This window comes from Elephantulus edwardii, unplaced genomic scaffold (assembly GCF_000299155.1).
Source record: "Elephantulus edwardii isolate Elephantulus edwardi_28Jun2011 unplaced genomic scaffold, EleEdw1.0 scaffold00033, whole genome shotgun sequence".
NCBI lineage: Eukaryota > Metazoa > Chordata > Mammalia > Macroscelidea > Macroscelididae > Elephantulus > Elephantulus edwardii.
This window is the reverse complement of record NW_006399783.1, coordinates 535457-607545: the sequence shown is the minus strand read 5'-3', so window position 1 is coordinate 607545 and position 72089 is coordinate 535457.

Below are 72089 nucleotides of genomic sequence, written 5' to 3'. Positions count from 1 at the left end.
ATTCCTTAGAAAGACACATCATGCTGAGAAAGGTGGAAAGTCAAAGAAGGAGAATAAGACTCTCAACAGATGGATTGGCACAGTGACTGCAACAGTGGGCTCATTAAAGTCAGAGATTATTATAACAATGGGATCAAATATAGTAGAAATTATAAGGATGGCCCAGGATAGGATAGAGTTCAAATCCATGGTTCACAGGGTCACTATGAATCATAATTAATTTAATGGCACTGAACAACAGAAATAGTAATTACATAAACTGGTTTTGTAAAAATATTTTCAACTCTCTGGGAAAATGAACTATATAATACCATCAAGTTAGATATGAATATCAACTTTCAACCTCCATTCAGCAAACAAATTTCAGCACCAAAATTTTAAAACTGTCATGTGAGCAGAGAGTTCTATCAAGTAAACAGATATTTTATGGAATTCAGAATGGATTAATTTATATTTTCACTAAGATACTTCCTTTCCAGAGATAAGTGTCAAACCATGGTTAGATTTTCTTAGTAGATCTGCATGAAGTCAGCATCACGTATCTCCAAAGTCTGTATTCTATTTGAGGCAAAGGTGAATTACCTGGTTTATGGGAGCTCAGATAGAGGTCACTGCTTGGACTGCAATTCTGACTTGCCTGTAGTTTATTTTGTGTAAATGTGGAAGTAGCAGTTTCTGAATCCCTGTAGTGAAGCAAACCTTATCCTCTGTTTGAAGCTGGATTTACCCTGAGTTTCCATGATGAGATATATTATAAACAGAATTATCTTCTTGGTAGATATAAATATGGAGAGATTAATCATGTGATTCTTTTTCTATGAATTATTATATACTTCAAGGTAAGACTGTTAATATGTCAAAAGATATTTGGTGTCTAGTGAACATACTCATTTCCAAAATGTGCAAATTGAAACATGAATCAGTTCTTTTTTCTTGAGATACTACACTCAGTAACAGGCAGTGTTTCACAAAAATGAAAAATTTCAAAGAAAATTAAAAAGAAGTTTGAGTTTAAATTCACAGAGCAAATAGGAAACTATTTGTATAATAATATTATAAATAGAGCAGTAAATTGTGATCAAGGAAACACCGTGGATAATTTTCTTGACAACATTGTGCTAATGTTAATGTAATGAGAGCGAAACTCTGGGTACCTATTTAATATTTTTGTCTATGTCACAATGTCCAGTAGAACAAAGAACTAGTCAAGTTTCAAATACCATTAGGAAGAAAAATTATGGCTTTAGGCAGGATAAATACATATCACAGAAATTGTGATTTCAGTGAAAGTTATAAAGCATATTGTTTTTTCAATCAATCATTTTTGTATAACATTAATTACAATACAGATAATTTCTAGAGATTGTCTTTTATTTCATCCAACTTATTAAAAGGTTTTTTATATATTAATAAACTTTCTATTTTCCATCATTAACTCTTCATGACACCAATACTACACTGATTTTGGTTTTTGTAACAGTGGTCTTATATAGCATTTTTCCTTTTGTGATTGTCCTCTAGATGATACCTTTATGTGGTTGAAAAGCACAATTCTGAAGAGAATTCTCCAAGTCTTAAAGTTGGCAATCCATGAAGGGAGAGTAAATTACAAAAAGTACTTTCTCTAACAGGAGGTGCTTAATGAAACGAGGTTGGATATCTCAGATATTCAGAGGATTTTTCCCCTTACCTACAGGTAATTCCAAATATATCAAATAGGTAATTCACAGACCTCAGGAGGGAGGCGGCAAAACATAATTGTTTTACTTCTTAACTTAAATAGGGACATTGAGTCACTGATTATTTACTCTCTCTTCAGAATCATCATTTTATCCTGCTGGTATTATGTAAGTAGTTTGCAATAATAGAAAATCTATTTGGCTTTATTACAGGAGAAGGTATTCAAAGACAATAAAACATTGTCAGAGTGGTGTTGGTGCTGCAGAAAATTATTTTAAAATGTTCTTTATTTTGTTAATGATAATGTCTTTTATATACCTATTATAGAAAGGACAATTATGGAAGTGATAAGCTAATTATCATCAGCTTTAATTAAGCATATGTGAACTATTGGTAGACAATAAGTAATGAAAAGTTGGGTTAGAACATAAAATTCTGTAGACCAAGACATCTTAGTACTGCTTCAACCATATACAAAAGCTAGGTTGATTTTACACGTATAGTGAATTAAGACGAGTTAGTTTAAAACTAGACAAGGAATTGAAGATTTCCTTTTTCTTTTAATCTTCCCCTTAAAAAAAAGCTTATTTCTAGATTATTCTTCAAGAACAAAAAGGAGTAACTACTTTGAAGAACTAAAAGTAATAAATTCCAGTATGCAGATTTTTTGAGTGGCACTGGGGTATTAAACTGCTTCACTCATTTACTGGTTCATTCATCTAGGATATAATCATAGAATTTCTACCATGTTCCAGGGATTGCTCTGGAGGTTAAAGATATAGTGATAAATAAGATAACATACTCACTAATTAGGCATAGTTTTGAGGGGAAACAAACAATAGAAAAATACATAGAGAACTCCAGACAGTGTAAATATGATGGAAATAAAGAGAATAGGATAGAGAAGAGGAAGAGATGGGAGTTAGCTAATTCAGAAATTGGAATGGCTCAAGAAAGCCAGAGTGAAAGATTCAGTAAGTTCACATGCATTTTTTTAAAACAACTGGTAATCTAAAATCAGATCTTTGTTGTTGTTGTTGTTGTTGTTAAGTGTCCTTGAGTTGACCATGACTTATAGCGACCCTGTGAACAAAAGGCCTGAATCCAGTTCTATAACTGAAATTGTTTCTCAAAGTTCATAGAATATCCAGTGGTGTGTTGTTTAGGAAGTAGATACCACTCATGCTTCAAAGCCTGCCTTAATCTGGGAGCTCCACCAAACACTGTCCACCATAGGTAACCAATATGGCATTTGGCACACCAGTGGCATAGCATTCAGCTTCACAGCAACCCCAAGTTATCTCAGTACAGCAAATAACTTAAAAATAAACTTAGCCCTTTTTAAAGCTCCAGAGGACAATGCATGATGAAAAGAGACATGCTCAGAAAAGGAATTGAGGAAGAAAGTATAATTTCTTCTATCTACCTCCTAAGATTCAATATGTTGAATTGTTCCACAGTGGGATGTACAGAAGAATCTCAATGCTCTTGATTCAGAAACTGTGTGGAAATCTAAGTGGCTCCTTTTATCAGTGATGGTAGCAGTAAGACTTTCTAAGTGACATGAAGTCACTTTAGAGTTAGCATCTGGTGGAACAATCAATGGAATTGGATATTATCTGAATGATTAATTTGGAGGACTTGGGGGGAAAAGAGAAAAAGACAGCATAGTTTTATTGAGTTCTCAGTTGTTTATTGAAATCCAAAATATTTAAAATATAATTGTAAAGATGTAGGAAGGAATTTCATGTTCTTTCATATTTTGGTCGTTTTCTGGGCATGTCTCTTTACATCCTTCCGAGCTTTAAAAAGGACTAAATTTATTTTTAATTTTCAATTGTGCACTATTTAAATATCCTGATTTTGTCAGTAAGGACTGAACTTACTCTGTTCTGCTAAGTGAGCATAATGCTTACTGGGCCATTATCTTCCTTTAAAGTTTTATTCAAATATTTGTTGTTGTTGTTGTTATGTGCCATCGAGTCGTTTCCGACTCATAGCGACCCTATCTATGCACAACAGCTCTAAACACTGCTCTATCCTGCGCCAACCTCACCGCATCTGACACACCCATCCCGATTACCCCAGTCACCGAATCAATCCATCTCATAGAGGGTCTTCCTCTCCTGTCGTCCCTCCTCCCTCCCAAGCATGATGTCCCTCTCCAAGGACCCGTTCCTCCTGGCAACATGTCCAAAGTATGTCAGACGAAGCCCCAGAATCCTCGCCTCCAAGGAGCAGCTTGGTTTAATCCTCTCCAAGATGAATCTGTTTGTTTTCCTGGCAGTCCATGGTACATTCAGTACCCTTCTCCAGCACCACAGCTCAAAAGCATCCACTCTCCTTCTGTCCTCCCTAGTCATTGCGCAACTCTCTGATGCATAACAAGCGATTGCAAATACCATGACCTGTATCAGGCGCACCTTAGTCTCCAGAGAGACACTGTTGCTCCTGAGTACCTTTGAGAGGTCCCTAACAGCAGACTTTCCCATCGCGATACGCTTTTTGATTTCCTGACTGCTGGTGCCAAGAGTGTTGACTGTGGAGCCGAGCAAAGTGAAGCTGTGAACACTCTCAATCTCTTCGTCATCCATCCTGAAGCTGCCAATTGGTCCAGTGGCGAGAATCTTTGTCTTCTTGAGGTTGAGCCTTAGTCCATACTGAAGGCTGCAGTCCTTGACCCTTCACAGCAAGTGCATGAGGTCCTCCTCAGTTTCAGGAAGCAGGGTTGTGTCATCTGCATAACGGAGACTGTTAATAGATTTTCCACCAATCCTGATGCCACAATTCTCCTCATAGAGCCCAGCCTCTCGAATAATCTGCTCTGCATACATGTTGAAAAGGTATGGAGACAGGATGCATCCCTGGCGTACACCCTTCCCTATTTTGAACCATGCAGTGTTACCCTGCTCTGTTCTGACTACTGCCTCTTGGTCCAAGTATAGGTTTCGTATTAGCATAATTAAATGTTCTGGGAGTCCAATTCTTCTCAGAGTCAGCCACAGTTTGTTATGATCCACACAGTCAAATGCCTTTGCATAATCAATGAAACACAGATAGACATTCTTCTGGTATTCCCTGCTTTCAGCCAAGATCCATCTAACATCAGCAACAATATCCCTAGTACCACGACCCCTTCTAAACCCAGCCTGGACTTCTGGCAGTTCTCTGCTGATGTGCTGTTCTAATCTTTTTTGGATGATCTTCAGCAGAATCTTGCTTGCATGTGAAATGAATGACACTGTTCTGTAGTTTCCACACTCAGTTGGGTCACCTTTCTTTGGAATGGGAACAAATATAGATCTCTTCCAGTCAGTTGGCCAAGTGGTTGTTCTCCATATTTCTTGGCACAGCTTGGTGAGCACATCCAGGGCAACATCTGTTATCTGAAATACTTCAATTGGTATACCATCTATTCCTGGGGCTTTATTTTTTGCTATTTCCTTCAAAGCAGCTTGAACTTCTTCCTTCATCACCATAGGCTCTTGCTCATATGTTATTTCTTTATATTCCTCTGTATCTGCCAATTCCTTTCTGTATAATGACTCAGTATATTCCTTCCATCTTCTTTTAATACTTCTTGGATCATTTAATATTCTGCCCACAACATCCTTGATTATAGCAACTCTAGGTTTTAATCTGTTCTTCAGTTCCTTGAGCTTAAGAAATGCTGAGTGAGTTCGGCACTTTTGATTTTCTGACTCTAGTTCCTCGCACATTTCATTGTAGTATTTTGCTTTGTCATTCCGAGCAGCCTTTTGGAATCTTCTGTTCATCTCTTTATTATCAGTTACTTAAATATGTATCCTTAGGTATCATTCAGTATATAACAAATCAGTCCTAGTAGGATTATATATTACCATGGAAATTACTGGGGTGCGTTCATTATTTAGCCATTGGAGAACTACAGTGCTGATCTGAGGGTGATGACTTTCTGGCGGTTTGAATCCATCAAGAGGCCATAGGGAGAAAGATAAGCAATCTCTTCCCATGTCATTTATAGCCTCAGAAAGTTCTTGGTGGCTCAATTATGAGTGATTTCTGACTTTATGACCATGAGAGTGAGGAAGTGATGATGGAAATTAGGAAAAAGTATATGTTATTGTTGACTACATTACTCTTCCTCCCCCACAAAATCAGTTTCAGCTCACCTGTGATATTTAGACATAGAAAGCACCTTGACAGAGATTACATTCCATAGAACGACATGCAAATTCTGAAGGAAGAGAAAAAGCATTGGTGGTAGAGCAGAACCACATATGCCGATGTCCTGGGTAAAGAATGAAATGAGAAATTGATATAGGGTCAAGAAAAGGGCAATGTTCACTCAGAGTGCTAGGAATACTATTCAATATTGGTCTTTAGGCCTTGTGTTGTTGTTGTTGTGTGCCCAGGAGTAGGAACAGACCAGCGGCTGAACCTCCAGTGGTTTTTAAGAGGCAGTAAATCACATGAGAGGATATTATCCATCTTTCTCCTGCAAAGCAGCTGGCAGATTCCAATTGCATACCTTAGTATTGGCAGCACAATTCCTTTCCATTAGGCCATGAGAGTTCCCTCTTGTAGGCTTTTATAAGCACAAAGACTTTATTTTAATTATGTCAGGAAACCCTTAAATAAGTTCTGATTAAGAAAGAAACATGATTTCTATATTAAGGATAATTTTAACTGTATTAGATGTTGGACAGATAATGAAAGCATAAGAATTCAAGTTGACTACTTGCTCCACAGGAGAAAGAGAAAACCATCTCCTCCTATAAAGATCTATCAACAAAGAAACTCTCTGGAGGGTTGATGAGTATCAAAATTGATTTGATGGTAGTATTTTTGTTTTTCTTTTCTTTTCTTTTCTCTTTTTCTTTTTAAGGGTTTGAGGTTCTCTTAAACAGATTTTCACTAATTTTTAAATGGCGGTGTTAAGACTAGAAGTAGGAAGGTAAACATGTTATGTGTCGTCAAGTTGCCTAGGATCCATAGCGACCCTATATACAGTACTTCTAAACCCTTCCCTGTCCTGAACCATTCTCACTAATTCCTATACACCAATCCCTATTGCCCCAGTTACTGTAGCAATCCCTCACATTTGGGGTCTTCTTTTCCCGTGCTGTCCTTCCATTTTTCTGAGAATGATATTCTTCACCAAGTACCAGTCTCTTCTGGCCACATGTGCAAAGTATGTGAGACTGAGCTTCAAAATTCTAGCCTCCAATGAGAGACTTGGTTTCACCCTCTCCAAGGCAAACCTATTTGTTTTCTCGCAGTCCATGGCATATTCAAGACTCTTCTCCAGCACCACCAGTTGAAGGCATTGCTTATTTTTCTGTCATCCTGAGTCATTGTCTAGGTCTCTGAATCATAACAAGTAATTTGAATTCAATGGCCTGGATTAGGCATACCATAGTCTCTAGATTGACACCATTGCTTTTCAGACCTCTGGAGAGGTCCATGACAGCAGATTTTTCCCCAGTGTAATTTATCTTCTGATTTCCTGACTCCTGGTGTTAAGTGTTGATTGTTGAGACAAACAAGCTGTAATTGCTAACAACCTCAATCTCTTCTCCATGTATTATGGTGTAATTGGCCCAGAGGTGAGAATCTTTGCCTTCTTGATGTTGAGCTTCAGTCCATTATTGAAGACTACAGTTCTTGATTTTCTGCAGCAAGTGCTCCAGGTCTTCTTCAGTTTCAGCAAGCAAGGTTGTGTCATCTGCATATCCCAAGTTATTGATAAATCTTGATGCCATATTTTTCCTCATAAAGCTCTGCTACCCCAATGATCTGCTCTGCATACAGATTGAAAAGGTTTGGGAATAGGATGCATACCTGATACAATCCTTTCCTGATTTTGAACCATGTAGTGTTTCCTGTTCTGTTCTGAGTACTGCTTCCTGATCCAAGTAGAGACTAGTAGCAATGTGTGGTATAAGACATCACAAGAAGTGACTTGTGGACTAAGCTATCATAGTAAGAGATAGCAGGCGGAAAGTAGGATTTGACAAGATAGGTGGTAGTGCAAGAAATTGGGATGTAGCAGGGAAAGGAATGTATTGGTTATTTCTGTAAGGGAAGTGTCTTTAATCTACTAGGTAAAATGCTTGTGAGTCAGATATACTTCTAAAACTAAGAATCCAAATTAAGACAGACTAGGAAAAAATATACTTCTGAAATACAACATGTATATTTGAAAACCGTTTGGAAACCTTATGTACAGAAGAGCACACGATAAACATAGACATTATTAATATAACATTTCCTGTAAGTGATGGCTATGAGCCGAAATGGAACTATAACTGTACATATGGTGAGTAGTTTGATGTCAAGTACTTTGATGACAAGAATTATGAATATAGAAAGTGTCGAGTATACTGATTTGTCTGAGAGAGGGAGAAACTTCTTTGTTTTTCCTTAGCACGTGGGTGAAATGTGATTGTATTTTCTAAAGTTAGAAGGTTTGAAGAGGGAGATGCTTGGTAAATTGGTGGCTGAGAATTAGAATTATATTTTGTATAAAAAGATATATTAGATTTAGAATAACATTAGACTATGTACAATTTTCTAATTGAGGCATCCCTGTAGTGCAAGTAATTTGTATAACATGATTAATGAATAATAAAGGAGAATGGTAAGAAAGTTTTCTTTCAACATAAAATCAGTTTGAACTTATATTCAACTTTTACCCTGAGACAAGACTAAGAAATATTGAGCATGATTAGGGAATTACCAAATTGTACAAAATTGAGGCGAATTTTCCATCATGACTACTAGACAGAAATTTGGGATTCCTTGCTTTTGCTTGTTCGGTTTTACAACTTTATAAAATTGTGCCGGGTATTCTAAATTGCATGTTTATTGGGATCATAAGGAACTAAATCTCTAATTTTTAGAGTATGTAAGACATTTAAGTGAAGGTTAAAATGACACTAAATATATAATTGTTTTCAGCAACTAGATATTTACCAGTTAATCTCATTTTCTTTAACTATATTCACAAAGAAAACTACATGAAAATTTTCATGTGAGGAAACAACCTAGAAAATATGATGAAATACCTGATAGTCTGTGCTGGACCCCTGAATGCACGCAAATTGAATCCACCAGTTATTCCACTAGAGAAGAAAGGACAATCTTACTTGCGATTCAAGGCCTCTGCTAACTAACCCTCTCCAGAGTCAGCTATGAGTTGATTCGGACTCGACAGTACACAAAAGCAGTGAACAAATCCACATTATTTAAAGACTTATAAATTAACAAAAAAACCCACAGTCCAACTAAAGTTGGGCAAAAGACATGAAATGGCTTTTTTCTAAAGATGTACACATGGAAAGATGTTCAACATCATCAATCATTAGACAATTGCAAGTCAAAATCTTAGTGATATACTAGTTGACACTTGGTATAATGGTTTACTTGGTCTGTTACAAAAGACCTTTTTAAAGTGTTAATAAGCAAAGATGTTGCCAAAAGGCTAAGCTGCTCCTGACCAAAACCATTGCATTTTCTACAGTCTCATAGACAACCACTCTATTATTCAAAGAGCACACTTTTAGAAACTATTAGAAAAACACTGGCTCAATTTTCATATTGGTAGGCACAGAAATGTGGAGGAATAGTTGCAAATAGGCACTAATAATTGGACTGTGGAATGTAAGAATTATGAATGTTGGGAAATTGGACATTGTTAAATAAATGGAACACATAAATATTGACACACTAGATATTGGTGAGATGAGAAGTATTGGCATGGGCCACTTTGAATCAATCATACTATGCCTTTGAATCAATCATACTATGCCAGAAATGAACAAATGAGGAAAAAATGGGGTCACAACCATAGTTCAAGAGACCATTTCTAGATCCACTGTGAAGTACAATGTTGTGAGGGACAGGACACTATTCTTATGCATACAAGACAGACCCATTAATACCACTATGGTTAAAATATATGTACCAGCAACTAAAGCCAAAGAGGAATAAACAGAAGATAACTCACTTTTCCAGTCTTAAATAGATCAAATATGCAACTAAGATTTATTAATAATAATGTGACTGGAGTGCAAATGTTGGGAAAAAGGAAGGACCATTATTCAGAGAACATGGGCTTGGTGACAGAAATGAGGCTGGTGATAGAGTGATAAAACCAAAATGTATAGCAAAAGAGACTCGGAATATTGCACTAGAATGCTGAGAATCCAAAACAAATGCAAGAAATGAGGAAGTGAAAGAGTTGAACAGATTTCAAAGGTGACTATTTCTCAAGTTAAAGGAACTGGAGAACAAATCCAAGCCTCAAAATACAATACTAAAAGGTATTATGGGTAAAATTTAGAATGATCCAGGAAGCATAATAATAAATGATCTAGGAAGCATACAAGCAGAAAGCAAAGGACTACAACCTTCAATATGGATTGCATTTCCATATCATGTCACTGTACCAAAAAGAATTGATTGACAGAGCCATTTCAGGAAGTAGCATATGATCAAGAATCAACAGTAGATAACAAAGGAGAAACTTTAAGCAGCTCTAAATGAATTGACAAAAACTAAAACCCCAGGAATTTATAAAATACGAATTGATATATCTCAACAAACAAATGCAGTCTTAGATATGTTCACCAGGTCATGTGAAGAAATCTGGAGGAAAGTTATCTGGTTATTTGACTGGAGAATACCCATGTTTATTCCCATTCCCAAAAATGATGACCCAACAAAAGCAAAATCTATCTATTATTAATTTTTTAAATTTTTATAAGAAATATAAATGCAGGCTATACACATGAATTTTACCTGATGATATACAAAGGAATCAGATCGATTACACCTGTGGAAGAATCGCTGGAGAAGCTAAATATCATCTGTGAAAACGAGACCAGATGCTGATTGTGGAACAGACGACCAACTACTTATACACAAGGTCAAAATGAGGATAAGAAAAATTAAATCAAATCCACAGGAACGAAAACTTGACATTAAGTCTATCCCACCTGAATTTCAAAACCATCTCAGAAACAGGTTTGAGGCCTTGGACATTAAAGAGCGAAGACCATATGAACTCTTGGAGGATATCAAGAGTATCATCCAGGAAGAATGCAGAGATCATTATAAACACAGAGGAGGAAGAAAAAAACCAAGGTGGACATCAGAAGAGACCCTGAATATTGTACTGGAGTGCTGAAAAGCCAAAGCAAAGAGAAGAATTCAAGATAAAAGGAGCCGAACAGAAGCTTTCAAAGGGCAGTGTGCGAAGACAAACTAAAGTATTATAATAAAATATGCAGAGAGCTGGAAGAAAAAAAAATCAAAGAGGCCGAATGCAGAGCAAGTTCAGCATTTCTTAATCTGAAGGAATTTAAGGACAAATTCAAGCCTTGAGTTGCAATACATAAGAATGTTTTGGGCAGAATATTAAATGATCCAGAAAGTACTAAAAGAAGATGGAAAGAGTATACAGAGTCACTGTACAAAAAGGAATTGGTGGAAACAAAAGAATTTCATGAAACAATGTATGAGCAAGAGCCTGTGGTGATAAAGGAAGAAGTTCAAGCTTCTCTGAAAGAACTGCCAAAATAAAAACCAAGGACTCAGGGATTGATACCATACTGATTGACGTATTTCAACAAATATACACTGCCCTGAATATGCTCACCAAGTTGTACCAAGAAATCTGGAGGACAAGAACCTTGCCGACTGAATAGAAGAGAACTATATTTGTTTCTATTCCCAAGAAAGGTGATCTAACAGAGTGTGAAAATTATCAAACAATATCATGGATATCACTTACAAGCAAGATTTTGCTGAAAATTAACCAGAAATGACTGGAAGAACACATTAACAGAGAACTGTCAGAAGTGCAAACTGGGTTTAAAATGGCCATAGTATTAAAGATATTATATATAATGATAGCTGAATCTTGGCAGAAAGCAAGGAATATCAGAGGAATGTTTATCTGTGTTTCATTGACTATGCAAAATCATTGACTGTGCAAAGGCGTTTAACTGTGTAGATCACACACACACACACACACACACACACACACCCCAAAATAAAACAAAAAATCAAAAACCCAAACCAAAAACCAAAACAAACTGTGGCTCACTCTGAGAAAAATCATTTGATCATGCTTACGCAAGACATATAGTTGGACCAGGAGGCAGTCATCAAACAGAGCAAGAAAACCCAGGAAAATTCAAAATTGGGAAGGGTGTACACCAGGGATCTGTCCTATCTCCATACCTTACAGTTTATATGCAGAGAAGATTATCCAGGAAGCTGGGCTCTATGAGGAGAAATGTGGCATCAGGGTTGAAGACTCACCAACTATCTGCATTAAGCAGGTGACACAACCCTGCTTGCTGAAATTGAGGAGGACCTGAATTGCTTGCTACAGAAGTCTGAGTACTTTAACTTTAAATATGGATTGAAGTTCAACATCAAGAAAACAAAGATTCTCGCCACTAGGCCCATTGGTAGCATCATGATAGATGGTGAAGAGATTGAGTTTGTTAACCACTTTAGTTTGCTTGGCTTCACAACCAACACTCTTGGTACCAGAAATGAGGAAACTAGAAGACAATTTCATTGGGAAAGTCCACTGTCAGAGACCATTCATTACTAAGCACTGAAGAACAACGGTGTCAATCTGGAGACTAAGGTGCACCTGATCCAGGCCATAATATTTGCAATTATCTGTTATGTATCAGAGAGCTGGACAATAACTAGGTATGATAAAAGGAGACTTGATGCCTTTGAGCTGTGGTGCTGGAAAAGAGTATTAAATATACCATGGACTGCTAGGGGAACAGATTCATCCTAGAGAGGATAAGACCACGCTGCTCCTTGGAGGCAAGGATTCTGAAGTTTTGTCTGACATACTTTGGACATGTTGCAAGGAGGGACTAGTCCTTGGATAGAGACGTCATGCTTGGGTGGGTGGGAGAAACGGTGAGGGAGAGGAAAACCTTTGGTGAGTTGGATTGATTCAGCGACTGGGGTGATGGGGTTAGGTGTGTGAGAGACAATGAGTTTGGCACAGGATAGAGCAGGGTTTAGGGTTGTACATAGTGTCACTATGGGTCACAGATGACTCAACAAAAACAACAATTGGAGCAAGTATAGAGATTAAATTTTACTTACTACATTCAGAATAAATGAGTAAAATTGTTCTGAAACCTTTCATTTCATGTGTGCAACATACATTTGATTTCCCTGAAATTTTTGCTTCCTTAATCAAGAAACATATGTTGTCAGTGCTTTGAACTTGTTATTTGTGATTAAAAAGTTGAATGAAAAAGAAAACACCAAAATATCTTCCTTTGATCAATGTCAGCTTTGAGAAAAGTGAGTGTAGAATAGTTTGGTGTAAAAAATGAAAATCACCTAGGCAACAGAAGGACCTGCATCCTTCCCTAGGTGTCCTGTTTGACATGAGTTATCTAGAGATAATACTGATTGATACATTTAATATTCAAAATTCAAATTAAACAGAAAAAAATCAAAACAATCTCAAACTTATGGCTACCATGTTGAAATCAATTTCATTTCCCCTCCAGTGTGTTTTCAGAGGTTGTAGATCATAGATGAGGAGGTTGCCTATTCTTTGCATGGAGCAGCTGGTAGATTTGGACCAGCTCCCAGTGAGCTGAGAGTGCAACTCCTTATGCACTAGAACACTTAGATCGCTAGAGGAAAGCCACGTTTTGCAATAAAAAAGAACTTTCTTTGAAGAAGAAAAGTTAAAGTATATAACTGTAGTTTCAGAAGTTTATCTTTCAAATGCCTTTTTTTCTAGCTGATGACTAACTGTTTATTTTGTGCTGAAGTATTTGTCTCATTAAGGAGATAGGATTAGGGTAGGATGTAAGCTTAACACTACTAGAGATTCATATAACCTCATGTTAACTAATGCTGGCTGTTCTTCTTTATGGGATACCAGCTTTCCAGCTGCACTGCAATAGATAGTCTACTATGCTCACCATTCTCTGCAAAACCAGCTTGCATATCGACAGTCACGTGAGTCATTCCCCTGATGGGTGTGAGTATCTAGGAGACCTTCCAGGGAACCATCAAACCACAGGAGTGAGTGTCATAGAGTAATGAAGGAACTGAATGAAAGAGGGAGTGGTGATGTAGAAAATCATACATGTAGTTATCAATCATGTAGATATACAGCAAATCAATTTATTTGGGACACTGTTGACTCCATACTTCCTGTAGCTGGTCTGCTACTAATCTTCAAAGGATGAATTAGAAATATAATAACCAAGTTCATTTGACAATAATATAATAGTAAAAATAAAATATCTTTTCAAGATTAAAAAAAACAGCTAAAATACTTATGAGTGGTTGAATGATTCTGGATAACAAAACACAGGATTTCTTTCAGTTTTACCTCTTTTAATTTGTACTGGTGGGAGATTATTGTAAATTCATATTTTATTGGTTTATTATATTTACATACTTATTAAAATATTTACAGGGGGCTCTTGTAGCATAGTGCACAATGAGTTGTACTGCTAACCCAAAGTTTTCCCTCTCTGGTGGTTTTGAATCCACAAGCTGCACCTCAAGGGAAATATGAGCAATCTCTTCTCATTCAATTTACAGCCTCAGAAACCTGCTGGAATGTCATCTAAGAACTGTTACCAATTAGACAGTACTGAGTGAGTGATACAGAACAAATCTCTAAAAGTCTTTCTTCTTACCCCCCGCCCCCCCCGCCACATTCATTATGTGTCTAGAATGTTGTTGTTGTTGTTTGGTGCCCACAAGTTGTAGACGACTCATAGCAACCCTATGAACAAACGGCCTGAGCACTGTTTGTACATAGAGCTTCCCTAGGCAAGGCATTTTGGAAGTGGATGCTGCTCCTGCTTCTAGGCTTGTTTTAGTCGGGAAGCTCCAGTGAACACTGTCCACCATGGGTACCTATTACCATGATTGGCACATCACTGTCACAGTGTTCAACATCACAGCAACCATGAGTTACCCCTGTACAGCAACGCACAGACCAGTGCTATACCACCTAGAAGAATGTTTGACAGGAAGACAATTTGAACCTGGCCCAAGGGCCCTTTGGGCTTAAGGCTGCCTCCTGGTTCAAACCCTAGGCCCAAGCTGGCTAGCCTGGCTCCCGGGGACAGAGCAAACCTGCACATTACACACATGCCCGGAAAAGCACTAGACTCCAAAAGCTTGCTACGATTCCTGCACTCACACCACCATGCTCCCAGCAAGAAGCAGTTCCAGAGACCCTGGGAGGAGCCAAGAACATGGCCAGCCTCCTCTCCTAGTTGCCTTTGGGCTTAGGCGGCCTCCTGCCTGAAAACCCTAGGCCGACAACCCAGCTTGCCTCGCTTCTGGGGAAACAGCAAACATGCATGCCAAACACATGCAGGAAAAACACTGGACTCCAAAAGCTTGCCACGATTCCTGCATTCACACTACCATGCTCCCAGCAAGGAGCTGTCTAGAATGCGAAAGTTATTATTTGAGCATCCTAGGGAATATGAACTTTGGAATAAATCAAGTATAGTCATCACCATCCTTGCAAATAGTGAGATCCTATCTATTGTTACAGTAGATGACATAAGTGAATTATCATCTACGGAACTATAGCTCCTTTATTTGAACTTAATCTTCAGGATTGCTAAAGCTAATATCAGAAACTGACCTTTAATCTTCATGATTTAGCCTAATGTTAAAAAATGATAACAAGTCTAACACACTTCCAGTGGGCAGATGGACCTCCCAATCTCAACCAGGATATTCTCATCCAGGGATAATGTGCTTTTCCTTTCTAAGAATGCAGGCATCATGTGAAAGTGTATTTGTTATTTTCGGAAAATATCCGGGTTTCTCTTGCTTTCCTGCTTGATTATGATTACAAAGGAATTCTAAAAGAAAACATGCCTCCATCAATTACTCATTCCACCGCTCTAACATGAAGATAAGAGTAAATATAGAAATTCCATGAAAATTAAATGAGGAATTTTATACAAAGTCTTAAGGGGCAAATATTTTAAAATGTAGTCATTTGTTATTTGAAGCAGAATTAAATGATGATTTGTGACCACCAAATTTGAGTTATGTTGGAACAGATTTTTCTTGTAGGGGAGAAAGATTATTTACATTTAAAATAATACAAAGATAAATGTATTTCTTTACCAACTGTATTATAAATAGTTTATTAATATAATAACCTCATTAAGTTCTTGCAAGAAGCTTCCCTGAAAGGAGCTATTTTTGTTCACATTTTTGCATATCAGGAAAGTGAGGTACAGAGAATAACAGGTAGCTTTGGAAGTAAGACTCCAACGCAAGATTATTGAGTCTGAACATATATTTAAAGCACATATTCTGTTGTTTTGCTTTTAAGTATTATGAAATTCAATATTTTGGGGGGTAAAGATCATGTCATTTGAGTTAGTATGTATTTCTACAAAAATACCATTCCATTCAAATTCAGTTTTGGATTATTTTTTCTATTTTTCAGATAACATATCACAGATTTTTATACATGAACATGTTTACTTTTCAAAAACAATTAAAACCACATTTTGAAAATAAAACTTAGAAGTATTTTTTAAATACTTTATTAGTTTCTGTAATCAAACCCATACGAACAAAGACTTACATGTTTAATACAGTGAACAGAAGGATTTTTTTAAAAAAATATAGTAAGAGCTAATATTTTATTGTATTCTATGGGCTAAGCATTTTTCTAGTATATTTTCAGAATTATCTTGTTTTATTTTTAAGTACATATGCGATACTATTTTTTGGTGGTTGGATCAAATTCAGACCACTCTAGAATCTAGATCCTTCCTTCTTACCCAGGTTTATCTCAGCCTTTTCACTCTCAGAAGTGTGTTGATACATTTAAATGGATATAAAAAATAGAATTTGTGTAACTCACTGAAAATAAGAAGCATTAAGAATTTAGTTATTTTTGTCTTCCTTAGTTCAAGATCACATTAAAAGGGGGGTGGGGAAGGTCCCAGTTTCATCTTTTTCCAGACCTAGGTATTAGTATTCCTGACTGAAGACTTCTCACTCTATTCACTTCATCTCTGAAGAAAGTCCTGGCCATCTACTTCTGAAAGATCAATCAATGAAAACATTATGAAGACAGTTCTCTGATACACATGAGCTCACCATGAGGTGGAGAAGATGCTACAACCATTGGTTTTATAATTATTAATACAAGTGAGATTTAAGAAATTAGTACAAATATTGAGGATCAGAAAGAAGGTAGTACCTCATTTAAGTATACAAAGTATCAATAGGGTTGGATCGTGTTTCTGACTTTGAAGCTTATATGCTTGACCTCTCTTATCTGCCTATGTTGTTAGTTGCCATTGAGTCAGTTCTAACTCATAAAGGGCATTTGTGTTCAGAATAGGAATGCTTCACAGAATTTTTCAATTCTATAATTTATTGGAAGCATATCTCCAGACATATTTGTCAAGGCCTATTTGGGTGGATTTGAATCAACAACTTTTTGGCAACCATTGTGGCACCCAGGTCTACCACCCGCAGAGAGTTGATTTATTCTACCAGATCTCACAGGAGCTATTTTAAAAGTTAGTCTCGAAAATGCAAACATCGCCTCTGCTTTTGCACCCTAGTTCCCTCAGGAGTGAAAACTGTAACATGCTTTGATATAACTCTGAAATGTATAGTCTAAAGAAGTCATACAGGCTCATTAATTTTATACATTGTCGTGTAAAGAAAGGAAAGGAAAATAAGGAATATTTTTAATTAGCAATAAATTGACCAATTAAAAGTTATATTCTTCAATAGCATACTTACTTTGTTGGTATTGCTGTTGTTATATGCTGTTGGGTCTCTGTGTTCAAGATCCCTAAACCTTGCTCTATCCTGTGCCAACCTTACTGTCTCTGACATGCCTACTCCCATCACCATAATCACTGAATTGATCCATCTCACCAAGGGTCTTCCTCTCTTTTTTTGGTTTTCTGTTGTTGTTGTTGTTTTGGGTCTTCCTCTCTTGTAATGTCCTTCCACTTTCCTAAACATGATTTCCCTCTCCAAGGACTGGTCCCTCCTTACCACATGCCCAAAGTATGTCAGACAAAGCTTCAGAATGCTAGACTCCAAGGAGCAGTCCGTTTTCACTCACTCCTGGGAAAATCTGTTTGTTCTCCTAGAAGTCGATGGTATATTCAACACTCTTCTCCAGCACCACAGCTCAAAGGTATCAATTTTATTTCTATCACCCCTAGTCATTGTCCAATTCTCTGGTGCATGAAATTGCAAAGACTATGGACAGGATCAGGTGCACCTTAGTCTCCGGCTTGATGTCATTGCTCTTCAGTACTCTTGAGAGGACCCTGACAGCTGACTTTCCCAATACAATTAATCTCTTGATTTCCTGGCTACTGGTACTGAGAGTATTGACTGCAAAGCCAAGCAAACTAAAACTGTTAACAATCTCAATCTCTTCATTATCCATAATGATGCTGCCAATTGGCAAAGAGAAAAACGCCACAATTTTCTTATTATTACATTATTCAGAGATAAAAATCCCATTTAAAAATATTTTAGGTTATTCACAACAGTTCATTTTTACTTAAAAATAATATTACAAGATCATCTACATTATAACATGAATTAGCATTATCAACAGAAAATGAGATGGTATTACTTAATATTATTTCTTTCTTCTCATTAATAATTGATTTTAAAAATGACATTTTCCATTTACCATATATTGTATTCAGTATAGTTTATAGAAAATAATTTTCCACAGCCTGTCAAAGTACTGCACACTTAAATTATGATTACTACCTTAGTCATAATTAACTTATGGAAAAAATGAAATAGAAAACCAATACTAGTACAGAGAAAATGAAAAGAAACATCCTCTACTGTATTTCTCATAGAATTAGATTAAAATTCAAATTCCTTTTAGTGATAGATTGTTACAAGAATAAGAAATGGCACAAACAATCCATTTCAGGACAAAGGTTTAACAAAAATAGGAAGGTTAATTATAATTGAACATCCCCTATGGATATCTCAGAAGATATGCCTAAGTATATTTCCTATTGACAGGTGGTAGTATAAATTCAAAGTGGTATTATGCATTCAAATTGGATTTCAACTACTCATCATCTGTAGTGTGACATTAGAATTAGCCCTGATGATGACAGTCTAAAGATCATAATGAGAATAGGTGCCCTTTTCCATTCACATTGTAGTTCGACTAGTGAGGAGAATAGGAGTTGGAGATTGGATTCATAATTTTGTTATAATCTTTGCTGCCTAAAAAATTCATTCTATGCATCAACTATCCTGAATACTAATACGGGACTGACTAGTTTCTGAATTAATGACAGACAAAAGACCACTCAGCTTTTATAAGTAATGTGCCAAATTAACAAAACAGTAGCTTTCAAGATCTTGTCAATTTCACCATCACTAACAGTTCATGCAAATATGAAGATATTTACTGGTTCTCTTAAGACTCACTAAGTAAAAAGAAAAAAAAAAGAAAGAAAGAGGGTAGCAGAGAAAAGAAGGAAATTAAGGATGGAAAAAAACATACTTGATCCTCTTTTGTATGTTGTGAGTGATTTAAACTGCATGGGCCAGGAGTTGTTCAGAGATGTGCTGTGGAAATTCTAGTGGGGTTGGAGGCCCATATTCATGACCTTGGTAAATGATCAATTCACAACTTATGCCTTTCTAGTGTGCACAAAGACTCATTTTGCTTTGATTACCTTCCATAGAGTTATCCTAGAACTCATGGAGGTCTTATGCATTAAATCTTACACATATTTAAACATTTTTTTAGAATAGAAATTTATTTTTTGTTGTTAAAGTTTATCATATCAATTATCTTCATAATAAATGAATGGAGTTTGGACAATCAATGGCTTCCAGAAGCATCAGTTTAAGAGGTTGCAGGAACTCTGCAGTTCTCTTGTAATTATAGGGCACAGAAGCCTCCATACAGTATTCTTGCCATTCTAAGAATTAACAAAATTCTGAAGCTAACAAAAAGGAACTAGTAACTTAAGGGACAGAATGGCAAGTTAAATGACACTGTGGAAAGAAAATTAGCAAAATCCACAATGTGCTAAAGCCCTCATCACAGAAGAATTTGTTTCTTTAACAAATATGACAAAGTAAGGGGTGGGGGAGTGAAAAGAGGGAGTTGTTTACACTAACACAAGTCTAAGAAGACATATACACTAAACAAAAGAAATAAATTTTGTTTTGAATCTTAATAAAGTTTCAATTGTAAATAGACATTTATATTACTAGGAGCTTAGAAAATAGTAAGAAATCATTGTAACTATTTTTGGTCTATGATTATGGTGTTTATTAGGGAAGTAAAAAAGCTATGTAACAGATTGGACATCAGTATATAATCTCTGTTAGAAAAGCTTCCGGAATTTGATCCCAGGCAAACTCAGCCTTCAGCCTCACGACTTTAGGCCAGTATTACAAAGCACTTGTGCTGCCTCTAACCAAGTCCACCAATGAACTTAAGTGAAGGTTTCCATGGGGTAGCAGTCCCAAGGTCAGTTCTGTCTTATGTCACATCTCTGATTGTCTACTGTAGCTGTTGCCTAGTTTTTAGAAGATCAGGAGACCATTCTTATTAGTCAGTCTTAGTCTAAAAGTTCAGTTAAAGCTAGATAAATATCTAAGTAGCACTGTAGTCTCTAGTGAAAGTGATGAGACTTGGGTCTGGAACAAGAAAAAGAGAGAAATCTACCACTAAACAATTACTAATTTGCTTCATGTTATGTTTACTGAAGAGCAACAATGTCAGTCTAGAGACTAAGATGTACCTGATTCAGGACATGGTCTTCACAATTCCTTGCTGTGCATCAGAAAACTGGACAATGACTAAGCATGATAGAATAATTCATACCTTTGAATTGTGGTGCTGAAGAAGAGTCTTGAATAAACCATGGACTGCTAGGATAACAAATAGGTGCATCCTAGAGATGTTGAAACCGGATTACTCCCTGGAGGCAAGGATTTTGAAGCTCTGTTTAACATACTTTGGGAATGTTGTGAGGAGAGACCAGTCCTTGGAGAGGGACAGCATGCTTGGAAGGGTGGAGAGACAGTACGAGAGATGAAGACCTTGGATGAGATGGATTGACTCAATGACTGGGGTAATGAGGTTAGATGTGCCAGAGACAATGAGGCTGGCTCAATATTGGGCACTGTTCAGAGCTGTTGTTGCACATAGGGTTACTGTGAGTTGAAGTCAACTTTTCAGCACATAACAACAGTGTTTATGAACATGAGGGTTGTAAACTAATTACATTAGAAAAAGCACTTGTTCATTTTATTCATCCATTGCTATCAAATTGGAACCAATTCATAATTGACCCTGTAGTGAGTTTACAGATGCTGTAACTTTCGTGGAAAGAGACTGCCCATCTCTCCCTTGTGAAACAACTGATGGATTTGAACTCTCTGTTTTGGGATACCAGAGCACAACAGGGAAAATGCTGTTGTTATGCAACTCATAGTGACCCTATGAATAACAATGAAAATTGTCCTATCCTGTGACATCTTTGTCATCTCTGACACACTTCAACTCTTTACTGCAGACACCGTGTCAATTCATCTATTTGATGGTACTCTCATCTCTCTTTCTGGTCTTCCATCTTTTCAAGCATCTTTTCAAAAAAGAGCTTCTGGCAAAATGTCCAAAGTAAGAGAGATAAAGCTTCACCATCTTTGCCTCCAAGAAACACTCTGGCTGCGTTTTCCAACCTATGTCTATGGGGTTTTGTTCGTTGGTTGGTTGAGTTTTGAGGGGCTTTTTAAAATTCTTTTTTGTTTGTTTTTTTTTTTTTTCATTTTGGTGTTTTGTTTTGTTTTCAGTCAATGGGATATTCAGCGTTCTTCTCCAACAACTGAACTCAATGATTTCAATTACTCTTCTGTTATCCTTATTTATTGTTCAGCTCTCAGATGTATAGCAGCTGATTGAAAAGACCATGCCCAGAATCAGATCCACTTTAGTCTTCAAGCTGATACTATTGCTCTGAGTATTTTGGAGAGGTACCTGACAGCAGAATTACCCAATGTAGTGTATCTCTTAATCTCCTGACTGCTGATAGAAAGGTTTTTGATTCTTGATCCAAGTAATATTAAATCACTGAGAGCATCTATACTTCCTCCAGATATCATGATGTTGTCTAGTGTAGTGAGAACCTTGAGGTTCCTTGAGGTGTAATTCATTTTGAAGGCTGTAGTCTTTGCTCTTCTGCAGCAAACATTTCAACTTCTCCTCACTTTCAGCAAGCAAGGTTGTGACATCTGCCTAACACAGATCATTGATGATGCCACATTCCTCTTCATAGAGTACAGCTTCACAAATTATTTGTTCAAAACACAGATAGAATAGGTTTGTGGAAAGGGCATAACCCTGATGTGCACCATTCTTGATTTTCGATCATGTGGTGTTTCCTTCTTCCATTTAGGCAACAACTTACCAATATAAGTATAAATTTCACATGAACAAAATTAAGTGTTCTAGGCTTGCAGGCAAAAGAAACAGAAATTTAATGTCTTAATTATCTACTTGTGCAGTGATAATTGGAGCTCTAATAGCTTAGATAGTCAAGAGTTGCACTACCAACACAAAGGAAGGGTATTCAAGTCCAACAGCTACACCGTTAGAAAAAGATAAACAATCTATTCCTTTATAACATACAGTCTCAGAAAAGTTCCTGGAGAACCAACTATGAATCAGTTCTGACTTGAACAACTATAATAAAGGTATCACATGTGAACAGGGTTAGCGCACAGAAACTTATTCTTTTACAGTTAAGGAGAAAGGAGATCCAAAGGCAGAGTATCAGCTCTTGGAGAAAGACCTTCTGTCTTAGCTGTATCTAGAGAAAATTCCTTGTTTCCTTTCATATCTCCACGAGCCTTGGCCTTCTGTAATACAAGGAGCTTTCTCACGCGGGGGTCAAGATATAAAGGACATATTCCACTCCTGATGATTAATTTTTGGTAGAACTGAGTTACTCATCTCTCAAATAACTTTTCTCAGTGGCCTAGTGGGTAAGAAATTGTGCTGCCAACTCAAAGGTAAGCTGTTTGAATCAACCATTTTTCCTAAGAGCGAAATAGGGGTAACCTCTCTTGTGATTTACAGTCTGTAAAACCACTTTTGAACTAGTTCGAATGATTCAAATTGACAGAGTTGAGTTGTTGAGTTTTTATTTTATAGGCCACATCCTAGGAAAACTTCCCTTGCTGTAATGAGATTATGAAGTGGCACATTTCACCTTGGAGCTTCTTGTAACTATTTCGATTATTAGATTATGGAGGATATTTAACATAGCATCCGCATTATACTTTTACATCGATGTGTTTTGTGGAAGCACAATTCAACCTATGATACGGTTTGTTAGTTTGTTTTTAATGTGGTTACTTGGGTTTACTCTGGTCCTCTGAAGGTATAGCTGAAAGATTTTGTCTTAAAATATGTTATCATGAGGAACCAGTCTCTGGAGAAGGACATCATAGTAACGTCAACTTGAGAATAAGCAAAAGAAGAGGAAGATCTTCAAGTGGATTGACACAGTGACTGTAACAATAGACACTGGCATAGCAGTGATTGTAAGAGTGGTCAGAAAAAGGGCAAGTATTGTTTGGTTTTATTGTACAGAGACAAGTCAGGGGTAAATTTGGCAGTATCTCACCAGGTAGATTGCACGGGAACCAGACTTATCATATTTGCAGAAAAAATTATGGAAAACGTGCAATATCTTCAGGTAAAACTAGACCAGGTGCTGATTATAGAAGAGACCATCAATTACTCAAATACAAGTTTGTATTTAAGCAGAAGAAAATTAAATTGAGTCCACAGAAACCAAAATATGACCTTGAGTCCATCTCAGTTGAATTTAAGAATCATCTTAAAAATAGAATGGAGACATTGGAAGTACATCAAAGGTATCATTCATAAAGAAAGCAAAATAATATTACAAAGAAGGAGAAATTTAAAGACAAAATAGATATCAGAATAGACTATGAACATTGCATTAGAACATTGAGGAGTCATAATAAAAGGAAGAGATTCTGAAGTAAAAAAGCTGAACAGAAGACTTCAGAAGGCAGCTGAAGAAGATAAGACAAAATATTATAATGAATTTTGCATAGAACTGCTGTCAGAGAATTAAAGAATGCTAGTCACTTCTCAAGCTAAAAAAATTTAAAAACAAATTTAAGAGCTTAGAGATAGTGTGGTTACAATATTGAATGATCCAGAAAGTATCAAAGGAAGATGGAAGGAATACACCAAATCACTGTACCATAACAAATTAACTGGCATTGAAAAATTTCAGGATGTTCCATATGAACAAGAACCAATAATGATGAAGGACCAAGTTCAAGCTGCATTGAAGGCATTATAAAAAAACAAGGCCCCAGGAACTGATGAAATATAAAATTATATGTTTCAATTAGCAAATGCAGCTCTGGAAGTGATCATTAGTTTATTCCAGAAAATTTGGAGGACAGCCAGCTGGCCAACTGACTGGAAGAGACCCATATTAGTCCCCATTCCCAAGAAAAGTGACTCAACAGAATGCAGAAATTATCAAACAATATCATTAACATTTTATGCAAGCCAAATATTATTGAATAACATTAAATGGCTAGTAGAGTACCCACAGGGAGGTCATGGTACCAGAGCTATTGTTGTGGATTGTGAGATGGATTCTGGCTAAAAACAAAGAATATCAGAATATCTATTTCTGTTTTACTAACTATGCAAAGGCATTCAAATGTGTGGATCATAGCAAATTACAGCCAACATTGACAAGAACGAAAATCTCAAAACACTTAATTGTGCTAATATAAAATTTGTACATACACCAAAAGCCTATTAATTTTTGAATATTGATCTTGCATCCTGCTATGCTACTAAATTGACTTATTAACCCAAACAGGGTTTTTTTTTTGGTCTTTGGAGTCTTCTGTGTACACTCTCAAATCATCTGCATACAGCGACAATTTAAAAATCTCTTTGCTGATCTGGATGCCTTTTATTTCCTTCTCTTGTCGTATTGCCCTAGTAAGAACTTCCAATACAGTATTGAAAAGAAATGGTGACAGTGGACGTCTGGTTCATGTTTGCAAGGAAAATGTTTTTAGTCTTTCTCCAAAGAGAATGATGTTGGCTGTTGACTATACATATATACTTTTTGCTATGTTGAGGAAATTCCCTTCTATTCCAATTTTGCAGAAAGTCTTTATCAGGAAAGGGTGTTGGATTTTGTCAAATGCCTTTTCTGCACCAATTGCTTTTATTTACTTTGTTAATATACTGAATTATGTTGATTATTTTTCTTATGGTGAACCATCCTTGCATACCTGTTATGAGTCACACTTGGTCATAGTGAATTATCTTTTTTATATACTTTTGGATTCTATTGGCTAAGATTTTGTTAAGGATTTTTCCATCTATGTTCATGAGAGGTATTGTTAATATCTTTGCCTGATTTGGGTATTAGGGTTATGCTTGCTTTAAAGAATGACTCTGAAAATGTTCCTTCTTTTTCAATTTTTTGAAATAATTTAAGTAGAATAGGTGCTAAATCCTCTCTGAATATTTGATAGAATTCAGCTGTGAAGCAACCTGGTCCAGAACTTTCCTTACGGGGAAGTAATTTTATGACCTGTTCAACTTCTTCTCTTGTGATGGGTCTGTTTATATCTGTCCTTGTCAATCTAAGCAGGAGATGTGGTTCAAGGAATTTGTCCATTTCCTCTAGGTTTTTTAATTGATTAATATAGCTTTCCATAGTATTCTGATATTATCAATTTAATTTCCTCTGGTTCTATTGTGATGTCACATATGCCATTTCTTAATTGAGTAATCTGTGTCTTTTTTTGTCTTTTTTTTTTCATTAAATTTGCCAGTAGTATGTCTATTTTATTGACCCTTTTGAAAAACCAGCTCCTGGTCTTTTTGATGGTTTCCACTTTTTTTTATGTTTTCTTTCTCATTGATTTCAGGTCTTGGCCTTATAATTTCTTTTGTTCTAGGGGTTGTAGGATTAGATTGTTGATTATTTTTATCTGCTGAAAGTATTGAGTTAAATCAGATCATTGATTCTTCTTATTTCTTCCTTTTTTATATGTGTGCCTATTGCTGTGAACTGTCCCCTGAGGACTGCCTTAGCTATGTCTCAGAGGTTTTGGTAAGTGGTACTTTCATTATCATTTGTTTCAAGGGACTTTTTTAATTTCATTTTTTATTTGTTTTATAACCCAAACATGTTTTAGCAGATATTTATTTCATTTCTACATGGGTGGTCTTGTAAGCTTTACTCTTCTGTGGTTAGTATCTAGTTTTATGGCATTGTAGTCTGAGAAAATACTTTGTATTATTTCAGTGGTTTTTTTTTTAACACGTTGAAGCTTGCTTTGTGCCCTAATATATGATAAATTCTGGATAATGTACCATGTGCACTTGAGAAGAAACTGAATTGAATTTTAGTTGGCTCCAGTATTCTGAATACATCCACAAGTTCGAGTTGGCTGATTAAATAGTTTGGGTCTTCTGCATTTTTGCTGATTTTCTTTTGAGTTGACCTATCCTTTGGTGATAGTGGTGTACTGAAATCTCCTACCACTGTTTTGGTGCTATTTCTATCTTCAGTTCGGTTAACCATTGTTTTATGTATTTTGCAGGAGATCAAGCTTAGAAGCACTAGTCCAGCGTATAAAGAGAATGCCAAATGCAACCATAAATGCACAACCTGAAGAGGATAAAATTGATGCATGGAAATTTCTAAAGGTTAAATGCATGTATGCAATAAAAAACTTTCCAACTAGGTGAAAAGAAAACCTACAGACTGAGAATAAGCATCTCTGACAAGATTCTTATAACAAAAGTTTACAGAATACTTCTAGGCCTCCACAGAGGCACTGCTAGCCCAATTACAAAACAGGCAAAAGACATGTAAAGAATTTTCACAGAGTAATATATTCGAATACTGAACAGACACATGTAGAAATGCTTCAAATCACTAGCAATAAGAGAGATGCAAATCAAAACCACAATGAGGTACCATCTCACTACAGTAAGAGTGGCAAGGGTTAACAAGGCAGCAAGTAATAGACCCTGGGGAGGATGTGAAGAGAAAGGGACTCATATACATTGTTGGTGGGATTGTAAAATGGTGCAACCATTCTGGAAGGCAGATTGGTGCTTCCTCAAAAAGCTGAACATAGAAATTCCATATGACCCAGCTATTCCACTACTTGGAATATACCCTGAGAAAAAGAGAACTGAGGCACAGACGAAGATTTGTACTCCAATGTTCATAGCAGCATAATTCATCATCGCAAGAACATGGAAACAGCCCAAATGTCCAACCATAAATGAATGGATTGAGAAATTATGGTACAGTCACACAATGGAATATGCAGAACGTAGGAACAATAACTTTGTAAATTATTACCTAACTTGGGAGAGACTGGAGAGCATTATGCTGAGTAAACTAACTCAGTCCCACAAGGAAAAATATCATATAAAGTCATTATTGTAGAATGAGCTTAAGGATCCAGAAGGGGTGAGAGAGGATGGCAGCAGAGGGATGAGGATGTACAGGGGGGATTAATCATTGGATTATACAATTTGATGAGTGTGGGGTGAAGGAAATTGAAATAATTTCTTCTTGAAAATAATGTATTCTAATTTTGTAAATAAAGTAATAGAACTTTTTTTTTTTTTTAGCAAAAAGTTCCAGAAATTGATGGAAAATCAATGGATATATTTAAACAAACAGATGCTGCCCTGGACATGTTCAGCAGGTTGTGCTAAAAAATCTGTAGGACAACTACCTGGCCAACTGACTGGGAGATATTCATATTTATTCCCATTTTTTAAAGGTTTATTCAACAGAGAGTGGAAATTATTGAACAATATAACTAAAATAACACAGTAGCAAAATCCTGTTGAAAATTTTCTAAAAATTACTGGTAAAGTGCATTGACAGAGAACTACCAGAAATACAATCTGGATTTAGAAAAGGTCTTGCCACTAGAGATATTATCGCCAATGTCAGATGGATCTTGGCAGTAAGTACCAGAGGAACCTGTATTTCCTTGACTATGCAAAGGCATTTGACTATGTAGATTACAACAAATTGTGGCTAACTTTGAGGAAAGTGGAAATTCCAGATGTCTTGATTGTGCCCATTGAAATCTATAGTTGGGCCAGGAAGCAGTCCTCAGAACAGAACAAGGAAAAACTGCATGTTTCAAATTCAGGAAAGAAGCGTGTCAGGGATGTGTCCTGTCTACATATCTTTTCAATTTATATGCAGAACAGATCTTTTAGGAGGCTGGGATTTATGATGAGGAATGTGGCATCAGGACTGGAAGAAGAGTTATCATGCGGTATGTAGATAAAACAACCTTGCTTGAAACTGAGGAGGACCTGAAGCACTTGCTGCAGAAGGTCAAGGACTACAGCCTTCAGTATGGATTGAAGCTCAACATCAAGAAAACAAAACTGGGCCGATAGGTAAACACCATGATAGATGGAGAAGAGATTGAAGTTGTTAAGAATTTCAACTTATTCAACTTCACAATCAACACTCATGGCACCAGATATCTCAAAACCAAAAGACAAATTTCACTGAAAAAATATGTTATTAGGGACATATCCGGAATACTGGAAGTAATGATGGCAGTCTAGAAAAAGGTCCGTTTGATCTAGGCTATGATCTTTGCAATTACTTGCTATTCATCAGAGCGTTGGATAATAACTAAGGATAGCAGAAGAAGAATTGGTGCCTTTGAGTTCTGATGCTATTTAAGAGTCTTGAACATTTATGCAGCACCAGGAAAACAAACAGGTATGTCTTGGAGATGGTGAAATCAAGTTTCTTCTTGGAGTCTAAGATTTTGAATCTCTGTCTCGCATACTTTGGGCATGTGGCCAGGAAAAATGATCCTTGAAGAAGGGTATCATGTTCAGAATTAAAGAGGGGCAGAGGAAGAGAGGGAGACCCCGGATGAAATGGATTGAAATATTAACTGGGGCAACGGGGGTAGGTGTGTCAGAGTCAGTGAAACGGATTCATTCAAGCCAGGCTTTAGAGCTGTTTAACATGGGGTTGTTATGAGTTGCAAGAAATTCATAGCACATAAGGGACACCATGCTTGGAAAAATGGAGTGTTAGTAAAGGAGAGGAGGAACTCTCAATGAAATGGATTGACAAGGTGACTCCAGCAATGGGCCTGAGTGTGTCAAAGATGATGAGGCTGGCACAGAATGGCAGGAGTAAGGTCAGCTGGTCATAGAGTCACTGTGAGTCAGACTCAACTTGATGACACCTAACAGTGATAATTTAGGATGTCTAGATTGATAGCGAGTATTTTTAACACTATCTACAGGTTTATAAAGTATAAGAATCTTTGGAACATCATAGAATAATTACTTTTGTTGATAATTTGATTGTTTTGTCATGAAAATAATACACTGTTTAGTCTCATAAAGGGTACTTCTACTGTGAGAGGACATGACATCTTTATGCCACAGTGTAATTAAATATTACAAATGATTCTAGCAACCAGGGTTGATTTTGTGTAAAACTATTGTTATTTTCCTGATATGAAGATTAAAGAAAAACAGTTTGGCATAAGACACTAGATACCGGTACAGAAATACAACACATAACTGTCTACTTCAATACACAAATATTCATTTTCTTTTCATTTATCCCAAATAATTGTCTAAAATTTAAACTGTAAGAAATAGTTATGATAATTGCATCTGGCAAAAATTCTATCTTAACAGTTCATATTAAATTACATGTAATTATTCATGACATTTGAGATTATTAAACACAAATAGAAGAAAAAGAATGAAATGATAAGCCTTCCTAGGAATAAAAAAAGTATATCCTTATTATAACTTCTAATTTAATTAATGCATTCTTAATGCCATCTGGTCAGATTATCATAAAAGTTAACAAAAAAGATCAATTTCATGCTTAATGAATAATAAATCTTGAAAAATTAAATACTGAGGTATTGATAGGCAATTATCATAATTAGAATAATTCAAAAGAAAATAAAAGAAATAATCTTGGTCCACTCCAGGCAACATTTAATATAATCTAAGATAACACAACTTTGCTTGCAGAAAGTGAGGAGGATTTGAAACACTTGCTGAACAAGAACATAAGACAAATCACTTAACCCTCACTTGGTTGGCACTTAGCTTTGACTAAAAAAGAAAAGAATATTATTTATTTTGTAAATTTGTCCTTAAGATTAAATACAATTACTCTGAGTATATCACTATACAGTCAGTCATTGGGTAAGAGCAAGCTTCTGAATAGTTTCTCATTAAGTCTTAATTAAATATAAAATTATAGCCATCTTTAGATAGCAGAGAATAAAACAAACATCCAAAACTGTAAGTACTTCAAAGAAACGTGGTTTGAATCCACCAACTGCATCATGAAAAAAAAAATAGGCAATCTTCTTTTGTATTATTTATTGCTTCTGAAAACCCACTCAAAGATTAGCTATGAATTGGTATCAACTCCACCGAAAATAACAAACAACTAGTAAGGTTTGAACTTCTGAACAATTACTAATATCTGAAAAAAAAAGAAGTTCCTGTTCTTACCCTACTACTTCCTTGTGGTTGTAATTGTCCTGCTAACTCTCTGGCAGTTCAAATACACCAGTGACTCCAAAGGTGAAAAGTGTGCATTCTTTTTTTTTTTTTTAAAGTGTGCATTCTTTACTGTGATTAACGGTTTTAGAAACTCACTAGAATGTTCACTCTGAGTCAGTGCTTATTCCATGGTAGGAAATGTAATCTTTGAGTTTTTGTTGTTGTTTTAAATATAATTTCTTACTTTAATAAAAAATATTTTATGAAAATGTCTGGTTCAGTTTTGTACATTGAAATGGTAAGTTTTAGTGTCGTATTACTTGTTATATTCCTATTATTTGAGATTCATTCCTTTCTTGTGTTTTAGATAGCATGTAAATGCATGTATCAATCTGCAAAAAAAGATGAGTTACTTTTTCTGTTTATTCATATGTTAGATTAACTTTATTTATCAGCCATATATTAGAATGTAATCATTTTATTGTCAGAAGTCTAAAGCGAATGTTAATTACAGTTTGAAACTTCGATTATTAATATATCTTTACCTACTGAAGTGTGAAATAAGCAATAGTAGTTGGAATGCACCAATTAAATTAGCTTCTGAGACAAGAATTCCTAAGTAGGTATTTGTTCATGATAAAGGAATGCTGAAGATTTTCATGTTCAGTCCTAAAGAAGACAGCAATTATTCTGTGGAAGTGGAAAAAAATCACATAGGTAGTAAATACAGTCAATGTAACAGGCATTCCAGATCTTTTCCTCATTCTTCATTCAAATAAAGAAAGAACTCAATCTAATATTATGATTTGACTGATTTTCTAATGGTTTCGATAAATAGGGGAAAAGACACTCACTGTTTATTTTGTTGGTATGTACTATTGAGTCAGAACTAACTCATAGCTGATCCTTTAATGGGCTTTCAGAGGCATTAAATCACAGAAAGGGATTGCCTATCATTCTCCCTTAGAGCAGCTAGTGCATTCAAACTGTGCTCAAGAGGATTCACAGCACAACTCTTTACCACTCATCACTAGGGCTTTGATGATGGAGTTCATGTAATTTCATTTAATACTTGGACATTATTGTTGATTATCTTCTATTTTGTTTATATAATACCTGTGTTATGCTTACTTGCTTGCTTAAAAGTGAGCAGGTCTTGAAGACCTTGTTGCTGAAGATCAAGGAATGTAGCCTTTGGAATGGATTGCATCTCAATGTTAAGAAAACAAAGAGTCTTATCACTGATCCAATAGGCAGCATCATGATGGATGGAGAGAAGATTGAAACTGTCAACAGCTTGATCTTGTTTGATTTCACAATTAACACCCTTGGTACAAGCAGTCAGGAATAAGGAGGCAATTTTCACTGGGAAAATTTGCAGTTAGAAAACTCTCCAAATTACTGAGGAGTAATGATGACAGTTTGAGAACTAAGTGCATCCAATTCAGGCCACGGTCTTTCTTATTTCTAGCTGTACATCTGAGAACTGGACGATGAATAAGGATGACAGAAAAAGAATTGACACCTTTGAGCTGTGATGTTGGAGAAGAGCACTGAACATTCCATGGACAGCCAAGAGAATAAACAGATATGTTTTGGAGAAGGTGCAGCTGGAGTGCTTGTTGGAGGCAAGAATGATGAGGCTTCGCCTCACATACTTTGTGCATGTTGCTAGGCGGGACTATTCCATGGAAAAGGACATGATGCTGGGAAGGGTGGAGAGTTGGCAAAGGAGAGGATGACCTTCGACCAGGTGTATTGATATAGAGACTGCTGCAATGGGCTCTTGTGTGTCAAGAAGTGTGAGGGTGGCACAGGCTAGAACAGGATTCAGATCTTTTGTACATAGTTCACGAAGAGTTGTACTCAATTTGACAGCGCGTAACAACAAAAACAACAACATCAACATGTAATACTTGTAATTCTTGCCTGGGTATCATATTTTAATTAAGATCTTGCTTTCCTATTGATTTGTTGATTGTATTTAGCATAGCATTACACACGCACATTTTAATTATATTACGTGTGGATAATAATTTTCACTAATATACTGTTGCTGTTAGGTGCCATAAGTGGATTAAGACTCAAAGAAACTATTTGAGCAACAGACGTGAATTTTGCTTTTCCTGTACCATCTTCACAATTTCTGTCATGCTCACGGTTATTTGTTACAGTCACTTTGCTAATCTAATCCTTTGATGATCTTCCTCTCTTTAAATGATCCACTACTTTCCCCAGCATGATGTCTTTTTTCCCAACAACTGGCCCCTCCTCCTGATGATTAAGTCTAAAGTATGGGAGACAAAGTTTCACCAGCCTTGACTCTAAGTAACAACTTGGCTGCACTTTGTCCAAAACAAATTAATTTATTCTTTTTGTAGTTCATTGATGTTGTTGTTGAGTACTGTTGAGTCAGAACCGACACACAGATGACCCACCAGTGGATTCTCAGAGGCTATTAATCCCATGGGAGGAATTGCCTATTCTTCTGCTGAGTAGCTGGTGAATTTTGTAGCCTGTATTATAGTCAATTCTCTTTGCCAACACCACAACTAAAAGACACGGGCTCTTGTTTGATTTTCTTTATTTTCCAATTTTGAGATGTACGTGGAACTGAAAACATCATGCACAACCAAGGTACACACTTCAGGTGTAAGAGTATTTAGAGAGCATTATGCTAAGTGAACTAACTCAGTCTCAAAAGGATAAATACTACAGAAGACTATTATTATAATGACAGAAGGGTAATTAGTATGATGTGCATAAAAGTCCAAAAGAGAAGAAGAGGGGTCAGGGGGCAGAGGATGAGCACAGAAGGAAATCACTAAGATTGCAGAGTTTGTTGAGAAGGGTGAGATGGGCGGTGGGAGATGTGTGTGAAACAGAAAAGATTCAATGATGATCTGAAACAACCACTGGTTTTTTGTTTACCTGTTTAACACTGAGCTACTTGTGCCATTTAAGATTATGTTATGAACAAACCCAAAGAAAACAAATCTACCAGCAGAGAGTTTATTCTGAATCATAGGAACCCTATAAAAAAAGCTTCTTTAAAAAGTTGTAAATAATATTACCATTTGCCCCAGATATCCCACTACTGGGAACATACTCAAAAGAAATCAAAGCTGTAACATAAACAGATACATATATATCTGTTTATTATTCTTAATAGCAAAGAGATGGAAGCAGCTTAAGTTTCCATCAACAATCAAATGCATAGAGAAACTATGGTACATTCTCACAGTGGAATTTTACACAACCCTGAAAAACAATGAACTAGAAAACCAGGACACAACATAGAATCCCCAAGGCATGCTGAGTGAAATATCTCATTCGTGAAAGGTCAAATATTGCATAAACCCACTGTTGTAATAACTGGATTGGTACTGAGAAGAATGAGAAAAGAATAGATATATAATGAACACTGAACTAGAATGGGTTAAAGAAAAAACAATCCAAAAGGAATTGATAAGCAGAAATTATGTGTATGACAAGTAATAGTGTGGTGCAAGTATTACAAAGGGAATTGGGGGAGGGATGAAAATGTACATGAATGAATGAAAACCAGTTTATTTGTAAACCTTCACTAAAACATATAAATAATAATTAAAGCCTAGAATTCCATCATAAGGTTTCCAAGGCTAAATATCTTTATGGAAGCTTCATCATTCTCCCATGGAGAAGTCAACAATTTGAATTTTCAGTCTTTCAGTTAGCAACTCAATACTTAACCCATTGCACTGCTATAGATTGTGGGGCAATAATGAGTTTTGGAGGCATAGCCTATATGAGGTTGTGTTTCTTAACCAAATGTGATATCCTTTTGGCTTTTTGAAGCCTCAGGGGAAGGATGAACACTCTCTCCCCATGGAATTTGCAGCTTCTGAAAACCTACTGGAGGATCAGCTATCAATCAATTCTGACTCAATAGAAGTGAATTGATTCTGTCTCAATAGAATTGACTTTAGACTTTAGAGTAATGCTATTGTTGCTAGATACTATTGAGTCATCAACAACTCATAGAAATCCCATGAGCAACAAATCTGAACCCTACCCTATCCATAGCCATCTTCATGATCACTGATATGCTCAAGCCCATTATTCCAGTCACGATGTTAATCCATGTTGTTAGAGTTCTTCTCTTTCTTTGATCTTTCACCTTTTCCAGCATGATGTCCCCTTCCAATCATTGGCCCCTCTGATAACATGCTCCAAACATGTGAGATGAAGTTTCACTACTACTTCACCTCTAAGGAGCCTCCTGATTACACTTCTTGCAAGACAGATTGGTTTGTTCTTTTGGCAATCAATGAGGTAGTCAGTACTCTTCTCCACAACTCAAAGGCATTGATTTTTATTCTGTGATCTTTATTCATTGTCCTAATTCAGATGCATAAGAAGTAATTGAAAAGATCATGGCTTTGATCAAGCACATTTTATTTTTTAAACTGACATTCTGGCTCTTTAGCACTTTGGAGAGATACTTGACAGCAGATTTTTCCCAATGCAATATATGTTTTGATTTCTGAATTGTTTTTATCCTGGGTGTTGGCTTATGTAAAATGAAACTGTTGACAACTTCAATCTTATCTCCATCTATTATTACATGGCGTAATGGTCAAAGGGTGATGATTTTTGTTTATGTTGAAATATAATCCATATTGAGTAATATAGTATTTGATCTTCTGCAGCAAATAAATGCTTTCTGTCCTCTGCACTTTCAGCAAACAATATTGCTTCATCTGAATTCAGGAAGTTGCTGAGGAGAGATCCTTCATTTATCTTCACATAATCCAGCTTCTAGGATTATTTATTCAAAATGCAGAATGAATAGGTATGGAAAAAGAATATAATCCTAATTTAAATTTTCTCTATTTTAAACCATGCAGTATTCCCTTAATTTTTTTCAGACAACTTCTTTGTCTAGGTATAAGTTTCACATGAGCATGGTTATGTGTTCTGGGATTTCCATTCTTCTCAATGTTAGTAATAATTTGTTATGATCCACAAAGTCCAAAGCTTTTGTATAGTCAACAAAACACAAATAGACATCTTTCTTATATTCTCAGCTTTCAGTCAAGATCCATCTAACAATAACAATTATATTACGCATATCATGGCATCTTCTTTTAGTAAGATTGAGTTTTTTCATTTAACTTCTGCAAACTTGACACAAAACAAGTGTTGAAGGAGTCAGTATATTTTCCAATATTGTAGGGATTTTGCTAGGTATAATTGACTCAACAATCATGGAATGTTTGATATTAAGGGCAAATTATGAGCATTTCATTTAAATAAACTATATACCTACATACTTTCATTATAAAAAAATGAAAAGGATTTAATTTTAAAGTATTACTGTAATACATTTTAAAATGTGTATGCACATGCAATATTATTCAAAATGGGTGAGCCTAGAGGACATTATGCTGAGTGAAATATCTCAGTTGCAAAAGGACAAATATTGCATGGTACCACTGTTGTAAAATGGGATTGATATCAGGGTTGGGGTAAGACTGAGAAAAATTGGATAAATTGTGTATACTGCACTGAAACAGATGAGGGACTGAATAATTTCAAAGCGATGTATGATAGGTTATTATGATTATCACAAGAGTCCACAATTAAGGTTGCATAGTGAAATGTACTTGGAGAGGTGGGAGGGGTGCGGGGGGATTGTGTACCAGGGAAGGAGTGTTTCTTTCACTTTTGAAAGAGAGGAGAGAAAGGGGCGGGGAGGGAGAGCTGGGCAGGGAGTAAAGTGCAGCAATGAATGAATGGAAATCCAAAATCTCTGTAAATTCTCATTAAAATTATTTAAAAAAATGTGTATGCATACATGTATAGGCTTGAGTGTAGCAAAGATTGTGAAGACGGCACAAGATAATAACAAGGTTTCAGTATGTTATTCACAGTGTTGCTATGAGTCTATAAAAGAGCAGGGGCCACCTGGGAATGAGGTGATTATATCTGACCTTTATCAACTGTGCAAAGGGGAACTTCTACCTCCATTAACAACAAAAAAGCAATTCCCAAGATATCAAACATATACACCACACTCCCACATCCTTTCTATTCATCCGAACACTGATCTTATTGCTTTACTGAGTCCAAAATCTGCAACAATTGTTCACATACCATGTTGTTGCTCTTGGTTTTAGGTGCCATTGACTCGAGTACGAATGAATCACAGTGACCCTGTGAACAAAAGTTCTGAACCTAGTCCTGTCCTGCACCATCCTCACACTTCCTGACCGACAAGAGCCCACTGCAGCAGTCATGCTGCCAATTCATCTGGCTGAGGGGCTTTTTTTTCCTTTGCTGACCCCTCTACCCTTCCCAAGATCACGTCCCTCTCCAAGGAATAGCACCTTCTAGCAATATTTCCTAAGTATGTGAGGTGAAACCATATCTTTCATTCTTGCCTCCAAAGAGCACTCTAGCTGCACCATCTCCAAGACATTTTCTCGGAGATATATTCATTTTCCTGGCCATCCATGGGATGTTCAATGCTCTTCTCCAACACCACAGCTCAAAGGCATCTATCCTTTTTTGCCATCCTTATTCATTTTCCAGGTCTAGAATGCATAAGTAGTAATTAGAGAAGACTATATGAACTTTAATATGTGGATAGTGGAATAGGGATTCAGGCTTTTTATTGTTTTCTTGAAAGACCATTACAAAAACAGAGGAGAAAGAAAAAAGCAAAATGGATGTCAGAAGAGACTCTAAAAATGTCACTGGAACATTGAGAAGCCAAATCTAAAGGAAAACGTGTCAAAGTGAAAGAGCTGAGCAGATGGGTTCCAAGGGCAGCTCAGGAGGACAAAGTAAAGTATTACAATGGGATGTGCAGAGAGTTGGAATTGGAGAATAAAAATGGAAGAACTTGCTCTGCATTTGTCAAGCTGAAATAATTTCAAAACAAATTCAACCTTGTGTCGCAATGTTGAAAGATGCTATGGGCAATATATTAAGTGACTCAGAAAGTATCAAAAGAAGATGGAGGGAAGGGTGCTCTGGTGGCCTAGTGGCAAAGAAACTGCACTGCAATCTGGAAGGTATGTAGTTCTAATCCACCAAATGCTCTACTGGAGAAGGAGGGCCAATATCCTCCTATTCTAGTTGGATCTGATTGGCCAGTACACAAGAAAAGAGAAACAAATAAGTTAATTTATTAAAAGAAATAATAATGGAGGTACATCGTGCCACTGTATCAGAAAGAATTGATTGACACTGAAAAATTTCAGGAAGTACCATATTAACAGGAGCTAATGGTAATGACTGGAAGCAGGAGCGGCATCCACTTCCAAAATGGCTTGCCTCTGGAAACTCTATGTGCGAACAGTGCTCAGGCTGTTCGTTCATAGGGTCGCTATGAGTCATCTACGACTTGATGGCATTAAACAACAACAACAATGGTAATGAAAGAGTAAGAGGAAGCCACACTGAAGGCATTGGCCCCAGGAACAGATGAGATACTAATTGACTTGTTTCAATTAACAGCTGCAGCCTTGGATGCACTCACTAGTCTATGCCTGGAAATATGGAGGACATCTGTCTCACCAATAGATTGGAAGAATTCCATATTTTTTCCTATATCCAAGAAGGGCGATCCAACTGAATGTAGAAATTATTGGAAAAAAAATCATTGATATTACATGCAAGTAAAATATTGCTGAAAATCATTTAAAATGTCTGGAACAGTTCATAGATAGGGAATTGACAGAAGTTAAATGGGATTTAGAAGAGGCCATGGCATCAGGGTTATCATTGTTGATATCAGACCTATGCTGGCTGAAAGTAAGGAATATCAGAAGAATGTTTATTTGTGCTTTATTGACTGTGCAAAGGCATTTGACTATGGTTTCGTGACAAGGTGTAGCTGACATTGAGGAGAATGGGAATCCCAGAGCACTTGATTGTGCTCATGAGAAACCTATACCTGGAGAAGGAGGCTGTTGTGTGAATAGATCATTGCATGGTCTGGAATTGAGAAGAGAGTGAGTCAGGGATGTATTCTATCTCCATATCTGCTCAATCTATGTGCTGAAATGAAATGGACTCTATGAAGAGGAGTGTAGCATTAGGCTTGGAAGGAGATTCATTAATAATAATCTGTGTTATGTAGATGATACAATCTTACTTGCTGAAAGTGAGGAGGATTTGAAGAACTTGTTGCAGAAGATCCAAAAAGTCAGGCTTCAGCGTCTCAATATCAAAAAGAAAAAAGATTCACAGATGATAGAAAAACATATTAGGGAAGTAAAAAAAGCTAGTGTCAGCTTAGTGGAAGAATACAACACTCAATCAGGACAGCTTCTGAAATGTGCTTGCAGGCAAATCTGCCTTCCGTCTCTCAGTTTTAGTCTCTTAGTCTTGCCTGTTATGACTCTCCCTTCCTTCCCCAAACTCCTCAAATAAATTTGAACAAAAGTCTCAGAGCTCTGGTTCTGTGGAATAGCAGCCTCAAGGTTAGCTACATCTCCTATCAGTTTTCTCCACTGTGGGTTGCTATGGCTCCTTCTCCCATTACCCCTGATCTGAGAGGTGCATGAATCTCTGGCCCCAAAGGACACACTGTATCCTCTTATTTCTTTACTCATGGTAAGATTCTCTAATTCTGCTGCTGGATCCTCTCAATTTCCTGACAAGACTGACCACTCCACTTGCAGATAGGCTAAGACACTCTATTTGTATATTCTTGCTCATCCACATGGCCAGTCAAACACAATGGCTAGGGAAGACATTTTAAGAACAATAAACCCTTAACACCACAGACTCATAGTTAGATTGATGGCGAATAACACCAACATATATACAAAAATATATACATATTGAGGAAGATTCAAGAAAATAAAAGCATGGAATGTGTGTGTGAGGGAGAATGAGAAACAGGGAAATAAAAATATTGGGGGGAGAAAGAGAAAGAAAAAGAGAAGGAACGAATAGATAGTTACATTCATGGGACTACAAATTTCTTTCTTATGAAAGTGTGGTACTGTAGACAATAGGGGAGATAGTCTAATAAATATTGTGTTGAAGAATGAAAATTTAGGAAATTAACAAAAACTATATTCTGTTAATGATACCTGTGCTAGGTGTCATTGATGGCACCAGGAATAAATAATGGGAAAAATATCCAGTATTTATAATTTCAGCTAGAAAAAAGGGTGCAAAAAGTTTACACCTTGGCAGCAAGGATTTTGAAGTTCCATCTCACATACTTTGGGCATCTTGCCAGGGACAGTAGACTTTGGAGAAGTACATCATGCTTAGAAGGACAAATTTGAGGGTTCACAACCAGCCAGATTTGTCTTAGAAAGAAAGACCTGGTTATTTATTTGCAATAGCTCACTGCTATTTTAAACCTTTCAGAACATAGTTCTATTCTATAACACATGGGTCAACTAAGTTAGAATCAATTTGAGAGCAATTGCTGTGCTTTCCCCCCATTATGTTGTAGGCAAATGCTAATGTCTGTTTGGTGGGAAATATATTGGATAGGATGTCAGAAATTATTTAAAGTTTTCCAATCTTTCATTAAATTTGTAATTTGTTGTCCTGATCTTTTAGTTATAATTAAGTGACTTTGAAAAAGGAAATGTTTTTAAAAGCCAATTCATATTGAAATGACGGAATATTATTTAGCACTAAAAACGTGTATGTTCCTGGCATAGGGTACTGTATGCAGGAACCTTGGCAACATCCTAAGTGGGAGAAGTTAAACAAAATAACCAGTTTAATTCATTTTATATGATTATCCAGAATAATCAAATTAATGCATAAAGGAGATTAGTGGCGGCATTGAGTTAAGGGAACAGAGGACAAGCAGAGGGTGACTGCTATTTGCACTTTGAGATTCAGTTTGGTGATGATGAAAGTTTCCTAAAGTTAGTTGTCGTGATGGTTTTACAACTTTATAGCTATAATAAACACATTGATTTATATGCTTTAAACTGGTGAATTGTAGAGTTTGTAAATTATGTTTCAATAAAGCTGTAGCAAAAAAAAAAAAAAAAAGAAACAGCCAAGTCTTTTTCTACTTTAGATATGCTTAATCTTAAGTATTACTACATAAAAGAGAAGAAAGCTATAGAATTAAATGGGATCATTAAATTAAATTATAATATGGATTCCACATGAGTGTCAAATTCATAGCATTAACTGTCACACTGGAAACCCTCCCTGTGGTGGCAATAAAATAATAATTATGCAGGGATTCAGGCAAAGCACTGCCTACATTTTATTAAAGGAGTGCCTACATCAGAGAATTACATTATAAGAGTGAAACATATTTCAGAAACGGTTTAAATTTCATATGCCACCGAGGCAGGAGAGGAGTAGCAAAAACACAAGACTAGATAACAAGACAATTCTCATTCTTTCATTAGATATAAATTTAAATTACCATTGACTATGTGTTCTATCTGTTTCGGGCAAAACACTTTTGACAGTGTAACTATACCTATTGGCTTAAGGATTGCATATTTTAAGACCTCACAATAGCTCCTATTTGCTTTGAATGAACTTTGTCATTTGAAAAGAGTGGCAGTACAGAACTTGAATTGAAGAGATGAGATATTGTTTCTTTGTTTTATTTCTTTTTTAACCTATCATAACCTAATCCCTGAAGGAAGTTCTGGTAGTTCAGTGATGAGTAATTGTACTGCCAACCTAAAGGTATGCAGTTCAAATTCACCAGCTACTCTCCAGGAGAAAGGGGCTATCTCCTCTCATGTAACTTATTGCCACTGAAAACCTACTGGAGGGTCAATTGTGGGTTAGTTCCAACTCATTGGTACATAAAAATAACAACCATCATTCCTTGTATGTTCATACAAAAGAGATTCCCAGCTATTGCAACCAGATAATGTTATGGAAGAAGCTCTGGTGCCTATTCTATAATGAGTTTCCCTATTTGTACAGTGGTCACATCTCTCTGTGATTCCAAATCACCAGCTCCAAGGCAAAGTGACAGACAATCTCCTCCCATGAGATTTAACACTTGGATACTCAACAGAGGGTCAGCTATGAGTTAATTCTTATTGCAAGGCATTGAACTTGAATTTTACTTTTCTGTTTGCAAGAAGACTCTTCTAATTCGAAGAGTGCACTTGGAGATCATTTTGTCTATGGACACCTGAATTGTAATCATTTCTGATCAATACATTGACAAGGAGTCAAATTTATACCTTTTTGAAACAAGATGATGATTGATAATTGATATTTCCATAGGTAAAATTGCTATTGGTGTTGTTGTTGTGCACTGGGAAGTCAGAACCAACCCCTAGTTGACCTTCCAGTGGATTTTCAGAGGCAATTCATCACACAGAAGGAAATTTGTCCATCCTTCTCACATGGAACCCATGGTGGCCTTGAACTGTGTGACTTTGAGATTGCAGCACAGCTTCTTGCCATACGCCACCTACTGGAAACTAGTTTTCTTTGCGGAATCAATTTAAACAAACAAAATAGTATTTATCTGTAAAATGGCTCCAGGGAAGAATGGTTCTAGGGTAAACATGACTACTGAGCCTCTTCATTGGGAGTAACTTGACAGCAAAAGGCTAATGAGAAAATGGAATAAACCAAGTCTCCACAAATATTCTTAACAGAAATACTGTCATTCTTGGAAATGCTGAGGAATTTTCAGAGAGCAGACATGAAAATTGGGGGGGGGGGAAATAGAATCAGAACATAAACTGAAACTATTAGACTGTTAAATGAAAAACTTAAATAAAGTAGAACATTGTTGTTGTTGTTATTTGCCACTCATAGTAACCATATGTACAACAGCCCTAAACTCTGCTCTATTCTGTGCCAATCGCATTGACTCTCACACACCCATCCCGATTACTCCAGTGACTGAATCAATCCACCTCATAGACAGTCTTCCCCTCCTGCGCTGTCCCTCTACCCTACCAAGCATGATGTCCCTCTCCAAGGACCTGTCTCTCCTTACAACATGTCCAAAGTATGTCAGACGAAGCCACAGAATCCTTGCCTCCAAGGAGTAGCCTGGCTTAACCCTCTCTAGGATGAATCTGTTTGTTTTCTTGGCAGTCCATGGTACATTCAATACTCTTCTCCAGCATCACAGCTCAAAGGCATCAATTCTCCTTCTATCCTCCCTAATCATTGTCCAACTCTCTGATGCATAACAAGTGATTGCAAAGACCATGGCCTGTATCAGGTGCACCTTAGTCTCCAGAGAGACACCGTTGCTCTTGAGTACTTTAGAGAGGTCCCTAATAGCAGACTTTCCCATCACAATACGTTTTTTGATTTCCTGGCTCCTGGTGCCAAGAGTGTTGACCGTAGAGACGATCAAACTGAAGCTGTGAACAATCTCAATCTCTTCGCCATCCATCCTGATGCTACCAATTGGTCCAGTGGTGAGAATCTTTGTCTTCTTGACAGTGAGCCTCAGTCCATACTGAAGGCTGCAGTCCTTAGCCCTCTGCAGCAAATGCATTATATCCTCCTCAGTTTCAGCGAGCAGGGTTGTGTCATCTGCATAACGCAGATTGTTGATAGATCGTCCACCAGTCCTAACGCCACGCTTCTCCTCATAGAGCCCAGCCTCTCGGATAATCTGCTCTGCATACAGGTTGAAAAGGTATGGAAAATTATATTATAAAAATAATTTGGGTAAGAAAGAAAAAGCAAAGTGAGGCAGAAAGAATACTGAGTTTTTAAGGATATTAAAAAGTGGTTCTAGTATTTAAAGAAATAAGGCTATTATTAACCATATTCAAATAGCATAATCCTAGAAAATTAATATAAGATATATGCCGGACATCAGAATAAGTATATTAATAATGATAAATTATGTTTCTGAAAGAAAATTTGTGATGTTATTAAAATAGTGTGGCTCGCTTAGACAGTAACTAATAATAGAAGATGGTCAGTGAAAGTATTTCAGATATTTGATGGGGCATACTTATGCTAATTTTTCCTCTTATTAAGATTAATTACAAATTTTATTCGATTCCCTATAATTTATGTGATAGCTTCAGCTACATTTATGGCTCTTATTTCACTAATACTGGAAAGTTTCAGAAAATTGTCACCAATTCTATTAAAATTATTTTATTTTTTTAATCTGAAACTTTTTGTGTTAAAAATGGCAAAATGTGAAGAGAAGTTACTTGAAAAAAGCCAAATCCATAAAAGCAATTGTATCTATGTAATCTATTTCTTTTTATAGTTCTCTTCCTAAATGGCCCTAGGAAAAACAATGGAGATATTTTCAGTAACAGAATATCCAAAAGTTTTGTAAGTTGTTAAGTAGTATCTCAAGTCAAGTCAAATATGGGAAGGACAAGATGGAAGAGAAGGTAATCTTTGTGAGAATAAAGAAAGTAGCTAACTTAGTTTCCTCTCAGTTTGCTCACCTATAAAACAAACGTGTGGGCATATATCAACCTTAGGAGTCATTAAGAGGTTAATTAAGCTGGTAACTGTAATGGGCATTAATGTAGTGAATGTCACATATAAAGCTCACAGTTGGTAGGTGTTGTAGTGATATTTTCTTTGTAGTTGTTACAATTAGTGTTGTTATTATTACAGAGATGAAATATTAGAAATGAAAATCTGGAGATTTGAATAATTCCTTAAAAAAAGTTCTATTCCTTGAGAGCAAAGAATAGCAATTACACAGATGGATATGACTCTTCAAAGCCAGTTCCTTGAAGGATTTCTTAGCAAGAAAGTCTAATAAATTTCTTTTCTCTACAAGTTTGTTGGTTTTTTTCCAAGTCCATTATTTCATTATAACACTGATAATATAGTCTATAGAGAGATACAAGGCTAAGTCAAAGGTGTGCATGGATTCTGAAAAATCCACTGAAAAAGATGAGTAATCTACTCCCACATGATTTATAATCTCTTAAATCTCACTACATCATCATTTATAAGGTTGTTCTGACTTGATGAAAATGAGAACGACATTGACATGATTAATATTATCCTTTTGTTGTTGATATGTTTCATCAAGGTCCCTGTGACTCATAGTGACCAAGAGCCTTACAACAGCCCTAAAACCTGCTCTGTTCTGTGCCAATTTCATTGTCTCCAACACATCTACACCCATTACCCTAGTCACTGAATCAGTCCATCTTGTTGATGATCTTCCCCTCCGAGGCTGTCCCTCCATCCTCGCCAAGCATACCGTCCTTTTCCAAGGACTGCTCCCTTCTAACAACATGTCCAAAATATATCAGACGAAGCTTTAGAATCCTTGCCTCCAAGGAGCAAACTGTTTTCACCCTCTCCAGGATGAACTTGTTTATTCTCTTAGCAGTCTATCTTCTCCAACACCATAGCTCAATGACATCAATTCTTCTTGACCCTTCCTAGTCATTGTCCAGCTCTCTGACACATAGCATGTGATTGCTAACACCATGACCTGTATCAGTCACACCTTATATTCCAGACTGACATCATTGCTGTTCAGTACTTTGGAGAGGTCTCTGACAGCAGACTTTGCCAGTGTAATTTCTTTTTTAATTTCCTAGCTGCTGGTACCAAGAGTGTTGATTGTGGAGCCAAGCAAACTAAAGCTGTTAATCTCAATCTCTTCACCGTCTATCATGATGCTGCCAATTGGCCTAATGGTGAGAATCTTTGTTTTCTGGATGTTGTGCTTCAATCCATACTGAAGACTGCAGTCCCTGAACTTCTGCAGAAAGTGCTTCAGGTCCTCCTCAGTTTCATCAAGAAGGGTTGTGTCATCTGCATAATGCAGATTGTTGATGAGACTTTCTTAAATCTTGATGCCACATTTCCCATAGAGCTCAGCCTCCCAGATAATCTGTTATGCATATAGATGGAAAAGATATGGAGATAGGACACATCCCTGGCATACACCCTTCCCAATTTTGAACCATGCAGTGCTCACTTGCTCTGTTCTGATGACTACCTCCCAGTCACAGCTACACACACACACACACACACACACACACACACACACAAATAGGCAGAAGATTGGTATGTTAACACATTGCAAATGATTTCCTAAAACAGGGGTATGTGATTAAGCTTAATGTGCCAATCCAGTGTTTATAATTTGACCTTTTTTTAAAAAAAGTAAAAAGTATTTCTCAAAACTATAAAAATTTTGGAATAGTGAATGACAAACGCTATTAAGAAATGTTGATCTCCTTTTTAAGACCTTTTGGCCTATCTATTCCAAATAATATTGAATTTTTACAAATGAGCCTCCAATATTTTCAACAATTGTAAAACTCACAAAATGAATAATTTTCAAGTATAGTAGACTTTGGAGATTTAGCAGCTTAGTGGTGAAGAGTTGTGTTGCTAACCCAAAGGCATGTACTTTGTATCAGTCAGCTGCTACAGGAGAGAAATATGAGCCCTCTCTCCTGGTGATTTACTGCCTCTGAAAACTCGAGGGAGGATTATCTCTGGGTCAGTTCTCACCTCATAATGAACAATAACGTATAACTAAGCTAACTTCCCAGCAATGGATAAAGCTCTTAAACAATTATAAATAGTTTTAAAAGAAATAGGATGTGCTTTAGGTTGATGAAAGTTATGAAATGCTCGTATATTTTTTTAAATCAAGCATATCCAAATAATCTACATGGTTTTTTTTTCCCTCTCACCTTAATGTTGTTGTTGTATACCTTAGAGTCAAAATTGACCCATAGCTGACCCTCTAGTCGATTTTGAGAGGCAGTTAATTACATGGAAGAAGACAGCCCATGTTTTTCTCTCACAGTTCTTATGTGCCGTCTAGTCACTTGTGATTCATAGAGACCTTATGTACAAAAGTATTAAACCCTGCTCTATCCTTGCCAACCTCACTGTCTCTGACACAACTACTCCCATTACCCCAATCACTGAGTCAATCCATCTCATTAAGGGTCTTACTTTTTTGTGTTGTCCCTGCTCTCTCTTAAACATGATGTCCTCCCCCAAGGACTGGTCTCTCCTTGCAACATATCCAAAATATGTCAGACAGAGCTTCAGAATCCTTGACTCCAAGAGCAGTCTGTTCTTACACTTTCTAAGATGTACCTGTTTGTTCTTCTAGCAGTCCATGGTATATTTAATACTCTTTTCTAGCACCAAGCTCAAAGGCTTAAATTATCTTTTTATCTTCTGTAGTTATTGCCCAGCTCTCTGATGCATAGCAAGTAATTACAAAGACTATGGCCTGGATCAGGTGCACCTTAATCTCCAGCCTGGCATCGTTGTTCTTCAGTACTCTGAGAGGTCTCTGACAATGGACTTTCCCGGTGCAATTAGTCTCTTGATTTCCTGGCTGCTGATACCAAGAGTGTTGACTGTGGAGCCAAGCAAACTAAAACCATTAACTATCTCAATCTTTTCACCATCTGTCATGATGCTGCCAATTGGCCCAATGGTGAGAATCTTTGTTTTCTTGATGTTGAGCTTCAATCTATATTGAAGGCTGCAGTCCTTGACCTTCTGCAGCAGCACCTCAGGTCCTCCTCAATTTCAGCAAGCAGGATTGTGTCATCACATTAGGTAACAGATGATAAAGGTTAAGTGGTACCTCAGCATATATTAAGCACATAGATACTGTTCAGACAGCTTCTTCATTCTTCAAATTATTGTAAAATTTTGAAACAGGATGCAGCGCAGATCAATTCAGTCAATCAACTTTAATCATAACAGAGAAATTAAGCTGCTTTTCAGTCATGACACAATGGAGGAAATTACTTGGGGAGGTTTTTGGTTTTGGGGTATTTTTTTTCTTTCTTTCTCTAGCCACCAGAAAAATCCCACAAACACTGTCATTTGCTCCTTTACACTACTCACTAGTTTAGAAGTTTGTATTTTCAATAGAAATGTACAAGAAAAGTTTCAGCAGTTGGAATCCAGAGACACAATGAACATGTGTTTTAATACTGTTTGAAACACACCCAACTTCACTGACAATAAAAGGACAAATAGGTGGAGGGAGGAATTGATAAAGGAAAGGTAAAGATCCAGTGTGAAAATCAATATGTATGAACTTTATGAACTTAGTTTATAAGCTAGTAGCAGAGGGATAAGGATGTGGAGGGTTAAGGGATTAATCATAGGGTTGTACAATTTGATGGTTTGGGGGGTGAGGGAAACAGGAATGTTCTGATGTGAAAAACAATGTATTGAATTTTGTAAATAAACTACTATAAAAAATTAAAGAAAAAAGTTCAAACAAACAAAAAGAGACAAACAGAAAGTTCAAGTCTTTGCTGAGACGGAGCTCCAGCAGAATTTTTCCCCCTCCATTATTTGTTGCTTTGGGTTATGTCAGTTTATTTTATAGCCGCTGTAATTTTAAATGCATTTTCCTCTCCTGTGAGATGCACTCATTCAACTTTCCTGGAGGCGAGCTTGAGGGTCTGATTGATGGTCAGATGTGTATCCACGTATACGTGTGTGCACACATCTGACCACAAAACACATGGCCATTTAGCATTTATTGTGTTGGAAGGTGGGTTCTGTCTGCTTTTGTTTCTGATTCCTGATATAAACCCTTTTATCTTTTGCAGAGCTGCAGAATGTTTTGGGTTTGTTTGGTTGTTTGGTTTTTTTTGGGGGGTTTGGTTGTTTTTTTCAGATACATGCTCATGTCCACGCCTGGAGGCCTCCTTCTGCCCCACACATGAAAGAAACAATTTTTATTATTAGTGTTATTTCCCTCTTACGAAAATTCTTTAAATAATTATTCATGAACTAGGGACAGAAAAACAAAGTTCATTTATTTATGAAAAGTATTCAATTTAATTTATACAAAGAAAGAGAAAAATAACATACTATGCTTAAGTTTAAAATAAAGTAAGGAAGAAGAATACTAGAATCTAACACTTGAGCATATTTTTTCCTTACAATTATGAAACTGTTTTCCACTGCAATATGACATGAGAATAACTAATAAAAGAATCCAAGATTATTTTGTTTTTCTCAAACATTAAAGTCAGATCACCAGTTAATTTTTAAATAGTGGCATATTCATTTACTCCAATGTTAATATTAATGCAAGCTTTTGTCTATCCCCAAGAATTAGACTAAGAGTAGAGAAAAATCTTACTCATAATATTTGGAAAAATTAATTTCATCACTTAATGCAAAATTTCACCATCAAATGTGTTGATTTTTTTTTACATTTTTCTACTCATAACTATCAAGTTATCAGTCCCCCAATTACAACATCCTCACATAAAACATACATAGATCCTTGCCTGGTTCATTCTTCATTCCCCTGATTGCAGATCATACTGGTATGATTCATAGGGTTTCTATTTGCTGACTTTTGTAGAGGATCAATAGACAAGGCATTTCTTCTCAATCTCTTACTTCTAGATGCTCCACTAAAACCTGTTCAGGATCATAGCAACAGGAAAACTTCCACTGACAGGAGAATGGTGACTGCACTTGAAGTGCACTAGTCAAAAAATGAACCTTTTTCTACAGCATGTAGGGAGAGTATTTTATCACTGAACCACCATCTTCTTCAGTTTCTTGGGATCCATCACTTACTGTGTTTTAAACACACAGATGCCATATTGGCCCTTAATGATCCTAGGAGATGTGTTAGGAAGATAGTCTGGGACTGTTAGCTCTGTTCCTAGCCATCTCCAAACTTAAGCTCCTGATACCCTGCTCCTCGGATCACAATTCCCCTGTGTATTTTGAGATGTCATTCCAATTCCTCCCCTGTTCTTAAATCAATCCTAGATGATAGATACAATGGGAAGGAATAATAAGGTCATTTTGATCCTTTTGTTTTAGGCCCAAGTTGTTGTTGTTGTTAAGTGCCATCAAGTCGTAGGCGACTCATAGCAACCCTATGAACGAAAATCCTGACACTTGTGTGCGTGACTTTCATCGTTTCTCCAGGTTCATAGGGTTTCTGGAGGCAAACTATTTACAGAAGTGGATGCCATTCCTGCTTCCAAGCTTGTTTTAGTTGGGGAGCTCCACCAAACACTGTCCACCATGGATAACCATAATCGCATTTGACACATCAGTGTCACAGTGTTCAGCTTCACAGCGACCAAAAGTTACCTCTGTATGGCAAGTGGACACACCTGGTAGGCCCAAATAGACCAGTGCTATTCTGTTGAGTTGAGCTGTACTGTTCACTAAAATGCAGAATTCTGACCAGGCTGATATATTCCCACAGCCCCTGAACCTAGGAGATACCACAAGTATCAGACTCTTTGAACATATGAGTCCATCACTGGTCACAGTTCACAGTGGTGTACAGAAAGTGTTGGGAAGAGACAGCCTTAGGCCAAAAGTGTCTGAAGAATCAAGTTATTTTTTCATTTGCAAAATAGCATCAGAATCAAAACCACTGGAAAGTTGATGAATTTATGTCCACATGACAAGTATTTGAGCATGAGACTATTCTCTGAGCTGCCCTTTATTTATTTTTGAGTACTCCCTGCCCAGATTTTAACATTCAAGTTAATTATAATCTCTGCCCTAACTTCATAATTGCTTTTTCTTCCCCAGTATTTTATTTTATAGTTTTGATGCAGCCATTAGGGAATTGTGCTGCTAACTCCAAGGGAAATGAATACACTAGCAACTCTAAAGGAGAAAGAGGGAGAATCTCCTCCAGAGCAACTCAGAATCTCAGAAAATCATTGGAAGGTCAGCTATGAGTTAGCTCCTACTAACTGCTGATCAATGAATATTATGATTTGAGTGAAAATTTACAGAGAAAATATTGTTTTCTATTCAGTAATTCATACATATTATGATTTGTAAAACTGATAACTATACTCACATTTGTAACAACATTCTTCCCATTTTCTCTGTGTATTTTTTTTCTATCAATTCTTTCCTATTTATTTCTCTTTCTGAATTTTATCCATAAGCGGATACTGTCCTTTTGATCTTAAAAACGTTGATTTCTAAAGGACTGTATTCCTCCCTAACGCAAATCACCTTATGGGCCAGGAACTGTGTTGCCATCTGAAAGGTACATGGTTCAAATTCACCAGCTATCCCATAGAAGAAAGATGGGCAATGCTCTCCTGTGCAATTTATTTTTTCTGAAAACTTGCTGGAGGATCAGCTATCAATGTGTTCCAACTAGATGTAACACAAAAATAACAAGAATTACTTGACTGTAAGTTAAGTAACAGGGAGGATTTCAGTTCTAGGCTTGAAGGATGACTAAGTACCATAATCTTGGAGGTTTTAACAGTCTTTATTAGACCTTGGTCTTTTTAAAAATTATTTTGAATTTTAGTTTACATCTTTTTTGAGGACTTTCTATTGTGATTCTTTTCAAAGTGGTCAACTGTTGATATGATCTACTAGTTCTTTCGATGAATAATCTTTGGCTTTCTTCATTCTTCCTTGGACCATATGGGGAGAAAATAATAGTTGTATATATTCATTTGCAAGGTATTAAAGTCCTGTGACTATTTATCAGAGAAGACTATAGAACATTTTCTATGGCTAATTTCTCAAGGTACTTGATTATGGCTAAAGATTGTGTGTGTGTGTGTGTGTGTGTGATTTTGGAACCTGTTTCCACTACAGTGTACATCAATTTATGTAAAAATTCCATTTGACAAGTCTATGTAGTTGTGATTTTGAATACAATCTCATTCACCTATGCACACCTTCTTCATCTGGAGATTTTGTACCAGACAAATCTTTGGTGTTGGGACAGGCTTGTGTACTATGTGATGTTCAGACCACGCATGTCCTCTGTCTTATTGCTGTTGTTGTTAGATGTAGTCAAGTCAAGTGTAATTCTAACAACAGTTGACCTAAACCCTGCCCTATTAATAAAATACAGTTTCCCAGTAATGGCTGTCTAAAATGTCAAAAATTCTTAAATGCTCCCCTCTCAATTGCAATTGAGAACCAGTATTCAAATACTAGTGGTTGGTACTATCAGGACAAATAAGTCAATCCCAGGCCTTTAATTAAACAACTAGAAAAAAAAATTCTGATCAAATAAAAATCTGACTTATTATTCTGGTAAAGCTAGAAATTTTGATGATAAACTTGGAGGGAATGGAAAAGGGGCATTGATCAACAAATGAGTGATGAGGAAAGCTCTCTAGTGACATTTGAAGACGGAGATCCATTAAATTCCAAGTCACCCTATCTGGATAGAAACTCCTTCTTTTTTGCTCAAGCCATGCTTGAAATGTGTTTCTATCACTTTTAAATAAAGTTTGATTAACAAAATTCTTATACGAATACATTATCTCATTCTTTATTCCTTTCAAATGGACCACCGTGAACTCAGTACACACAATCTTTCATGGTGGCTGTGTTTCTTGGAGTGAGAACCAACACAGAGATGACCCTCTAGCAGGTTTTCAAAGACAGTGATCTCATAGAAGGAGGTTGTACACTTTTCTATCAGAGAGCAGCTAGCATATTTGAAATGCACACCTTTGAGATAGTTGTACAACTCCTTACCCTTGGCTCCATGTCTTTAGTTCAGGTATAGGAAGTAGAAAAGCACATACAGTATGTCTACAGTTTTTATATGTAATGATTAAAGTCAAGTGATCAGAAGTTTCTATTTCTTTTCTCACAGTCTCTAGAAAGGATGTTATTCATAATAAAGAGTACCACTTTAGGCATGATTCTTCTATAGATGGAAAATGAATAGAAATTTTCAGTCACGTATTTCTGAATTGGGAATTTTATTTTCCATGTATAGTCTGATCAACTTTAGACATCACCTCAGAACTTTAAATTGGCTTTTCTTTAAAAAAGAAAATAGGCAAATGAGATTTTTTACACAATTACTGAATCAAAAATTATAGTTAAATAGTAGTACAGTCTTGTCTTTAAATAGGTTTACACATTCAAAATGACAATCAGGAAGCAAGCATGGAAGACAATTCACTAGGGAGCTCTGTAGTCGTTCATCACCCGTTAATAATTAAATGAAATAGCACAAATCCTGCTGAAGTCTCATAAGTAATAATGAAAATAAAAATCATTTCCTAGGATTTTTTCAATTTGTTGTGGTTTTTTTTACCCATTTTACAAAAGGAAATAAACTATTCTAGCAGTGGGTATGGTGTTGGGTTTTTTTAACAATATTTTTACCAGTAGCTAAAATATTCACCATACTGTTGATTAATGAACTCACCAATGAAAATAAAAATAATAACTTATGAAAATATTTGACATTTCCATTTAATATCAAGTGAGAGAGAAATATAACTTATAAGAAAAGAGTTGTCCAATGTTATTGTTAGATGCCATTGAGTTGGTCCCAACTAATTTTGTTATTGTTGTTATGTACCGTAGAGTCAACCATGACTCATAGCGACCTTATGAACAAGGGCTCTGAAGCTTACCTTGTTCTGAGCCCCTCACCATCTCTGATATATCTAACACCATTGATACAGTCATCTCATTCTTGGTTTTCCTATCCTGAGCTGACACTTTACCCTACCAAGTAAGATGTCCTTCTCCAAGGATTGGATGTCACCCCCTTGGTAACATTCCTAAAGTGTGTGAGATGGAGTTTCCAAATCCTTGCTTCAAAGAAGACAACTGGCTTCATCTACTCCAGGAAATACCTATTTGTTCTCTTGACAATCCGTGGAATGTCCTATACTCTTCTTCACTGCATCTATTCTTCTTCTGTCATACTTATTCATTGTCCAGCTCTCAGATGCAAAGCAAAAAAATGAGAATCCTGTGGCCTTGATAAGGCAAATCTTCTTAATCTGTCCCGACTCATACCAACCATATATATAACATACAAAACACTCCCTAATTCTCTAATCCTTTCTATTTTTTAACTGAATCATGCCACTATTAAATCAACTCATCTCACTGAATGTGTCACTTTTCTTGGTTGATTCTTTAACTGATGGAAAACCTTTATGAACACCACAATTCAAATGTATTAAATCTTTTTTTCAGTCTTTCAAGTTTCTTATTTATTATCCAGCTTTTGGATGCCTATGTTGTTAATGTTGTTATTAGGTGTTGTAAAGTCAAGCATGACTATTAGCCACTCTATAAAGTAAAGATCTGAGCTCTGCTCTGTCCCGTGTCATCCTCACACTTCCTGATACACAAGAGCCCATTGCAGCCATCACCATGTCAATCATCCACCTGGTTGAGGATCTTCCTCTCCTTCACTGATCCTCCATATTTCTTTTTCCAAAGAATACACCTCCTAGCAACAAATCCAAAGTATGTGAGGTGACGCCTCATCATTCTTGCCTCCAAAGAACACTCCAGTAGCACCCTCTTCAAGATATATCTGTTTGTTCTCTTGGCTGTCCATGGGATGTTCAGTGCTCTTCTCCAACATCAGAGCTCAAAGGCATCAATTATTTTTCTGTCCTCCTTACTCATTGTCAAGCTCTCGGCTGCATAACTAGTAATCGAAAATACTATGTCCTGAATCAGACACACGTGCTTAATCTTCAAATTGACATCACTACACCTCAATAATTTGAAAGGTCCCTAACTGCAGATTTTTCAAGTACAATGTGTCTCCTTATTACGTGACTGCTTGTACCAAAGGTGTTAATTGTGGATCCAAGTAAGATGAAGCTGTTGGATACATATGAGGTGGCTGAAAATAACAAAACTTAAGTCCATATTAGTGCAGAAAGGGGCATCTTTGGTTTTTAATATTTTAAAGAGGTCTTTTGCAACATGTTTTCCCAATGCACTACATTGTTTGATATTTCTTTCCTATGGTGTTGATTGTGAATACAATTTAAAAGAAATTCTTTATAAAGTTCTTGTTGTCTTTGTTTATATTTATTTTTTACTTACTGGCCCATTTGTGAAGGTTTTTTTTTTCCTTTATGAGAATGTAATCTATGCAAAGGCTTTAACCTCTAACATTCTCAATTAAGTGACTTCTTGATCTCTCCACTTTCAGCAAACATGTTGATTTTATCTCCATAGCACCAGTGGTTGATAAACTTTCCTCTAATTTCTTTCAATCGTCTCTACATAGTCCACCAAATCCACTGCTGTGGAGTCAGTTTTGACTTGTTTTTGGATTTTTTTTTTAAATTTTCTACTAGTTTATTTACAAAATTAGAATACAAATTAGAACCTTTTTTTTTTTCAATTTCCTTCCCCCTCCCCACTACCAAATTGTACACGCCAGTGATTAATTGCCCCTTAGGCTACACAATTAAATCACTCTGATTCCTGCCTCTCCCATCCTCTTAGATCTTTATACTCATTCTACAATAATGGTCTTATACAATATTTATCCTTGTGGGACTGAGTTAGTTCACTCAGCATAATGTTCTCCAATCCTGCCCAAGTTAGGTGATAATTTACAAAAATACTGCTTCTGCGTGCTACATAATATTCCATTGTGAGGATATGCAATAATTTCTCTATCCATTCATTCATGTTTGGACATCTGAGCTGTTTCCATGTTCTTGCAATGGTGAATAATGCTTCTATGAATATTGATGTACCACTCTCAGTTTGTGCCTCCGTTCTCATATTCTCAGGGTATATTCCAAGTAGTGGAATTTCTATGTCCAGCTTTTTTAGGAAGCCCTACACTGTTTTCCAGAATGGTTGTACCATTTTACAATCTCACTACAACGTATAAGTGTTCCTTTCTCCCCACATCCACTTCAACATTTAGCACTTGCTGCCCTATTAAACTTTTCTACTGTTACTGGAGTGATATGATACCTTATTTTGGTTGTTTTTTTTTATCTGCATCTCTCTTATTACCAGTGATTTGGAGCATTTCTTCATGTGTACATTTGCCATTCTATTATATTCCTCTGTGAAAATTCTTTCCATGTTTTTTCCCCATTTTGTAATTGGTTATCAGTCTTTTTTCTTGTGGAGGCCCAGAGACTGCCAAATACAAGCAGAAATGCACAATCAAAAGAGGACAAAATGATGCACTGGACATTCTAAAGATTAAGTCTCTGTGCATATAAATTTTTTTTTCCAACAGGTTAAAAAGAAAACCTATAGACTGGGAACAGATATTTAGTAATAACATTTCAGACTAGAGTCTTATAAAAGCCTTATGACTCTTAGTGACCCTCCATGAGATTTTTAGAAGTGATAAATATTTCTTGGAGGAGACAGCTCGTCTTTCTTCCACAGAATGGTCAATGGATTCAAACTAGCAACGTTTGATTAGCCTTCCTTATTATTACGCACTGATTTACAAAAAATCTTTTCATATTAAGCTTCTTGGATTATTCACTCAGGGTTCTAATAGAATAAGCATACTAAATGTATATAACCTTCCTAAGTACATAAGTGCTCCCAGTTCCTTATTTTAAATAGTACTATTTAAAACAAACAAACACAAACAAACAAACACCATGCAGTATTTGCTCAAATGGATATCTGTTGGTCTGTGTAAAGGTTCTATATCATCTCAGTAAGTGTTCTGTAATTCTCATCCTTTGTAACATTAGCTTTAGTCTTTTTTTATGATTCACACAGTTGAATGTCTTCACCTAGTCAATAAAATGCAAGCACACATTTTTCAAAGCTGAAAACAAATACTAAAACTAAAAAAGGGAACGTTTTTGGTAAAGTCTTTAAGGAGGTGCACTGAAAAGCAGTGCCTCCCTAGCAGTTTGACTCCACCAATGACTCTATTGGATAAAGATTAGCATTTTCCTCCTTTGAACTCTGCAATCTCCAGAAAACTCACTAGAGATGGTGCTATGTGTTAGTTCCTAATGGATATAAATAAGTTTGATTGAGTTTTATGGAAATATCTTCTGGTCTTCTCTGCTTTTGGCCAAGATCCTTGTGATATCATCAGTAATATCTCTCATTTCATGTCTTCTGAGTGTGATTTTAATTTTGAGTAAATATCTTTTGATGAAATTGGTACTTATTTATTTACAACAATGTTTTCCTACATATAATGTTAATGATATTGCTAGATAATTTTCTCATTCTCTTGGATCTCTTTTGTTTGGAGTGGGCACAGATGTTAATTTCTTCCACATGGTTGGCTGGGAAGTAGCTTTCCAAATTTCTTATCATAGACAACAAGTGTGTACTTCCAATGTTGAAATAATATGGTAAAAACTCATTTGCACAGAACTCATAGAAATAGAATGATTTGCTTAGAAACCAGGGCAAATTACTGGAAAAGTTAGACTATATGAAGCAGAAAATAACATTAGGATTGGAAGAAGACTCAACAGCCTGCATTATGTGGATAACACAATCTTCCTTGCTGAAGGAGAAAAATATTTGAAATACTGGCTGCAGAAGCTCAAAGACTAGAGTCTTTAATATGGATTATGTTTTAACATCAAGAAAAAAAAAATCTTCATCACTGGACCAATAAGTGACATGATGATAGATGGAGGGGGGAAAAATTAAAGTTGTTAACAATTTCATCTTACTTGAATTCACAATCTATGTCCATGGCAATAATGACAGTAAAGTAATTAAAAAAATGTTTGGACTTGAGGAGATCTTCTGTTAAGGACCTCAAAATGATAAAGAGCAAGGATGTCTGTTTAAAAATTAAAATGTTTTGATCCAAGCCATTGTCTTTTCATTAACTTTGTATGCTTCTGAAAATTGGAAAATGAATAAAGAATACAATGGAAGAATAAATGCCTTTGAGTTGTGATACTAAGAAAGAGTATTGTATATTCTATGGGCTGTCAACAGAACAAAAAGTCTATCTTAGAGTCAGTGCAACCAAGGTGTTCCTTAGAGATAAGGATGGTGAAACTTCATCCCACCTATTTTGGAAATGTTGTTGGAGGTGACAGTCCTTTAAAAAAATCCATCATTGTTACAAAGCTGGAGGATGAGCGCTAGAGAGGATGATTATCAACAAAGTTGATCTGCATAGTGTCTTTAAGAATGCACTCAAATATATTAGAGATTGTGATGATGGCACAAAATAGGGCAAATTTCAGTTCAGTTATTTGTAGGGTCTCTTTAAGTCATAGTCAACTCACTGGAATCTAACAACAACAAGAGAACATAGGAATAGTCTCAAATAATTTTGTTATTCATTTTAGCTATTTAAATGGTTTTAAAAGTAACAATGTCTTATGGCATAGCTGATCCTTACACAATGAATCTGTTTATCACCTATGAAATAATTTAGAAATAATATAGAATATTCTGTACTTTGGCTATAAAAGCCTATATGTAGTTGTTCTGTTAGTTAGAAGGAATACTGTATTATGTAGTTGTCTTATTTTTTAATGCTGAGAAATAAGATAATAATTTTCTTCTGAAAAGAAAGGAAGAATAAAGTAAATTTCTCTAATTTTACCCTATCAGAACTGCTTGTTATCATGCTTTACATTACCTACCTTATATACTGTAACCATCAATTCCAAAAAAGAAAGCCACAATAATGTGTTTTTCTTCCCAGTTCCTGGAGAATGATTGCCTTTAAAGTAAAATGCTTGCTATTAACTCTGAAGGCTGTTTTAATCATTGGAGCCTTTCCGTATTGTACAAATATGCAAGACCTTTTCACTTTTTCTCAGTGCATATTGCAAAAAACTTCAAGGGAATGTTACCCTTACAATTTCTTGAGGGAAAGAATACCAAGAGAGTTTCCTAAGCTCATTTGAAGTCTGAGAAGGCTATTGTACCCATTTTTAAAGCCTGATCAAAATGCAGTCTGCTGTTTGTTACTAAATTATGTATCTCTGAAGCATAAATGTGTTGGCTTTAGAAAGTTACAAATTAGTGCATTTCCATATGACTTGGGAAAATGTAATTTTAACCAATTTTGTTTGGGGTGAAAAAATATTGTTTGCATTATTTTATAACACAAGGGAGCTGTCAGCCCACATGGTCATCCAATTTCTGTGGCAGAAAGAGCCTCCTTGCATTCCAAATGGTTAGCAATAAAGTTTATATTTTTCATATTAATGCTACCAATAACCTATAAAAAGTGCTTGTTTTTTGCACCTTATTCTGCAAAAGGAAACGTGGCAAGCCCAATAGAAGAATTTGATATCTCCTTGAACAGATATCTCGTTTCTCACTCTATTATTTTTAATTTGAAAGTGTGAAGCTGTGTTTACAATTGTGCTGAAAGTTATTATAATAATTTTCAGATATGCTGATTTCATTGTATTTGAGGGGCGTTTAGGATGGAGGAGCTTTTCCTGCTGCTATTATCCATGTTACTGGGCTTTGTTCTTTGTTCTGTTAGGAGGTTGAAACAAATATTACCATTCATAAAAATGCCAGTTTTAGGACTAACACAGAAGACAGAATTATTGGTGATAGAAGTGTTAAGAATGATTAAATTAGAAAGATCAGAATGTATATACTAAGAAAAGAAAAAAGAATAAGGACTGTAATATGGCAGAAACAATAAAGAGGAAAAGTAAAACTAATTGGATAGAACATATAAAAGTAAATAAATGAATAAGAAATAATAGACGTATTTTATAGAGAATACATATCAGTAGCAAAGTTTAACAACACAGAAAACAAATTTTAGAGAGGCTGTGGAGAGACATGAGTTATTATGCATTGCTGGCGGGAATGCAGAATTGTTAAACCACTCTGGAAGGCAGATTGACATTTCCTCAAAAAGCTGAACATAAAAATTCCATATGACTCAGCTAGTCCACTGCTAGGACTATATCTCAAGGAATTAAGAACTGAGAAATAATTAGAAATATGTGCACCCATGTTCATAGCAGCGTTGTTCACAATAGCGAGAAAATGACAACCATCCAAATGCCCATCAACAAACGCATGCATTGAGAAACTATGGTACATTCACACAGTTGAGTACTACCATTTCATAAAATACTTTATAACATGGGAGAGGCCAGAGAGTATTATGCTGAGTGAAATAACTCAGTCACATAAGGACAAGTACTGTATAAGAACACAATTGTGAAAATAGGAGAACAACTGAGTAAGATATACACAAATGTTCAAAAAGGAAAGGGAAAATGGAAGATAGAAGAAGAGAAAGCAGAGAAAAATCACTAAGATAGCAAAACTTAGTGAGTAGAGGAGGGGCTGAGGGAATAGGAAATATTCCATGAGGACTTGAAGGGAAGGAGTGACAATAGGTGTAAATAAATAGTATTTAATCATGTGTATTAATGCTTGTACAAAACACAATATATATGAATGATGGTAATCAATTACATTTTTTTAAAAAATGCAAAAACAAAAGGCTAACTTAGGGGTCTATCACTAGCATTTAATAAGTTGAGGATAAAAGTACTATTAAAAATTCTATTATATACACTTACACACACACACACAAAACACAACAAAACAAACCTATTTATCTTGACCAACTGCCAATTGTGCCAAATTTGAGAGTTAATATAATCAGGCTCTTTGAGTCATTGTGCAATTTTTCAGTGTCTCTTCTGACATCCACTTTCTCTCTCTCTCTCTCTCTCTCTCTCTCTCTCTCTCTTCTCTTTGTAATGACCTTTTGCTCTCTTCATGGATGAAATCCTGGATGTCATCCAAAAGTTTCTCTTGTCTTGGGCCCATATGTCCAAACTTAGACAAGGAATAAATATAACAGAAAAATAAATGCCTTTTAGATATGCTGTTAGAGAAGAGTACTAAATATCCCACAGATTGCCAAAAGAACAAATCTATAAAAGTATCTTGCAGAATTTGCACCCATAGTGTTTTTTAGCAAGACAAGTTTGGTGAAACTTTTTCTCGTATACGTTGAACTTGCTAGGAGAGGTTGTTCCTTGGAGAGGGACATCATGCTTATAAGGGAATATAATTGACAAAGTAGAGGAAAATCCTCGACCAGACAGACTGACACAGCAGCTGTAACAATAGGCTCAAATATATCAGAGATGCTGAGCAAGGCACAGACTTCAGCGGGGTTCAGGTTCATTTTTCATTAGGGTCTCTATGAATCATAATAGACTAAATGGCACTTAACAACAGCATACCACTTTGATTTCTTTAAAAATGTAAAGTTGAATCATTTCAGATGAACCAGTGGTCCAAGATTACCTATTTGTAGTAGATATTGATGATAGAAGTGTTAAATAACTTGTGCTTTCTATAGAGGAGAGTTGGGTTAAGTATCTATTAAAAGAACATCAATTGTTGCTATAACTTCACTTTTGTCTAAGTGGAAGATTTTATGTTATTCTTATGCTTAGTGGGTTTCAGCAGTGCTTCCAGACTAAGAGGAAATAAGAAGAAAGGACAAGACAATCTACTTCTAAAAATCAGCAGATGAAAACCCCACAGGTCACACTGGTCTGATATAAAACTGAACATGAGGATAGTGAAAGACTAGAAGGTACTTATTCCATTGGGCATGGGATCTCTGTGTATTTGGGTTAAATTTATTATTGTTGTTGTGTACTGTCAAGCCAGAACCCACTCAGTTGTCCCACCAGTGTGCTTTTAGAAGCAGAGTACACAAAAGGAGATTGCCCATCTTTTCTCCCATGGAATACATGATATATTCAAACTATGTTCTTTTCATCTGCTAGCACAAGTCCTTACCACTAAGTCACCATGGTGAGGTCCGAACTGACTTAACTAGATTGCAGGAATTTTGTCTTAGTAGATCATAACACTTTATGGGTAACCTTGAGAAGAATGAGAGTTTTGGAGCACTTGTGCTCATGCTAAAGCTTTATACAGATGAAGAAGTAGTTGTTTTCTAAACAGGACAAAAAAACACCAGTTGATTTAAAACAAGGAAAACTGTGCATCAGGATTGTATCCTTTCTCCATATGTATTCAATCTAAATGGTGCACAAATCATTCAAGAAACTGAACTATATGAAGATGAACGTGGCATCAGGATTAGAGGAAGACTCTACGCTATATAGATAACACAATTTGGCTTTCTACAGAAGAAAGACGCAATCTTCAATATTGATTACATCTAAAATTATGATACCGAAAATCTTAACCTCTACACCAATAGGCAGCATAATGATGTTATTGTTGTTGTTGTTGATATGTGCCATCGAATTGACTGTGACTCATAGTGACCCTATGCACAAAAATTTTGAACTTTATCCTATCCTGAGTCAATCTCATAGGTACCAATGCTCCTACTCCCATTACTCCATTACAATATTAATACATCCAATCCAGGGTCTTTTTCTCCTGCACTGTCCCTCAATTCTTCCAAGCATCATGTCTCTCCAAAAACTGGTCACTCCTGGACACATGCCAAAATTATGTGAGACAGAGCTTCAAAATCTTTGGCTCCCAGGAACAACTTGGCTTCATTGTCTCCAGTATAGACTTATTTGTTCTCCTGACAGTTCAGTTCCAGCACCACAACTCAAAGTCATTGATACTTCTTGTGTTATCCTTAGTCCAGCTTTCCAATGTATAGGAAGTAATTGTGAAGATCATGTCCCTCACACACTCCTTGCTTGATTTTGAACCATGTAGTGTTTCCTTGCTTTATTCTGACAACAGCTTCATGGTCTAATATATAGATATCACATGACCACAGTCAAGTGTTCTTGAATTTCCATTCTTCTCAATCTCAGGTGCAATTTATTGTGATACACAGTCAAATGTTTTTGCATAGTCATTATAACACAAACAGACATTCCTTTGGTACTCTCTACTTTCAGCCAAGATCTATCTGACATTGGCAATGATATCCCTAGTGTCATTTACTTTTCTAAACAGAGCCTGCACCTCTGGCAATACTCTGTTACTTATCTGTACTATTCCAATTGTTTTTGGATAATCATCAGCAGTATTTTGCTTGTATGTAATATTAGTGATATTAAATCACCTTTTTGGGAATGGTAATAAATATAGATCTCTTCCAGTTAGTTGGTCAGAAATCCTTCAGATTTCTTGGCACAACTTGTTGTGCATGGTCAGGGCAGCATCTGACTGTTGAAATATGTCAATTGTTAACCCCATCAAATTTTGAGTCTTTATTTTTTTCCAGTTCCTTCCAAATAGCTTGAATTCCTCTTTCATCACCATGGCCTCTTGATTATATAGTGATCTTACATGTTTCTGGGGAGGCAGTCCTTGCAAAAAGAGCTCATCCTTAGGAAAGTAGAAGATCAAAGAAAGAGAAGAATGTCGAAAAGAAGACCCATTGACACAGTAAATGTAACATTGTGTTCAAGTATATCAAAGATCACGAGGATGGTAAAAGATAGGTAAGTTTCATACATATTGTTCATATTTTACTACAAGTGCCAGTCAAGTTGGTGACATATAATAAAAAAAAAAACACAGTAAGCAGTTAACAACAGCAACAACAACAACAAAAATTCAAATATGCTGATTTGGGTTTAATTCAAAAGTACTTCAAATTGTCTAACTTCTCATTTAAATATCAAGTCAAGCAAAATAATCAAATGTTTTATGTTGATGTGAACCACATTTTCATAAAACCATTACCTGCTAATACTTGGTGGACTGTGTCTACTCAGTAAACATTCACTGATCATTATTTGATAGGTATTTATTGAGATTTCTGTACACTTTTCCCCTGGTTCCATTCATTTTATCACAGTTTAGGTATACATACATTAGAAATATGTGTCAGGGCTATATAATAAGACCATACCAATTTAACTAGCATTTTGGTCAAATAATTTTAAAAATTTTACTAACCTAGAGAAGAATGTGGCATCAGGTTTGAAGGAAGATTTACTAACAACTTGCAATATACACAATCCTGCTTGCTGAAATTTACAAAGACTTGAAGCACTTATAAAAAAGAATAAAGAATTTATAGTTTTCAATATGAATTATATCTCAACATAAAAAAACAAACACCAAACAAACAAAAATCCTCAGTCAACTGGATCAAAAAGCAATATTATGATAGATGGAGAAAAGGTTGAAGTTGCCAAGGATTGTATTTTACTTGAACACATAATCAATATCCATGGAAGCAATCAAGAAATCAAACAATTTATTATACTGGGCATATCTGTCATCAGGAACCTTTTAAAAAAACTAAAGAACAAACGTTTCATTTTAAAGACTAAAGAGCAACTAATCCAAGTCAAAATATTTTCAATTATTTCAAATGTACTTTAACATCATATGATGAATAAGGAAAACCAAAGAAGAATTGATGCATTTTCATTATAAGGTTGCTAAAGAAGATTGAGTATTTCATAAACTGTGAAAAAGAATAAACAAATTCTTCTTGGATGAAATTAAATCAGAGTGATCTCAAGATACCTGCATGGTCAGACTTTCTCACACATATTTTGCGTATGTTAATGAGATGTGGCAGATTGTAGCATTTGGAGAAGAACATCAAGTTCACAAAAATTAGTTAATTGAAAGATAGTCATTGAAAGTGCAGAAGGCTCTCAACATGATAGATTGACATGGTTTCTGTAAGACTGAGTTCAAGTACTGCAGAGACTGTGCAGATAACATAGAAGGCGGGAAGGTTTCAATCTTTTATACATAAAGAGAGTGTCACAGATATCTAGGCAACACCAAACATCAACAACATTTTTTCAAGCAGAAGTGCTTTCGGGTTTTACATTTCCAGCAATTTACTAGACAATGCTTACAATGGCAATACAAACGAATTATATCTTTTTCTTCATTTATTTGTTTTCATTGTAATAGAATATATACATCATTCTAAATACATACAAGTCCCACAAATATACAGTTTTGTTTTAAAATACTACAACAATGTTGTTGTGTTGTTGTTGTTGTTGTTGTTGTTGTTAGGTGCAAATAAATTGAGTATAAGCACTAGCAACCCTATGACCTGAACCAACAGATTAGATCCCCATCCTGTTTCATCCTCACACTTCGTGACACAGGGGAGCTCATTGTGGCAGTCACTATGTCAATTGACCTGCTTGAGGGTCTTCCTCTCCTTTACCAACTCTCTACCTTTCCAAGGACAATGTCCCCATCCAAGGAATAGCCTCTAAAACAAACATGCCTGAAGTGTGTGAAGGAAAGGTTTACTATCCTTGCTACCATGGAACAGTCTGGCAGCACTTCCTCCAAGATGTATTTGTTTGGTTTTGCCAGTCCATGGGATGTTGAGCACTCTTCTCCAATATCACAGCTCAAATTCTCCTTCTATCATCCTTATTCATTGCCCAGCTCTTAAATGCATGGCAAATTATAGCAAAGACCACTGCCTGAATCACATGAACCTTAGTCCTCATTGCTCCTCAATAATCTGGAAAGGTCTCTGACTGCAGACATTCCTAGTGCAATATATCTCCTGATTTCCTGACTCTGGTACCAAAAGTGTTAATTGTGGATCCAAGTAAGATGAAGTTATTGACAATTCCAGTCTGTTTTCCATCTATCATGATATTGTCTATAGGTCCAGTGATAAGAATTTTTGATTTCTTAACATTGAGATACAATCCATATTTAAGGCTTTATTTTTTGAAATTCTGTAGTAAGTACTTCAAGTCCTCTTCACTTGCAGCAAGCAAAGTTGTGTCATCTGCATAATCCTAGTTATTGATGAGTTTCCCTCTTATCTTGATACCACATTCTTGTTTATATACAGTCCAACTTTTCAAATAATTTTCTCACTGTACAGACTGAATAAGTATGAAGAGGAGAGTATAACTCTGACACACTCTTTTCAGTTTTAAACTGTGTAGTGTTCCCTTGCTATGTTTACACAAATGAAACCACTGGCATGAGTCTGCTATGACTTACTTGACTCTCCACTAATCCAAATTTCAAGGCTGTTAATCTCTTTAGGGGAAAACTGATGTTCATATTTCTGAGGAGTAGTTGGTGGACTCAAATGGTCAGTTTTTGGTTAGTAGCTCAACACTTTTCTTATTGTGCCACCAAAGCTGCTTAAGCAGTATCACAGGTTCTTTCTAATTTATAATTTAACTATTTTATTAATAAGTATTACAACATAAATCTCAAAATAAAGCCAAATGGCATTAAAAATAAGACCCAAAATACTTTGATAATTTACTATTTTTCATAATTGATTCTTTCATTTTTATCTCCCCAACATGGTCTCTTTTTCTCTTGCTTTACTCAGATGGCAACAATGTAAACAAAGGACCATATTTTTTCCATTTAATACTGTACATACATATGCACTTTTTCTATACATGCATATGCACTTCAAAAATGGATTTTTTTTCCTCTGTTGAGTTAAATAAAAATTTAAAGTCTTTTCAGTATGAGTCAAATAACCCTAATGAGTAAAGATCATATAAGTAGGTAAGTAGGGAAAGGCGGGTTGGATACTAAGGATATCATATACAAAGAAAAAAAGCGATCATTAAAAGACAGGAAGAAGCAAAACAAAAGGAAAAAATGGATATCAGAAGAGATTCTAAAATTTTTAGGCATAGAACAGTTAAAGTGAATGAAATGGTAATATAAATATCTGAATAAAATATTTCAAAAGGTGTTCTGAAAAGACAAAATATTTTAATAAGATATACAAAGACCTAAAGTAAAAGAAAGAAACAAATGGACAGGAATATCATGTTGAGCATTCTCAAGCCAAAACACCTGAAGAATGAATAAAACAAAGTGGAATAAAAACCCCATAAAACCAAGCTTTCAGATTCAATCTCAAAGAATTCAACAGGTTTAACAGGGAAAAATAATAAACAATAATATAGAAAGTATCAAGAGAAGATAGAAGGGACAGAGAATTGCTATCCAAAACAAAATTATCTGACATTCAACCATTTCAGAGAGCAGCATGCAATTAAAACCCAATAGTATCAACGATGGGGTGGGGCACAGAGTGATGAAGATGTGTGGGGGGAGGGGGGATTAATCATGGGGCTATATAATTTGATGGGTGTGGAAGTGAGGAAAATTAGAAAAAATCTGGTCTGGAAAACAATGTATTTGGATTTTGTAAATATACTGGTATTGTTGTTGTTATGTGCCATTGAGTCCAAACACCATTCTATCCTGTGCCAACCTCACCATCTTAAACACACTCATTCCCACCAGTCCACTCACTTTTTTAATCCAAAGGTCTTCCTCTCCTGCGCAGTCCTTCCACTCTCCCAAACTTGATGTCCCTCTCCAAGAACCAGTCCCTCTTTGCAACATGCCCAAAGTATGTTAGATGAAGCTTCAGAATCCTTGACTCCAAGGACCATTCCAGCTTCACCTTCTCCAGGACAAACCTATTGGTTCTCCTAGCAGTTCATGGTATATTAAACACTCTTCTCCAGCACCACAACTCAAAGGATCAATTCTCTTTCTATTATCCCTAGTCACTGTCCAAATTTCCACATAATTGGAAAAACTATAGTCTGGATCAGGTGCACCTTAGTCTCCAGCCTGATGTCGTTGCTCTTCAGTACTCTTGAGAGATCCCTCACAGCTGACTTTCCCAATGCAATTCATCTCCTGATTTCCTACTACTGTTACCAAGAGTGTTGACTGTGGAAACAAGTAAAATAAAGCTGTTAACGATTTAATCTCTTCACCATCCATACTGATGCTGTCAATTGGCCCAGTGGTGAGAATCTTTGTTTTCTTGATGTTGAGCTTCAATCTGTATTGAAGGTTGCAGTCTTTGACCTTCTGCAGCAAGTGCTTCAGGTCTTCCTCAGTTTCAGCAAGCAGGGTTGTTCCATATGCATAATACAGATTGTTGATGAGTCTACCTCCAATCCTGAAGCCACATTTCTCCTTCTAGAGCTCAACCTTTCTTATAATCTCTTCTGCATATAGATTGAAAAGGTATGAAGATAGGACACATCCCTGTCGTACTTCCTTCCCAATTTTGAACCATGCAGTGTTTCTTTGCTTTGTTCTGATGACTGCCTCTTGTTCCAAGTATAGGTTTCACATTAGCACGGTCAAGTGTTCTGGCATTTCCGTTCTTCTTAGAGTTGTTAAATAAAACTGATCGAAAAGTGTATGTAAGATATGTTTGTTACATACATCTTTGTAAATGGACTCAGAAACCATATCACCTTACCATTTTTACAAGATTAATACTAAATTTACAATATTCAAATACATAACTCTGAGCTCTTCTTCGACTTTTGTTGCTTTTTTGAAGTATGACAAAGTGGGGGAAATGTCAAGCTTTCACCTAGTTTTCTGTAAAGATAAAATATTTTAAGTAACACAGGATGCATGCAGATTCTGTCATGAAAAGCACTGATGCCACGTTATATTGTGCTATCGGTCCACACACAGTGGCAGTTTTAAGTCAAACCTGTAGCTCACATGGGTGTAATCTCCATGGTAACTGTTTACAAGGACAAAAATACAAGTGGAAAATTCAAGGTTATCATTTCTTTTGTTACTGTTGTGATGTTTTTGGCAATTGGAATAATGTGAGCATAAGACTTCATTTAAACAGCTTCATGGCAGGGTGAGTCAAAACAAAACTCAATGCAAAATATGCTTCCTTCGTCTCCATTAGAAAAGAGAAAATTCAGAATTATCTTTAATCAGAACCATCAATTCTAACTCTTTCATATTCTAAAATACTGTTATTTGGGCTACAATTTAGAATTAGGTCTTGGGAAATAGATTTAAGTCTTTCTACCTTTTGATGTGATATTTTTGTGTTATGTCCTGTGCTTGAAGAAGAGTCTGTTCATTTTAAATTTTAATTGCATTTGGAGGGAAATTAACAATTTTAGAACCTAAGTAAAAATACCTTATTCTTCAAGAATATTTGCATTTAGTATTCTAAAAATTGACTGAACGTTCAATATTATAAACATGTTACGACTCAAAATTATTCTTTTCCTGAAATAATTATAAAATGATTCTTATTATAAAATTAGTTTAGTGGAATGTTTAATGTTTACATAATATGATTATATAAAATTTAAATTCAGGAGATGGCCAAAATGTTGGCTCATATATATCTCCTCTACCATCTCCATGCATAGAACAGATAAAGTAAGTGAAATAGAGTTACCATTCTGGGAATCGATAGCAGGAAACAGAAGGATGAAGAATGAGATTAAACACTGAAGGGAGGACAAACTGAACAAATACTGTGAAGGATACTTGTGAGCTGTAAATCTTCTCCTGCCAGCTGGTCCAGCAAGGCATGGGCATCTTGAGACAAAGTAAACACTATTCCTATGTAATCAAGCAGTTGTATGAATGTTCTAATAGAAGATGGAGACGCAGTATAGACAATACTATAGCAAAACACAGTCAGTACAACATGGGCTGAATCTAATCAGGTAAAGTGGGTGATCAAAGAGCAAGGAAAGATCCAAAAGAAAAAAAAACAAAAACAAACCACAACTACTCTGATCATTCATGTTGGTGGTGCTTGTGAAATGTAATACTTCTGTGTAGTGGTTGGAAATCTCCCATCCAACTGAAATTGTTGATATTTACTACTTTTTCTCATTTGGCCAGAGGCAGGTCCCAACACTGGCTGAACTCAAAAGAATGACCCGGCACCTATGCACAGTAGGGGCATGATCACATGCTTTCTTTTCTTGTTGAACACCTGCTGCTGAAAATGAGTGGTATGTCCCTTTCTTCTCTGTCCTCTAATCCATAGCATGTACTCTTTCATCATTTGACAAATTAATGAATGTTCACAACCAATCATTTTAGTTCCCCAATGCCATATCTCATCACTTTCTGCCCATTAGGCTAACTGAGCTCTCTCTATGTTGTTGTCGTAGGTGACTCATACCAACTCTATGAATGAAAGACCTGAACACTTGTATAACTTTCTTCATTTCTCCAAGTTCACAGAGTTTCCAGAGGCAAGTTAGTTCAGAAATGAATAGATGTGTCTGATATAGGCCATGGTCTTTGCAATCACTTGTTACGCATCAAAGAGTTGGACAATGACTAGGGAGGATAGAAGGAGAATGGATGCTTTTGAGCTGTGGTGCTGGAGAAGAGTGTTTAATATACCATGAACTGCTAGGAGAACCAACAGGTTTGTCCTGGAGAAGGTGAAGCTGGATTCATCCTGGAAAGGGTCAAACCAGGCTGCTCCTTGGAGGCAAGGATTCTAAGGCTCCGTCTAACATACTTTGGACATGTTGCAAGGAGGGACAGGTCCTTGGAGAGGTACATCATGCTTGGTAGGGTGGAAGGACAGTGCAGAAGGGGAAGGCCCCCTACGAGGTGGATTGATTCAGTGACTGGGGTAATCGGGATGGGTGTATCGGAGACGGTGTGATTGGCACAGGACAGAGCAGAGTTTAGGGCTGTTGTACATAGGGTTGCTATGAATCGCAAGTGACTCAACAGCATACCTTTAAAAGCATTCTGGTTATATTTGCTTTAAGATAGATTGGCTTGTTCTCTTGGTAGTCATTGGTGTATTCAATACTCCTCTCCAACACCACAATTCAATTCTTTAGGACAATTCTTTAGAACTTTGGAGAGGTCACTGATAGAAAATTTCTACAGTGCAACATGGTTATTGACTGTGAATCCAAGGAAAAGTAATTATTGACAACTTCAAAATTTTCTTCATCTATCACAATGTTGTTAGTTGGTCCAACAGAGATTCTTGATATTGCTATTCAACTCATATTTAAAGTCGTAGTCTTTGAACTTCTTAATTAAGTGTTTGAAATCTCCTTTTCCTTCAATTTTTGCAAGCAAGATTGTACTATGTACAAAATAAAGGTTAATGAGACTCCCTCCAATCTTGATGCCACATTACTCTTCATATAATCCAGATTCTCAAATTATTTTCTCACAATGCAGAGTGAATAAGTAAGGAGGAAGGACAGAACATACATCTTTCTTGATGTTAAACCATATAATATTAACTTGTTCTTTTAGACAACATCCAGTTGTTGGTCTTTGTATAGGTTTGAATGAATACAGCTGAATACCCTGGGAATCTCATTATTTTTTTTTATACTTATTTTCATTTTATAATGGTTTGCATACAAGATTAGTACACAATGTGTTTCATTTATATACATTGTGTTTCACTAATTCTTCTATTCATATTATGTTTCATATGATCATTCTCATAAACTGTGGGTTTTTTATTATCTCAACTTTTTTACCATAATTTTAAATAATGGTAAAATGGGGAAAAATAGTTCAGGTAACAAAATACCTATACATTGCATAGGTAGAGAACATACAAATGTAGAAGAAGTAATATCAAGACAGAGTAAATTTAGGAAGATATATATATTTCAGAGTAACATAAAAGAAAAAAGTTCCAAAATTATTTATCAAAACAAAGAAGAACATTTAAGAAGAATTTTATAAAATTCTCACTCATTGCTGTGTAACCAACTTATAGTGGACTTTCCCTATGTTTCCGAAGTGATAAATCACAATGGGAGGAGATTTTGGTCTTTTTTTTATTTTATTTTTTCATGAAGCCATTGGAAAATTGAAACCACTAGAGAAGTGTAACCTTTAGGTTAGCAATGCCCCTGTTTATGGGATATACCAACAAAACTCCCTCAAAAAGAATTAGTAAATATAAAATCATCAACACCAAAGATTATGAAAAAATTAGTAGTCAAATACTAACCACACAAACACTACAAAAAATGTTAGTAGAAAATTAATTCTTATAATAATACTGAATATAAATTATTTAAATGTACCAATGAAGAGATAGATGGATTAAAACCAAACTATGAACAATCAATATATTATTTAAAGACATAAACCATAAACAAAAAGATATAAATTATACACAAGAATATTAAAAGTTATATATTCATATATTTATAATTGTTTGATGATGAGCTATTTCATTAAGTAGGATATGATTAAGAACAAGTGGTTTTAAAGGAAGATAAAAGACACTGAAGGCATTGAAGTTGGATTGACATAGTGACTACAACAATGGTTTGAACAGGAAGGAGATTGAGATGATGGAGCAGGATACGGTTTAGATCTGTTGTTCACTATGGGTCAGCATTGACTTAATGACATCTAAAAAGAATAGTACTGCTCTAGTATCAACTATCAGTTGCCATTAAGTAGATTTCAAGCCATGGAAATTTTTTGTGAGTAAATCTGTATTCTGTAGGCTTTTCAATGGCATCATATGTGTCATCAAATGGACAATGACTCAGTGACTCTATCAACAAGAGCTCTGAAGTCTGCCCTATCTTGAGCCAATCTCACTGTCTCTGACACACATGCCCCATTGCCTAGTCATTGCATCAATTCATCTCATCCAGTATTTCTACAGTATTCCATCTCTCTTTTCCACAGATATATATCCTCATGTGACAGTATTCCCACACATTGCCCACTCTCTTTTTTTAATTTTTGCAAGACTCTTATAAGATCATCCTTTCTTGTACTGACCCTCTAGTCTTTCAAGAAGGTTGTCTTTTTCCAAGGACAAGTCCCTCCTGGCAACATGCCCAAAGAGGGAGTTTTATATTCCTTGCAACAACTCAGCTTTATCTTCTCTAATACAGACCTGTTTGTTCTTAGCAGCCTATGGTTTATTTTATTATCTTCTCCAGCATAAAAACTCAATGGTATAGTGCCTACTATAAAAAGACAGGTAATAAATCTATTCTGAATAAATATTCAGATTTAGTCATAGTTGCTACTGTTTCTGGATGTTGGGTATAGACATTGACTCTTATGCTGTGCTCTCTTTCATGACTTTTTTTTTTAGTTATTCCATTAATACTTTGCGTAGCACTTGCCTTTTGATAACAAGTGTGCACAAGAGTCAGAAAATGAACACAAAACTACCTTATTGTCCTTGAGCTGTAACCAACTCAGAGCCAGCACTTCAATATGTTTTGGGAGGCTGTCAATCATACCAGAAGAGATTGTACATCTTTCTACCACAGAGCTACTGATAGATTTGACCTGCCAGAGAGGGTCTCAT